At 41.2% G+C, this 68,468-nt stretch overlaps 1 protein-coding gene across 2 annotated transcripts; it reads right to left on the bottom strand.

Moving 5' to 3' along the window:
- Window positions 1-19,109: 19,109 nt before the first annotated feature.
- LOC110534107 (zinc finger and BTB domain-containing protein 20) lies at window positions 19,110-52,047 on the bottom strand. 2 transcript variants are annotated; one of them, XM_090186882.1, is made up of 5 exons: window positions 51,647-52,047; window positions 48,665-48,771; window positions 24,402-24,582; window positions 20,953-22,497; window positions 19,110-19,679 (listed from the first exon to the last, which is right to left on the bottom strand). In XM_090186882.1, exons 4-5 carry the CDS (start codon window positions 22,475-22,477, stop codon window positions 19,150-19,152), a joined length of 2,055 nt encoding a protein of 684 aa, XP_090043008.1. In that variant the 5' UTR covers window positions 22,478-22,497; window positions 24,402-24,582; window positions 48,665-48,771; window positions 51,647-52,047; the 3' UTR covers window positions 19,110-19,149. The 2 variants fall into 2 exon arrangements, with proteins under 2 accessions (XP_090043008.1, XP_021474455.2); XM_021618780.3 differs by having other exon boundaries at window positions 51,398-51,936.
- Between the last annotated feature and the right edge of the window lie 16,421 nt (window positions 52,048-68,468).

The following is a 68,468-nucleotide window of genomic DNA, read 5'->3' as shown; positions in this document are numbered from 1 at the left end:
TGACCCCATGCACAATTTACATAAATACAACTGAGTCTTAACCTGTCTAGGACTGGGGTGCCGCTAGCGTTCCACTAGCATATTTATATCCAAAAATCTTATTTTACATTGGCGTGTTATGTTCAGTAGTTCCAAAACATGCAGTGTTTTTGCAGAGAGCCACATGAATTTACAGAAATACTCATTATAAATGTTGATGAAAATACATGAGTTATACATGGAAATATAGATAAACTGCAACCGCTGTGTCAGATTTCAAAACAACTTTATGGAAAAAGCATAATCTGCGTACGGCGCTCAGAGCCCAAACCAGCCAAAATAAATATCTGCCATGTTGCGCAGTCAACATTAGTCATAAATAGCATGATAAATATTCACTTACCTTTGATGATCTTCATCAGAATGCACTCCCAGGAATCCCAGTTCCACAATAAATGTTTGATTTGTTCGATAATGTCCATAATTTATGTCCAAATAGCTTCTTTTGTTAGGGCGTTAGGTAAACAAATTCAAACGCGCGTTCATGTCCAGTCGGACGAAAAGTTCAAAAAGTTATATTACAGGTCGAAGAAACTTGTCAAACTAAGTATAGAATCAATCTTTAGGATGTTTTTATCATAAATGTTCAATAATGTTCCAACCGGAGAATTCCATTGTCTGTAGAAAAGCAATGGAACGAGAGATACCTCTCATGTGAACACGCGTGACTGAAAACGAAGCTGCTGCCAGACCCCTTAATCAAACAGCTCTCATTAGTTCCCACTTCACAGTAGAAGCCTGAAACAACGTTCCAAAGACAGTTGACATCTAGTGGAAGCCTTAGGAAGTGCAAAATAACCCATATCCCACTGTGAATTCGATAGGGGCTGAGTTCAAAAACTACAAACCTTAGATTTCCCACTTCCTGTTTGGATTTTTTCTCCGTTTTTTTCCTGCCATATGAGTTCTATTATACTCACAGACATCATTCAAACAGTTTTAGAAACGTTCAAACTTCTTAGGGCTAGTTGTTCCGTGAGCGGGACACCTGCTGACAACATCCAATGAAATTGGAGGGCGCGCAATTCAAATAAATATTCATAATATTAAACATTCATTAACATACAAGTGTCTTATATAATTTAAAAGCTTAACTTCTTGTTAATCTAACTGTGTTGTCAGATTTCAAAATGGCTTGACGGCGAAAGCATACCATGCGATTTTCTGAGGACAGCGCCCTACATCAGCATATTTTTCAACCAGCACAGGCTTCACAAAATCCCAAATAGCAATGAAATAAATCACTTACATTTGAAGATCTTCCTCTGCAATCCCAAGGGTCCCAGCTACAACATGAATGGTCGTTTTGTTCGATAAAATCCTTCTTTATATCCCAAAAAGTCTCTTTAGTTGGTGCCATTGATTTCAGTAATCCACTCAGACAAAGGACTACAAAAAGCAACCGCTAAACTTCGTCCAAACAAGTCAAACGACGTTTCTATTTAATCCTCAGGTACTCTAAAATGTAAATAAACTATAATATTTTACACGGAAAGTAGTATGTTCAATAGGAAACGAAAATTCATAAGCGCACGCCGAAAGACTGATTTGCTTCAGGTGGTCCCTTAACAAAAGCTCCAAATACTTCGTTTTTCAAAAAAGAAGCCTGAAACCTTGAAAAAAGACTGACATCTAGTGGAAGCCATAGGACTTGCAATCTGGGCGACAGTTACAAAGAAACAATAGGTTTCCATAATAAGAGCCTGGGAGCTCAAAAAAAGATTTCTGGTGGGATTTTCTTCAGATTTTCGCTTGCCATATAAATTATCTTATAGTCTCAGACATTATTTTAACAGTTTTAGAAACTCAAAGTGTTTTCTATCTAATGCTACCAATTATTTGCATATCCTGGCTTCTAGGCGTGAGTAACAGGCAGTTGACTTTGGGCACGTCAGTCAGGCGGAAATTCAGGAAACTAGCCCTAAGAAGTTTTAATCTGCACGGACATATTTTTCCAGAGTAGACCCTTTCGCTTTTTCTCTTCCTCTCTGCCCAGATCTGATGAAATTGACCCCTTGCCCGGCTCTAACATTCACTTTGGAAAACCTCCTGGCTCTCTAATCATGACCATCCAGTCCATAATGAATGAGTGAGTCTTATCTTCTTGTGATATCTATCTATCTATCTATCTATCTACAGTTGAAGTCGAAGTTTACATACACCTTAGCCAAATACATTTAAACTCAGTTTTTCATCATTCCTGACATTTAATCCTAGTAAAAATGCCCTGTCTTAGGTCCGTTAGGATCACCACTTTATTTTAAGAATGTGAAAAGTCAGAATAATAGTAGAGAGAGTGATTTATTTCAGCTTTTATTTCTTTCATCACATTCCCAGTGGGTCAGAAGTTTACATACACTCAATTAGTATTTGGGAGCATTGACTTTAAAATGTTTAACTTGGGTCAAACGTTTCGTGTAGCCTTCCACAAGCTTCCCACAATTAGTTGGGTGAATTTTGGCCCATTCCTCCTGACAGAGCTGGTGTAACTGAGTCAGGTTTGCAGAGCCTCCTTGCTCACACACGCCTTTTCAGTTCTGCCCACACAATTTCTATGGTATTGAGGTCAGGGCGTTGTGATGGCCACTCCAATACCTTGACTTTGTTGTCCTTAAGCCATTTTGCCACAACTTACGAAGTATGCATTGTCCAGTTGGAAGACCCATTTGCAACCAAGCTTTAACTTCCTGACTGATGTCTTGAGATGTTGTTTCAATATATCCACAAAATCTTCCTTCTCATGATGCCATCTATTTTGTGAAGTGCACCAGTCCCTCCTGCAGCAAAGCACCCCCACAACATGATGCTGCCACCGCCTTGCTTCACGGTTGGGATGGTGTTCTTCGGCTTGCAAGCCTCCCCCTTTTTCCTCCAAACAGAACGATTGTCATTATGGCCAAACAGTTCTATTTTTGTTTCATCAGACCAGAGGATCGATCTTACTCCCCATGTGCAGTTGCAAACCGTAGTCTGGCTTTTTTATGGCGGTTTTGGAGCAGTGGCTTCTTCCTTGCTGAGCGGCCTTTCAGGTTATGTCAATATAGGACTCGTTTTACTGTGGATATAGATTATTTTGTACCTGTTTCCTCCAGCATCTTCACAAGGTCCTTTGCTGTTGTTCTGGGATTGATTTGCACTTTTCACACCAAATTTCTTTCATCTCTAGGAGACAGAACGCGTCTCCTTCCTGAGTGGTATGACGGCTGCGTGGTCCCATGGTGTTCATGCTTGCGTACTATTGTTTGTACAGATGAACGTGGTACCTTCAGGCGTTTGGAAATTGCTCCCAAGGATGAACCAGACTTGTGGAGGTCTACATGTTTTTTTCTGATGTTGTCACGATCGTCGTAATAACATTCGGACCAAAGCGCAGCGTGAAATCGGTTCGACAATTTATTTGAAGTGAACCACACAAAAAACAATAAAGAATACATGAAACGTGACGTTCTGGAGTGCTCACAGGCAACAACACAACAACAAGATCCCACAAAACACAGTGGGGAAATGGCTGCCTAAATATGATCCCCAATCAGAGACAATGATAAACAGCTGCCTCTGATTGGGAACCGTACCAGGCCAACATAGAAATAAAATAACCTAGATTACCCACCCTAGTCACACCCCAACCTAACCAACATAGAGAATAAAAAGGCTCTCTATGGTCAGGGCGTGACAGAGGTCTTGGCTGATTTCTTTTGATTTTCCCATGATGTCAAGCAAAGAGGCACTGAGTTTGAAGGTAGGCCTTGAAATACATCCACAGGTACACCTCCAATTGACTCAAATGATGTCATTTAGCCTATCAGAAGCCATGACATCATTTTCTGGAATTTTACAAGCTGTTTAAAGGCAGCCAACTTAGTGTATGTAAACTTTTGACCCACTGCAATTGTAAGTGAAATAATCTGTCTGTAAACAATTGTTGGAAAAAATTACTTGTGTCATACACAAATTAGATGTCCTCACTAACCGACTTGCCAAAACTATAGTTTGTTAACAAGAAATTTGTGGGGTGGTTGAAAAACGAGTTTTAATGACTCCAACCTAAGTGTATGTACATTTCCGACTTCAACTGTAAGTATTCAGACGTTTTGCTATGAGACTCCAAATTGAGCTCTGGTGCATCCTATTTCCATCCTTGAGATGTTTCTCAGTCCACCTGTGGTAAATTCAATTGATTTGACATGATTTGTATAAAGTCCCACAGTTGACAGTGCATGTCAGAGCAAAAACCAAACCATGAGGTCAAAGGAATTGTCCGTAGAGCTCCGAGACATGGTTGAGTCGAGGAACAGATCTGGGGAAGGGTACCAAAAACTCCACCAATCAGTCCTTTATTGTAGAGCAGCCAGATAGCCTGCTTGGAGTTTGGCAAAAGGCACCTAAAGGACTCAGACCATGAGGAACAAGATTCTCTGGTCTGATGAAACCAAAATGTAACACTTTGGCCTGAATGCCAAGCGTCACATCTGGAGGAAACCTGGCACCATCCCTACAGTGAAGCATAGTGGTGGCAGCATCATGCTGTAGGGATGTTTTTCAGACTGGGAGACTAGTCAGGATCGAGGGAAAGATGAACGGACAAGTCTCTAAATGTCGTTGAGTGGCCCAGCCAAAGCCCGGACTTGAACCCAATCTAAGATCTCTTCAAATAGCTGTCCAGTGACACTCCCCATCCAACCTGACAAAGCTTGAGAGGATCTGCTTGGGAGAATGGGGAACCTTCCCAAATACAGGTGTGCCAAGCTTGTAGCGTCATACCCAAGAAGACTCGAGGTTGTAATCGCTCCCGAGTTGCGCAGCAGTCTATGGCACTGCATCTCGGTGCTAGAAGCGTCACTACAGATCCCCTGGTTCGATTCCAGGCTGTATCACAACCGGCCGTGATTGGGAGTCCCAAAGGGCGGAGCAAAATTGGCCCAGCATTGTCCGGCTTTGGCCGGTGTAGGCCGTCATTGTAAATAAGAATTTGTTCTTAAATGACTCGCCTAGTTAAATTAAGGTTACTTTTAAATAAAGGTTATACAACGGTGCCTTAACAAAGTACTTAGTAAAGGGTCTGAATACTTATATAAAAGTGAAATTTTATTTTATTTTAAAAAATAGATTTGCTGTCACGAATCCCGCCGAAGATGGTGCCTCTTCCTGTTCGGGCGACGCTCAGCGGTCGTCGTCGCCGGCCTACTAGCTGCCACCGATCCCCTTTTCTGTTTCATTTAGTTGTGTCTGATTAGTTGCACCTGTTTTGTGTTTAGGTTGTGATTGTGGGCTATTTAAACCCCGTAAGCCCACCGGCTTTTGCGCGGGCTTGTTTCTCTGTTCGTTTTGTGGATGTAATATTTTCTGTATTTCTCCGGACTGTTTGTGTCCTGTTTTTGGGTCGGTCATTGTATGCGCCTTGTGTTTTGGCGTGACCTACTTTTCTCCGGAATAAATACAGTTGTCCTTTACCCTCTGCTCTCTGCGCCTGACTCCGCACCCACTACTCCTAGAAGTCGTAACATTTGCAAACATTTCTCAACCTGTTTTTGCTTTGTCATTATGGGGTATTGTTTGAAGATTGAGGGGGGAAAAAAAACAATTTAATCCGTTTTAGAATAAGGCTGTAACGTAACAAAATGTGGAAAAAGTGATGAAATAAAAACACAAAACATTACTTTCTGTGAAGTACAGGAAAGTACTAGTTTTTTATTCCTTCATAATCAAACTTCACAAACAGCGTGAACTTGTACAATACCTCAGAGAGTGAAAATTACAAAAAAAGTGCTGGTAACATTTACAAAAAATCATCCTTACTTAGCAACAATCAGTTTATTCTTCCACACTTTTTTTAGTATTTTGTATTAAGGCTTAATACTTCTGTATAAAGTATATGCAAGATAAGTCTTCACAGTTTTTCGAAAAAAGTCACAATATTATGTAACATAATGAAGCTTTACGGCTATTTTTCTTTATAATAACAAATACACATCACTGGTAAATATACGTGAAATACAGGGCTTACTGTAAAATGGCAGGTAATGATACTGTTCGCTGAAATAACTTGCTTTCACACATTGATAGGAAAGGTCTGACATACCATTGTGATAACTGAAGGAGGAAGAAAGAAAAAGATTATAAGCTTTAAAACACTCGGGAGATCGCCTCCTAACTTTGGCACATCCCTTTAAACATTTTCACAAAATATATAAGGTTTGTTTTGGAAATCATATGCACGGAAGAATAGCAAAACTGGCATATAGTGAAAACATGCTGTGTAGTAAGGTGCTAAATCAGACATATTACATAACCAGCCTTTTCCACTCAGACTGACATGAATAAAGGTGCATTTGTAAGACTCAAAGCATGTAGCTATTTATTTATCTTAGATTTCAACTGACTAAAATAACTTAGAAACACAAACTTCTTTTTTTTTTTTTAAACAATCAAAATAAAGTTGACCAAGTCTCGAAGTAGCCTCTTGTACTCATGCATCCCCGTGGGTTGAGAGAATGGTTGAATATCTCTTACTACTAGTAATGCAGCTCTTCAGCTGTGGCATATGAAAAGGGAAAAGGAGAGCCGTGTTTGATTTGTTATGTCATTTGCTTTGTCTTTTAGCGTATGGATATTCCACAGAGGTTATTTCATGTGGAACATGCGTCTGAGAAATTAGAAGAGTAATGAATGAGATGGAATCAAAAACGGAACGCAGTACAAAGCTGATATATAGTCGGGGTATTCACTACGCTGCACTAGTTAACAGATCAACAGATGGGAGCGCTAGCCGTAGAACTGACCAATTTCACCCTCATGCATACTGTACGGTTAAAGTGATGCAACAAGCTTGCTTAAATAGCCTACATCACAAAAGCAATTTGGTTTTAGTGCAAACACTATTGGCTGGCTTCAGCTTCTCAATAATAACAAGCTCACCAAGGAGATTACAAGAAGGCACATACTTATGCTTCATATTTAGACAAACTGCAACACCTTTCAATAACACCACAAAGCGGTTATAACAGGAAAGCTACTATTCCCAGATACCAAAAATGATAATTATCATGATTGCTATCATAAATGATTGATGGTTTATAATTATCAATAGAGAACGTTTAGACTTCAACCATATTTCACCCCCACTACTCTTGATGTCTATTTCCTTACGGATAATTAGGAATTCTAATATGTTTGGGTGGACTTTGAATCTTTGGATGACTAAACTGATGTTAAAATTGACAAGGAAAGAGGCATTTCCCATCCATCAGTGTTTTTCTACAGAAATGTTGTAGTCTTTTTTTTTTTCTCTCCCATTTTCAAAAATGTTATCTATAATGTCCCAGAAAGATGTACTCCGACCTGACCTCAGATCTTTACATGTGAGTGTTTTAAAACAGAAAAATAAGTAAATCAGTGAAGAAATTGAATGTTTTAACATGGAGGAAGTTTAATGTGTTATGTTGGCATCATTTGAAAGAAAATATTGTCTACATAACATAAACTTTTATCACCTTTGGTTCCGTTACCACCATCTTTTTCTGATGAGGACATTTTACAATGAGTGCATGTTTATGGGACATCTTGTGACTCTGAACTCCTTCCTGTCCCTCACATAGGGCTTGTAAGAGCAATTTCATTTAGTCCAAAACAATCACAAGAGGAAACAGAACGTGTGATTGGTCAAACATGTCAACTCTAAACAACAATATGTGCGTGTCCAAGTTCATAATGTGTCTCAAAGACAACAGGTCTTCCATTCTGTACCTTTAAACAAAAATCATTCAAAAAAAAAAAAAAAATGTTTAAAATATAACCTTTTACACAGCATTACACCTGTACACAGACAGCGTTTTTATTTCAAATACTGTGGCTTGAAGAATGTGTCAAATGTTCTGTGTTGTATTGCTTTCCATCAACAAAGACCAAAATATGATTAGTGCAAATCTCTTTTCTGGTTTGATAAGTGGTAGTTGACTCTGCAAAAGACTTTAACATTAAGACAACGTATACTGAGTGGTTTAGTTTGATTATTGAATTGCTATTAAGTGGTATCCCTTTTGATATTTCAGCATATACTTATTAGAACAGTCTTTCGTTAGAACAGAGAATTTTGAAATTGTTATTGTATAATAATGACGGACAAATTTTGAATAAGCCTGACAAAATGCAACAATTCAGCACCTTATTGAACTGAATTAAAATGGTGCAAATATAATTAGCAATTTCCATAAAAAAAAAAAAAAATGGTGTCACTATTCCTTCTCCAGCAGTGTGGACATGCTTCATCTGTCAGTTAATGGGTGTGATAAGGCTTTATTCTGTGCAGTCGGTTAATGTCTCTCATATAATAGCTGTCAACTTGGAAATGTTGGAAAACTCAGTCCAGTGTTTGACAAGTCAAAGTATAAAACTTCCTTGTACATCATTTTTTTTTTTTAACGTATCACCTATTTCAAAACAGCAGTCATACAATTCAAACAAGGTTGTTTCATAACAGTAATAAAAATAAAAAACCAACTCGGAGCACACATAAAAGAAAACGAAAACTGACAAAACAACATTACTGCAGCATATAAGTCAGGGTTCCTTAATTGTGATGTTAACTACCTGTACTACAACAGCTCCACTTCTGCCAAGTTCATTATTTTAATATATAAGGACTATTTGATCAGGAAGATAAAGAAATCGCAAGCCAAAGCAGGCAACAAAACCGAAACAAAATATTCTTAACTAAATACATGTGTATATATAAATGCCCCTCATATTTGACTGCAGGTGCATTTTTTTCAAAAAAAATGTCTGATTTAAAAAAAACGACGCTTTCTGTAACATACAGCTAGCTACACTTTGAGAGCACACAGTCTGATTTATCACTGAGGGGGGATCTTACAATGTCCTATGGGAGACGCTGACGTTATGACACTACTACACGAAAGAAGCATGACACGAGTTACGAATCCTATTTCGAACATCCAGCTTGAAAAAAAGCTTCAAAAGGCCACACCTCATCAATACGTGAAATATTAACAACCACAAAAAAATCCCAAGGGGTTACATTCTTCTTTGATATGAACAATTAATATGACAGAAAATATATCATGTAGTAATCGATATCACGTATGCCACCAACTGATAAGAAATTTGGTCCACATCTTTAAGATGTTAATACAACTCAATTCATGTGAATATTATTACACTGTATTGTTGTTTTTGCAGTGATTATTCATCAAATGTCTGCTGGCTATTTGGCTTCATGCTCTCTGGGAAGAATGTATCTGTAGCAGGCTCTAGGGTAGCCATCAAAATGTATATATATCGTATTGTAGGCAAAACATTTTTTTTAAAGGCCCTTAAATCAGATTTAGGCCTCTTTGCGTTACTTGGATTGGTTGTTATCTTCCTACTCTTTTACTCAATGGCATCAACACATTGCAAAACCAATTAACAAATATGTGCAAAAACAACTAGCATCTTGGTCCATCTCAAAGTATGAAAAATAAAAAATACACAGTATAAATTCGCTATGGATCTTCCACTATATGTTTGAAAAACATTTTGAGACATGTGTCTTTTGAATATTAGTCAGGCCAATTGATCAATTGTGCATGGCACTTCAGTTGAGTATCAGTTTTCCACCAATCCAGTGCATTTTGTTTATTAGAGAATAAAAGCTTTTGAAATCAACAATACGGCAGGAAGAAATCAACTACTGAAAACTGGAATAGCAGACGAACGGATCAAACAAAGACAAACAGATGAATCAAACCAAATCAAATGCGTATTGGAAAGGCCTAAATCAATTAGCTGAGAGTATGTAGAGAAAAATAACTAATAGATATTGGGTATTACTTTTAAGCAGAGGAACAATGCAACATTTAAAATCTTATTCATGTAATAACATGCTATAGTTTTACATCCCAGCTACTACGTGTCAGATTTATTTTTTCTGTTTTGCTGAATTTCTTTAGAAAAGCTATTTTGGTCTACAGTAGGCACATCAACACAACTATTCAACTACAGTCTACCGATCGTGATCAGAGTATGAAACGCAGTAACGCATTTTCACAAGCACCCTGTCTTTAGTATCAAAATAAAATAGAACAGTAGCCATCTAGCCAGATTTGAACGCGTACAAATGTACAGGAACGTACATCTTGGTAGTCTTTGTTATCGCTTACACAACAGATTATGTTCTTTCTGCTTGAAACTCAAGACACTGTGATATTCTTATGATTCTTTGGTGTTTACGGCAAGAACAAAAAAACATGTCATCCAACATGTTCAATAACCCCCTAATGGTTCAACAACAACACACCTTCAACAACAACACAAAGCAACGTATTGTCATGGAAGTTCTGCATGTTCAAACTAATTATATATGATTGCATGCTGACTGAGACCACAAGTATGGGGGGGGGGAAGGGGAACACAGCCGAAAGTGGACAGAAAGTGTTAACCGAACCTATTAGGTGAAAGAGGGACCAGCTTAGAAAAACATATGGGTAACACAGTGCAGTGCATGTTGCTTAATCTTACCGTAGACATAAACTATCTTCTGGACATGTTAGAAGTTCAAGAGCTGCCGAAAGCCCCAAGACATCCAAAGGTGCTAAGCAAGCTACTGTTGAGGCTCTTTTATTCAGCACCTTTCAAACGCCACAGCTTCTGGATGACTCAGTATTCTCTATAACTAAAAGACAACATTTACCGGGGGGGGGGGGGGGGGGGGTGGTGGTGTTGAGATATTGCATATGAAACCCAATCAGACAGGCACCAGAGCAGAGACTGAGACTGACCTGTAAATCATCTAAATTTGAGCTAACCAGTGACATTTAAATGGAAACATCAATACGAGTGGGATTTATTGCGGATATTCAGCTAAACATAAACCAACTTAGAGGGGAAAATGTCCCAGGACAGAATAACCAGCAGACCAGCGAATAGTGAAGAGAAAGTAAATGATCTGCTGTCCTAGTAAGGCTGTTGGGGGTCACGTTGTCTGTTACAACATAGTCACGTAAAGTGATGCCAGACTAGTTAGGAATGTTCTGGACAATACAGGAATGTCAATATGTCAAATATGCGGCGCGTATTGGGCTCGGATAATGTATAGCATGAACTTTTCCCTACCAATTCAAGTTAGAGATACGCAAACAAGAAAAAAATGACGATTGATCTCCAAATCATATTCTAGAGAGTAATACTCTTATACAACGATAGTAAAGAGAAGAATGCTGAAGAGAGGCTGATATATGGGACAGCTGTCCGATTCTGGTTCATAAGGACACTTATTACAGTCGACACTCGGACAAAGGCTTGCTACTCTTCACGTAAAACGCGTTTGCACTTTTAACTGGTATTGCTGTGGTGTTGTAGACTGGAGTAGCTGAATCAAATATAGTACCCCATCTGTGTGACTGACCATGCACAGAAATGCAGGTGCACGTGTAGCTATGTGCAGGGACAGAGAAGCATAGTTGATTGCTAGGTCAGAAATGGATTTCGACTGCCTATCATCGCCCGAACCAGCACAAAGACACAAGTATACACGCAATCCATCGATATGAACTACAAGCAGGGAACAAACACACGGTATGTGCTCAACTGACTGGGATGTCTGAAGTGAGATCGTAATCATTGAATTCTGAGAGAACAACTACGCTATGTCTAAGGACCCCCACCCCCCCCCCGTTCAGAATGGCAGAAGAATGATAGCTAAAGCTGATAAGCCAAAAGTCATGACAATTTAGGTGTGCTTACAAACCTGGGCAAACTCTTTGAGATTACATCGTTTTAGACAAACAAAACAATTCTGTGTGTGTGTGTGTAATGGCAAATATGAAGATAGGGACCAGCTACTATATCATATTATTGTACATGCTTACTCATTGTTTTAATGAAGAAGAGTTGGGTGGGCTATGACTCCAGTTGTTTATCATAGCGGTTTTCTCTTTATGTATTAGTTACAAAACTATGTATGACAGCAGGAAATAAAAACACAAATCTATCTTTATATAAATAGAAGATTTGAGGCGGATAAAGATATTTTAAAAGGCTTTCTTAGGATGCACTGTGTTATGACTATGACCAACACTGTTGTTGTAGTAGTATAAATATTGTTATCATTTGTGTATAGATTATCATGTGTATATACTGTATATATTTGGAAAATGTACTGTAGGAGAGCAAAACTACTTTATGAAGATTTCGTATAGTACTGTACAAATAGGCACTTGATAGATAGGCACACTCCTTATATCCCTCAAAGCACATTCATTTAGCTGCAGTTCTGTCTGTATCTCAAAACGTTTATATTATACGTGTTGTTGATGAAGAGGTGCATGTACTGTATATCCATTAGATTCAACTGATACCATGTAGTTGGAATTGATCTATATAATGTATGCCAGCAGGTGTACTGTCAGGGTAACTGTTCGTTACTATCTGAGTTACTATGCAAGATACTGTGGAAGCACATGAAATGAATGTGAGGACACTGATGTAAGCTGTTAGACAAATAGCATGAGTATTTCTAAGCCTTCTAGAACTAGAAGTACACTCGGGGGGGAAAAAAAGGGTTCCAAAAGGTTTCTTCGGCTGTCCCCATAGGAGAACGCTTTTTTTTCTCGCTTCAGGTAGAACCCTTTTTGGTTCCGGGCAGAACCCATATAGAACCCTCTGTAGAAAGAGCTCTACCTGCAACCCAATAGGGTTGTACCTGGAACCAAAAAGGGTTCTTCAAACGGTTATTCTATGTGGACAGCTGACAAACTCTTTTTTGGGGGGTCTACATAGCACCTTTTTTTTCTAGGAGTGTATATCACATGTGCTGTGGCATTCAAGCATATCACTACCCCCCCCCCCCCCCAAAGTCTCTCATTTGAAAAGAGGTTTGTGTCCATCCAGAAGATATGTGCTTCTGGCAAGCTGTGATGTCTTCAATGGCTGTCTATCCTGTTTGCCCACTAACTAAAAATGAATTACAAATACACCGGTAGACAATGGTTGCAAGATAAAAGGTCAAAGTTAAGCCCTGAAACACACAAGCACACAGATGATTCAAACACTGAAAAACTGATCCTGTGTCTCTACCCTTAAGTAAAAATGTGAAATATAAGATAGTGACCGTTATAAAACACCGAACGAAGAGCTATAGGCTTAATTCTGCGTAGCTCTATACCTGTGAGTATATTGTATAGTTGAAAAAACACATTACGTTATAGCAATCTTACAAACATAACTGGTACAATTACGACAGGGGTGTATTTCAGGGTTGTATTGCATGTTTTCACAACGTTCTGACTATTCATTGAACACAACAATGGGACATCAGCCACGGGTACAATAAGTGAATGAAACAAAAAGAGAGCTGTTATAAGTAAGGCCAGGGAGAGGGGGAAATGGCACCGTTGGAAAACAAATCCTAGGTAGTTCATCAGCCATGTCAATGTATAGTGTCATAAGATGATACTAATGCTAAGCTTCTGCTTGTAAGTCAAGTTTGCCTTAAAACACACGTATGAGTGAGGTCAACCGTCTATGGGTAACCAACAGGCCTATACCTCAGTACTGTCAATGTCATGTCATAAATCCATTGAACCTCTCATCAGCCATGGGATAATATGGATGATTTATAGCCCAAATCCGCTCTCGAAAACGGTGTCTCTCAAAAACCAACATCTACATCGCTATTGTCTTTTTACACAACCTGTGACAACGAGAAAATGACGCACTTTAAGAAAGACATCTACAGTCAATAGTGCATTTGATTCATGTGTTACATAAATATAATTTAGGCTGACTGTATGAGACTGCCAAGTGGTCCAAACAATCACTTGATATCACTTGATAATCTTGATAATCACAAAATAATGCTAGATTATCTCACTGGTAATACACTTGGAAGCAACTATTGTCTGGTCTTGGTTTCATTATAAATAAGTGATGGCTCCATGGCTATCATAGAGTGCATTCATTATTCTGGTTTTGCGAAACTGAAGGTTGGACTTGCTTTCGCGGTGCATGGCACACACTGTGTTTACTGGGACTCATTTGGTGACTGTACTGCTCTGCCTAGACGGTTGACCATTTCTATATTATTCCATAGAGCAGACAACCACCAGGGCTGTAAACCACATAGTAGGTCACAGGTCTGAATTTTTTGGGGGGAATTCAAAAGATGGAACTCCGTCAGGGTCTCAACTTACTGCTGAGAGTTAGAATAGTAGAATACACAAGGTGCAATTTCAAAGCGTAGTTGTGCATCAGTAGTTTTCCTGTTGTTATATGTCACTCACTGACAGTCACTCAATTAGCCCATGTCAGTAACACATTTTCAGATTGGTAAATGAGTCTAGTTAGTCTAGCCAGCTATCTAAACTTGTAGTAATCGTGGCTGAATTACCGACTGGGCAAGCAGGGCACCCCAGGGGGATTCCAATTGATTTAGTTAGTCCCTCTCACTCAGATATCATTCACATGGAATAAGTCATGGCAACATGTGGAGAACGGCAGGAGATTAGCTGTAAAACTGCAAAAACAATTGTTCTGTAAAACAAACTCATTCGTTTACTTTTTCGTTAATGAAATACTTTTTTTCTGCCAACATATCCCTCTGTACGTATTCAATCATAGTTTTTAATCCCAGTTCTGAGTTCATGTGTAGCGGCTAATTGTATAGCCAGTAGGCTGTGTGTTTGGAGATGGACTGAGGTGAATGAAGCTACAGCAACCAGTGTGATAATGGCTGGGGTCACGTTTGCTGTTCTCCAAATAGCATTTTAGATTATTTTTTTAAAAACTGTATCGAAATGCAGTAAATGAGCTTCAACTTTCTTAAAACAGTCCGGACCTCACTAAGACTAAGACCCTGGTTTACGGCCCTGAACACTACCACCAACACCAACAACAACAACAACTGTATGCCAGAGCAATAACATGTGATCAAAATAGATCACAGCAGTCCCTTACATACTGTAGCCCATCTGTTAAGGACATTGCCTCAGCAAACCTACGCCTACAGAGAGTCCTCCAAGAATAGAGACAAATTAACATTGCATGCAGCCATTCAGTGTTCCTTGTCTTAGTGTGGCAATTTAAGCTATAGAGTAGAAGCAGGTATAGGCTTATGTTCCCCCTAGAGATCTCTGCAGCAGAGGATAACAAACTGCTGGCCAATCACAAGTCACATACACTCACCTACGTATTTATTTGGACAGCGAAGCTAAAACGTTTAATATTGCCTTATGAAGCGCCAGTACAGAATATCACCTTTTATTTGAAGGTATTTTCATACAGTACATATCTGTTTTCCCGTTTAGAAATGAAAGCACTTTATGTATCTCCATTTTAAATATTGGACAAATTCACTTATAGTGAATACTTATTGCCATTTTGGTGTCGCTTTTATTGTAAATAAGAAAATAATATGTTTCTGGACACTTTTACATTAATGTACCAAGTTACAGATGCACAAAGATCCCTCAAAACATGCTATCCTCTCACCATTACCAATAACAGGGAGGTTACATTTTTTTTGGGGGGGGGGGGGGCATGATATTTATGTCTCTGTAACTTTACCACACATCATTATTGACGATTCATTCATAATTATCCATAATCATGGTAGCATCCACCTTAATTTATAATCGTTCAGAAATATGATATTCTAATTTACAATGAAAGTGACTCCAAAATACACTACACATTATTTACCATTCATTTCTAGTGGGCATAGCACAACAGCACAACCAATATAAACTGCAAATGTATCCAACAGGTTCGTAGTCACAAGCTTGATGTACTCATTGCGTGTTAGGAATATGGGACCAAATAATAAACTTTTGACTAAATATAATACACTATAAGTGAATTTGTCCCAATACTTCTAATACGTTCAAATGGGGGGACTACATACATAGCGTGCTTTCATTTCTAAACGGTAAAACTGATATGTATGAAAATATGCTGGGGTATAGAGACAAATTAAACATGTAGATTCACTGTTCCACAAAACACGTAGGGGAGTGTATATTGTTTCCTTCGCTTGACAACCACATGCTATTCAGTGACCAGATGGAGACTCTATGACATAATATGAAGACACCGCTCTGATGCATGCAGTAGGTCCGTTGTTTCTGATATGAGGATATCCGAACTTTGTGATCTATGTTAATTACAGTCCTCATCACGTCCTTGCTTTTCCCATTTGAAAGAGACAAAGATAGAACACAGTGAAGCTGGCGGGAGAGTTTTCTCAGGTACACCTTGCCTTTTTAAATAGCAACCAGCTGAATGAAGGTAACTAAAGCACTAGGCACAAAATGCCATATACTTCTTCCAATAGGGGCAATGTATTTACCAGTATCAATGTTTGATCAATAGATGTCTTCGTAAATGTGCATCACAAATGTGTTTATTAGCCCATGAGAGTTAGCAAAAGCTGCTTCTCATAGTACCTGCACTGCATATTGCAAAGGAAGCCCTACAGTTCAGGTATTACACATCCACTTGGGACACCAACAGTTTGATTATACAACACACACAAACACTCACACAGACATACAAAACACAAGAGACACACACTTGTGAAACAATTTACAAATAGCAAATAAGCTTCGTACAATCTCCCACCCACCCTCTTATTCCCAAAGAAATGTCTAAAACACGCCTATGATTTATGTGTATCATTTATGTCCACGCGCACTATATATAAAAAAAGAAAGTTTTTTTTTGGGGGGGGGGGGGGGGGGGGGTGTATCATTTGGCATGAATGCTTTTTGTATGAAAATTCAGCATCTGTTCTAATGTATGCAGTGCGATAACTGCTGTTAGAAGGGATTAACTCCTGAAAAACATACATTAAAAAGGGTAAAAACAGAGAGAAGCTCACACGATGGTTCGGATTTGAATAAAAAATAAATGCTTGCACAAACACAGCACAAGTCAATACATATAGTAGCAAGCAATAACAAAAGCCAATAAACGTTGAATTACCTTATCGAAAAATAGAACAAAAGCTATTCTAACACGTGAATTCTACAACCAAACATTCGATAAAAAATGATTATTATTCTCTAAAACTAAAATATCTCTGGTAACAGTAGTGCACTTATCGGTTTAAGCAGTGCAACATATATGCAAGAAAATAATGCAGTCCTCTTATCAAGCTTTTAAGAATTTTTTTTTTTTTCCTTTAGAAAATGAAAAAAAAAAAACGAAAATCATAGAATTTAATTTACTTAAGTAAAACAATTCAATATTTAGCACAGGCATTTGAAGAAAATTTGCAATGCAGCACTTTGTTTTTATCTACAACATATTGTTTTCAGACTGTACTGTAATTGTGGTTAGTTACGATCTCATCGTTGTAACTATAAAAAAAAAGTGTCTACTCAAAGAAATGAGCAAAAACGTCAGATTGCAGTTGCAGGCAGACGTGTCTGTCTTATTTTGGATAAAATGCAAGAACAACAAGACAAATATCAGAGCAGAGCCTTTGAGTGACGTGACACTTGAACGGTATCCCCGCTCCCTACTCCCAAATCTATTCTGTACACACTTGTGTCTAGGTATCCGGTGAAAACAGGAATGTATCTTATTGTCTGGAAAGTCCATCTGCAAATTGTGGTATATTATGAAGTAGGCTAATTATTGACCCCGGGTATATGTTATCGTGCTTTATTTTGCCTCGTGTCTCTCTTGTCTGCATGTCATGTCCGGACTAGACATGCCATTTGGGCCACCAGGTGGAGCTAAGATTTCAGGAGTAGTGCATTTCATTTTCTCCACCTGCTCAAATAGCTGGGTCATATCCTTAGGAACAGGGTAGACAAGAGTGTTAGGTCATAGGATGATATTTCTGTCCAATGCAAGTTCACAGAATCATTCTCAATTCACCGGTAATCCATCTGACGGCTGTCTTTAAACTTTCTTGGTAAATCATTCCATTATCAAATAATATATATATATATTTTTTTGAATCATTTGAACGATAATAGTAATAATGACGAATCGCGTTGTAATCTACAGCTGATAACAGTCTGGTACACGTTGTGGGAGCAGCAATCATGATAAGTCTGGTGACATACTCAAGCCTGCCACAACTGCACATGTCAAATCCTCTTCATAGAACTAAACAATCCTTTAGCAACAGATTAGGTCAAGAAGAACTTTCTTCTGTCTTCTGTTAATAAGTTATAGCCTTAACAGTCTCCTAAGATATTAGTGGCAGTGTATGCAAACGAAATAAACTCCTAACAATATTACTTTTTGTTTGTTTGTTGCTCAAATACTGTCTTATCAACAACCCTAATTTCGTCAACTTAACCTGAACCATCAAACTGCATGGACAGTAAAACATTAACCAAATAACCATTCCTATACCCACTCACAGGAAGTTACATTTCAGTACAATTAGTCAAATCAACTTGTACCTCCACAACAGCTGCATTTTAATCCCTCGATACCATAATAATAAATAAAAACCCAGTGTCAAATGAATTACTCTCCTTTTCTTATCCGACATAAGAAGGCAAACTTGTGACCAACAATATTTTTTAAGAGGGAATCTTTAGCCCAAGCCAGATATTTTTTTTTTGTTTATTTGAAAATCATACCACAGTAAGCTTGGACGCCTATAGTGCCCAAAACGGTCAATATGGGATCACATTTACCATGTTAGAAATTCCATGGCAATGTTTGCACACGCGCACACACACACAAGCAGTCACGCACACATACAAATACACAAGCACACACATACACACATGAACACATACACTCATACAAACATATATCTATACTGTATATAGGTGTGTAAGTTTGAATTTGTGTATGTGTGTGTTTCTTTCGTAGGCCTTTCGGTAGTGTTCAACACATAAATCAGTAATTTTAGGAAAGCATACATTTAGAGGCCTGTAGTAAGGATCCATCCAGTGGATCAATATCAAACTACAAAGCCTTAAGGCCACCATCTTGTTTTTCTTTTAGAATAACAACAAAAAAAACTCCTTTCTGGGAAACTTAATGTGCCAGTGTCTATACTCATTACTCTTCATGCCCCAAAATAAAAAAATCTAGTGCCATTTTTCTTTTTCATTCTTTTTTTTAAAGAAGTGCATCTATTTGTACTTATCCATCGGAGACATGCATTCGCATGTGGTCATTGAAGTGCTCAATTTGGTCGAACTTGGCAGGACAGACGGAGCACACGTAGGTGGTCCCTTCTTGGCAGCTTGCCTCCGCAGCCACACCCACTCCTGTTCCGACCCCACCCCCTATTCCGGCGCCTCCGCTGACGGGCACGGCGAGGGCCACCACTCCGGCGCCGGGTTCGGGCACGGCCATGGGAATGGAGACGGGACCACCGGCGCCTGCTGCCCCCGACAGCCCTGTGACGGCGCCCGCTGTGCTGTGCAGAGCCATGTGTCTCTCCAGCAGGGTCTTGTGCGAGAACTTCTTCTTGCAGATGTAGCACTCGTAGGACTTCTCTCCACGGTGCAGCCGCATGTGGACGTTGAGGGAGCTCTTTTGGGTGAAGCGTTTGTTGCAGATGCTGCACTGGTAGGCACGCACCCCTGTGTGTGTGACCATGTGTTTGATTAGGTAATCCTTCAGGGAGAACGAGCGCCAGCAGATGCTGCACTGATGTGGTTTCTCACCTGGATATACACAGAAGTCACAGTCATTAGGAGGAAAAATGGGAGACAGGGAAATACAAAACCGTGCTAAACAACGAAGGACACCGACAGCGCAACTCGATTCTTCCAATGTAGCCTTGAAAATGTCATTTTGAAAATGAACGAGGACTGTGCCCGTCAAAAAAAAACAAGTTAAAACCAATGCCCTAACAAAGTTTGACCTCACTGCCAAGCAGCCATTGTTGATCGGCACACTCGTCCTCCGTCTGTTTACGAATAAGTATCTCGGCTTGAATATATTTTTTAAAATATTTATAATAACATAATTCTGCTCTTAACTGGAATATAAAGAGCCCGGTTATGAATTCTGGTAGAATTAGAACCCCTTCCAACGTCCTGCTCAGTGGTAGTTGCCATCCCTATTTTTGAATTTTTTACAAATATTTATGCACCAACCACCACCCACTGATAAAACTCTAAATTACAAATAGTCATCAATGTGTCATATTTTACAGGACTAGCTTCACTGGCAACCATACAGGACCTTAAGTATCACTCACTGTATTAATCAAATACAGAAATATCAGCTATGATGCAGGCCGCCAAAGTTCATTTTTCAATGCGACAGCCTTAAAACTCATTTGTACCGCTCAGCTGAATCAAAATCAGGGATTGACATTAAGGTAGCCTAAAACTGATATTTCTGGTTCCTCCCCATTGTTTATGTGAAGATAATTGATGGCATTTCTTTGTGTAAAAAAAAATAGGGCCATAAAATGCCAGAAATGTTCTGTCTTTCACTTAAAACATGGGCAGGAACCAAAAAAATATCATATTTAAGCTACTGGAATTATTTGCAGTTTGGTTGTTTTCATTTTTTTTTTTAACTACCTGACCAATGGGGAAACCACAGAGCAGGCTCAACTTGCCCGACTGCCATGAATTCAATAAGGGGAGAAACCAGAAAGTTCACTTGCCCGGCCAGTAGGGGGAACCCTTGATGTTAATCCCTAAAATGAATAGTTCTTTCATGCACAGAAAACCTATGTAATTGTCCTTATGCTAGTAAAATATTTGTTTGCTATTAGTCAACCATCAAGAGATAGCCTACATACTTCAAGCCACTAAACACAATAAACATTTATCCATTGCTACATGTTAACTTAAAGAGCCATTCATTGCGTTTGTGTATTTTATGTTTGCAAATGTACAGGGAAATTATTTGAACCACAAACCACTCATGGCAATATATTAGTGTTACATGCAAAATGGTAAGAGGAGCTAGTGTACTCACCAGTGTGCACAAACATGTGTTTGACATAGTTCTGTTTAGCAGTAAAGGTTTTAGTGCATAGAGTGCACTCATAGGGCTTCTTCTCCCCCTGTCCCATCTGGGCCGCCTGTTGCTGTTCCCGCGCTGCCTGCTGCTGTACCATCAACTGCTGAGAGAATGGGGGCATACAAGGGGGCGGCACGGCCACAAACTGGGTCTGTTGGCCTCCCATGGACTGTGGCAGGCTGAAGAGGAAGGGCTTGTTGTTGCTGGCCGACTGTGTGGCAAAGAGGTTGGGCAGGTAGGAGTTGCTGGCCGTGCCCATTACCTGGGTGTTGCTGGTCATGGTGAGCGGCATCCTCAGGTTGCTGGTGTGAGATTCGGCCTGACGCATATAGAGTGGGGCACTTGGCAGGGACTGGGCCATGATTGGGTTGGGCAGGGGCTGCAACATGTTACTGTCGCTAGTGCCGTGGGATGTGCCCCTGTCCTCCGTCTCATGCATCTGCTCTGGGGAGGAGTCATTGACATCGATCTGCACTGGGGTCCCCTCGCACTGTTGCCCCTCTCCAACCCCTTCCCTCCCAAAGCCAAGCAGGTACTGCTGCTGATCCACGGAGTCTGGCTCAGTACCGATGGAGGAGCTTACCCCTGAGTCAAAGCTTTCACCCTTCGGCTCACTCTCCACACCCTCAACGTGTTCTGTGTCTTCTGTGCACTCATCCATACCATAGCTGCTGTATTCGTCCTCTGCCTCCTGCTTTATGTGAACGCCTCCTGTCTGTATGCGTACCGGTCGGGGCTGCTTGCGGCAGTGGGTGGTCTCAGGGGTGGATAGGAAGCGTTCCATCTGCTGTGACCTCTCGTGGATGCGGGTGATCCACGGCGGGTCCTGGTCATGCTGGTCCTTCTGCGTGCCGAGGGCTGGGTCGTAGCTTGTTGTCATACTGGTTACGTAGTGGGAGCGCTCACGGGTTCCATTCTGCAGTGAAAGGCCGGAGTAGGAGTAATGCGATGTGTACGCACGCTCTAGGTTCTGCTGGGACGTGGCCTGCATGTACACTGACTCTGCATCGCTGCTGGGCCCAGAGGTGCCTGACTCAGGTGTGCCCCGGGGCGTCTCCTGCCCAGAGTCTCCTGGGTTGACAGGGAACCCCCCTGGCCCGGCCAGGCCCACATTCTGGGACACGATGCGGGTGCACTCATCGATGACCGTTTTGATCTGCAGGATGCTGGCAGCAGTGAGGATCTGGAGAGCTTCCGATTGGGAAACCCGCAGGACTCCGCTGTACATGAAGTCTATCAGCTTCTGGATGGACTGCACCGAGACCACCGAGGGGACCTCAATGTCACTGTAGCCCAGGAGCAGCTTGTCCTGGAAGAAGGGGCTCCCAGCGGCCAGCACGCAGCGGTGGGCTCGCAGCATGCTTCCATGGATCCGAACAGTCACGTCACAGAAGTGCCCGCGGTTGCGCTGCTCATTGAGGGTCTCAAGTACAGAATTGCTGAAGTTGTGGAGATTGATGTTATGAATGCGCTCGGTCATCCCCTTGCAACTGATGTCACCTGGAAAAAGAAGAAGAAAACACCAAACGTTTTAAATGATGACTCAATCTTTAGAAATGTGGGCCACATGATGAGCAACAATCTAATAAAAAAAAAAAACGTGAAATTGATTATCAAATACATTTTGAGAAGCAACACAGCTGCACTGTTGTAGGGACATAATCACGATATTTAGCACAGATATGCCCAATTTAATCCACTTCAACATATGACCTTTCCCATCCACCCCATGTGATTTCCTCACATTTCGGTGGTCATCTTATTTATTTTGTTCTTTCATCTTATGTTGGCATTTGATATTGAAACAATCCGATCAGTCGAGGTAAACTGGCTGGTTCGTAGTTGGATGAATGTCTGCACAAAACAGCACGACAGAGGATCTGTAGGGCAATAGCGAGAACGAAACAAACAAGATGGTTCCCATCCAATTCGTTTTGTTCCTATCTTTACAAGTCTGGTGATATATTTTCTATGAGACTCCAAACCCCCAGTAGGTGGTGGTGTGGGTTTAGACTATAAAGCCTTGTTCACCAGCCGTCAGCGTGCACTGTGACGTGGTTCCTAACTACCCTACTCTCCGGATGTCAGGACGTTACACAGCTAGGCTTAAGCCGTGTTTAAGTTTGTATTTGCGCCCGTCTCCTAAACTACAAATCTAAAAAAAAAATGGCTCAGCTATAGGCTTCGTGATATTTCCTGTGTCACAGTATTGCTCTCAATTCACACGTTGTTAAAGCTCTTCTTAGATATCTACATGTAGAATTAACTAATTGCTACAAAACAACACACGACTTACTTGTTGAATGTTTTACCGTTACCCCGGACATTTGTAGATCAGTTTAACAAGACTGGATATGACAATGACAATCAATGGCATCCAATCGCTTTGTCCCTCCACACGTGGAATCTAGATTCATTTGAGTGGTGTAAATGGGGCGTTCTACTATTTTACCATTACATCTCATCTCAACGTAACATCATCGATTTTTCTTAACCTCATCTGTATCAAACCACTCAATATGATTTTGCATTAGTCCTCCAGCAAACAGCCTCATTATTACTCTCCTCAACAACAACAAAAAACGAATGGCTCCTCTGTGAGACTGGACACCTGTTCCTACAATCTGTATACGTTTTACATATTTTCATTCATCCACATAACCCACACCCGGAGCACAAGGGTTCTTAAAACCACTGCTATAATACAACGCCTCTCCCTTTACTCACTGGGTACGTACTGTACATCACACACACACACACACACACACACGTTTATTCATATAGCACCTGACCCCTTTTCACTACTATCACCCTTGTAATTATCTTATGCTTAGCAGTAAAACCACTATGAAATTAGGCTACTTTACTATGCAACCATGGTGACAGAAAAAAAAAATAACCCACCTCCCCTTGATGTTAAACACGATCATCAAGATCTATCTAGATAATGTATATTCATGGCCACGCCTTGCTTTTAGGTCAACAAAAGGAGAGCTCTCAAGTGATTACCTTTGACCACCTGTCAGTGAAGGTGAAAGCCTTGTATCTAGGTGACTATTTACTATAAAAGGTATTGTCGAAGACATTCTATCAAAAAACCAAGGGAAGGACTAATGAATACTACTTATTATTATTAGTTCCTGGGAAACCACATATGATCGCAAATCTATATAAATAAATGAAACAGAAAATAACGAATTCAAAGAACAAACCAAATCACATCCATTAGGCTTACTACAATCAGAAACAGAACATGTTAATGATTGCAACATGCAGGACAGATTTGGCCTATATGAATAAAACCATATTCAATGTCTGTTTTAATACATGCAAAACACACCCATGCTGCTAGTCTAGCCTAACTATGAGGGGCACTCTCCGACTGACCACAGAAATATACTCACACAGTCAGATGACGCTTGGTTGGGAAGATGTGTGTGAGGCTGGTGATGAGGCACGGGACACACTGCTACAGGTTCCTGGTGGAGGTGGCTGAGAGAAGACCAGTGCTAGGCAATACCTTCCGTCCTCTCTGCTTGCCTCTATCACAGGTCGATCTGCCACAGTGGTCTCTGCAATACCGCCCTATAGAGGGAACAAGAAACCATTCAGAAATCAACATGCTCATTCTGAGGCAGAAGTGTCTGACCTTGATACGTAGAGACCGACTCCAGCGAATGTACTCGTAACTTACAAAAGACAACTGGGGGGAAACTTGGAAGTGGTGACGTTGGATGCAATGCAATGGATGTGTTCAAATAAAGAGTGAGTGGACCTTCTAGACTAATACTCTAGTGGACCGTTAACCGCCAACTATACGTCAAGGTTGGAAATCACGTGGCCAAATCTCTTTTCAGACGTTATCTAAACCACTGGTCAGTGAACCACACACAGCCAAAGGAGATCCATCCACCTTTCGGTCTGATGTACCCACAATTATATTATATCTCCTCATATCATATTTGTCAGTTGTGAATAAAATGTCAAAGGCTATAGACATACTGTTATGCTCACAGTCCGATCGTTATCAGAGAAGCATTTAGGAGACCAGAAATGTCTACAACCTGCCTCGAGCGGACCTACAGAGGACACAGGAGCTTGAATCAATTTAATAAAAGGTTGCAACAATCGCAAAAGGATTGCTCTCCAATATAAAAGTCTCCAACTGGATTGTGTGTGTGTGTGTGTGTGTGTGTGTGCGCGCGCGCGTGTCGTGCGTGCGTGTCGTGCGTGCATACCAAGGCCGTACTGAACGTGATTTCAAATCCCTGGTTTTCCCAGTCCCTATGTCTTGCGTCTCTCTAGGTTGCAACACTCATTACCAAGTTCCAAACTGCCTCTGGAAGCAATGTCAGAACAAGAACTGTTCATCGGGAGCTTCATGAAATGGGTTTCCATGCGCAATGCCAAGCGTCGGCTGAAGTGGTGTAAAGCTCGCCGCCATTGGACTCAGTGGAAACGCGTTCTCTGGAGTGATGAGTCATGCTTCACCATCTGGCAGTCCGACGGACAAATCTGGGTTTGGCGGTTTCCAGGAGAAAGCTACCTGCCCCAATGCATAGTGCTAACTGTAGAGAGGAATCATTTGGGCTAGTAAAGGGGAATCTTAATGCTACAGCATACAATGACATTCTAGATGATTCTGTGCTTCCAACTTTGTGGCAACAGTTTGGGGAAGGCCCTTTCCTGTTTCAGCATGACAATGTCCCCTGTGGCACAAAGCAAGGTCCATACAGAAATGGTTTGTTGAGGTCGGTGTGGAAGAACTTGACTGGCCTGCACAGAGCCCTGACCTCAACCTCATTGAACACCTTTAGGATGAATTGGAACACTGACTGCGAGCCAGGCCTAATCACCCAACATCACTAATGCTCGTGGCTGAATCGAAGCAAGTCACCGTAGCAAAGTTCCAACATCTAGGGGAAAGCCTTCCCAGAAAAGTGGAGGCTGTTATAGCAGCAAAGGGGGGAACCAAATCCATATTAATGCCCATGATTTTGGAATGAGATGTTCGACAAGAAGGTGTCTAAATACTTTTGGTGATGCAGTGCATATATATATATATATATATATATATATATATATATATATATATATATATATATATAGTTGAAGTCGGGAAATTTACAGACACTCAACCACTAACACATTTCTTGTTATAACTACAGTCGGTTAGGACATCTACTTTGTGCATGACACAAGCAATTTTTCCAACAATTGTTTACAGACAGATTATTTAACTTGTAATTCACTGTATCACTATTCCAATGGGCCAGAAGTTTACACACACTAAGTTGTGCCTTTAAACAGCTTGGAAAATTCCAGAAAATTATGTCATGGCTTTAGAAGCTTCTGATGGCTAATTTACATAATTTGAGTCAATAAGAGTGTACCTGTGGATGTATTTCAAGGCCTACCTTCGAACTCAGTGCTTCTTTGCTTGACATCATGGGAAAATTAAAAGAAATCAGCCAAGACCTCAGAAAACAAATTGTAGACCTCCACAAGTCTGGTTCACCCTTGGGAGCAATTTCCAAATGCCTGTAGGTACCACGTTCATCTGTACAAACAATAGTACGCAAGTATAAACACCATGGGTGCACGCAGCTGCCCTACCACTCAGGAAGGAGACATGCTATGTCTCATAGAGATGCATGTACTTTGGTGCGAAAAGGTCAAATCAATCCCAGAACAACAGCAAACGACCTTGTGAAGATGCTGGAGGAAATCGGTACAAAAGTATCTATATCCACAGTAAAACAAGTCCTATATCGACATAACCTGAAAGGCCGCTCATCAAGGAAGAAGCCACTGCTCCAAAACCACCATAAAAAAAGCCAGACTATGGTTTGCAACTGCACATGGGGACAAAGATCGTACTTTCTGGAGAAATGTCCCCTGGTCTGATGAAACAAAAATAGAACTGTTTGGCCATAATGACCATCGTTGTGCTAGGTGAAAAAAGATGGAGGCTTGCAAGCCAAAGAACACCATCCCAACCGTGAAGCACGGGGTGGCAGCATCATGTTGTGGGGATGCTTTGCTGCAGGAGGGACTGGTGCACTTCACAAAATATATGGCATCACGAGGAAGGACAATTTTGTGGATATATTGAAGCAACATCTCAAGACATCAATCAGGAAGTTAAAGCTTGGTCGCAAATGGGTCTTCCAACTGGACAATGACCCCAAGCATACTTCCAAAGTTGTGGCAAAATGGCTTAAGGACAACAAAGTCAAATTACTGGAGTGGCCATCACAAAGCCCTGACCTCAATCCTATAGAAAATATGTGGGCAGAACTGAAAAAACATGTGCGAGCAAGGAGGCATACAAACCTGACTCAGTTACACCAGCTCTGTCAGGAGGAACAGGCCAACATTCACCCAACTTATTGTGGGAAGCTTGTGGAAGGCTATCTGAAACGGTTGACCCAAGTTAAACAATTTAAAGGCAATGCTACCAAATACTTATTGAGTGTATGTAAACCTCTGACCCACTGGGAATGTGATGAAATAAATAAAAGCTGAAATAAAACATTCTCTCAACTATTTTTCTGACATTTCACATTCTTAAAATAAATGATGAATTGTGATTCTAACTGACCTAAAACGGGGAATATTTACTAGGATTAAATGTCAGGAATTATGAAAAACTGAGTTTAAATGTATTTGGCTAAGGTGTATGTAAACTTCCGACTTCAACTGTAAATCTAAAAAATTGTGTTACTATGGCGTACCACATTAGGAGCTTATGATCCAGTAGCACTTGACAAAACATTCGGAAGGTAAGGGTGCTCACGAGCGGCTAGATGTTCTTTACCATTCCGCCATCAGATTTGCCACCAATGCTCCTTATAGGACACATCACTGTAAACTGGTCATCTCTGTATACCCCGTCGCAAGACTCACTGGTTGATGCTTATTTATAAAACCCTCTTAGGCCTCACTACCCCCTATCTGAGATATTTACTGCAGCCCTCATCCTCCACATACAACACCTGTTCTGCCAGTCACATTCTGTTAAAGGTCCCCAAAGCGCACACATCCCTGGGTCGCTCGTCTTTTCAGTTCGCTGTAGCTAGCGACTGGAACAAGCTGCAACAAACACTCAAACTGAACAGTTCTATCTCTTCATTCAAAGACTCAATCATGGACACTCGTACTGACAGTTGTGGCTGCTTTGCGTGATGTATTGTTGTCTCTACCTTCTTGCCCTCTGTGCTGTTGTCTGTGCCCAATAATGTTTGTCCCATGTTTTGTGCTGCTACCATGCTGTGTTGTCATGTGTTGCTGCCATGCTATGATGTTGTCTTAGGTCTCTCTTTATGTAGTGTTGTGTTGTCTCTCTTGTCGTGATGTGTGTTTAGTTCTATATTTTATTTTATTGTTAGTTTATTTTTAATCCCAGCCCCCGTCCCGCAGGAGGCCTTTTGCCTTCTGGTAGGCATTCATTGTCAATAATAATTTGTTCTCAACTGACTTGACTAGTTAAATAAAGGTTAAATAAAAAATAAACAGTCAAATCATATATACCATAACACAAAAAGGCATTCAGCTACACCCGGCATGTGATTCTGAGGTTTACAGAGACTCTAAGCTATACAAGTTTACAGTGGGGTACGAAATTATTGACACCCTTGAAAATGATGAGCAAAAATGACTGTATAAAATACATAATTGAAATACTGAGCTATATTGCACGCAAAACATTTTTGGAAATGATATTATTTTATACTAATACAATTTGCTCAGAAATATATTTTGTTTAACCCTTTACACTCGTCTCTGTATAGAAGTTGAAAATGGCATGGGCACTGATAAATGCCTAAATTGGAACAGTAACATCCTCTACATAACGTCCGAGCTCGGCCTCTGTGCTTCACAGCTCTGTATGGGTTTTGACTGACAAGACGCTCTAAAACGTGAGCATTGCGCACAACAAGAAACTGCCCCCATCCCTCCCGCTAATTGGGCAACTGTCGCAAAAATTTGGACTGACCAAGTGAGGGAAATTCTGTAAATTAAGAGGACTCGATGTATGTTTGAAAGATTAGACGTTGAGGATTAAAAAGGAAATACTGCTTTGATGTCATACAAGGAAGTCCAAATGTGCACTTCACATTTCCATGTCATAAAACTCATGTCATATACAGTGTCCACGTTTATGATCACTATGTTCGATGACATGTTATTATACCCGGGGTTATGCTGAACAGAATTAGCCGAAGTTTGTCTACTGTGATGAACATTTGCAGCGACACACGCACTTGAACACCTTCATAACTCCTTTCTATGAGCACCTATATCTGTTCCCCTCAATTGCATTGTGAAAGCTTAAGACCGCAATATTGTGTTTTATAGTGGACCGTTTTTGTTGGGGGGGGGGGGGGGGGGGGCGGGGTTGTGTAAACAACAACGGTAATTGTGTGACGGCGGAGATGCAGGGTTGTGTTCCAAACAAAACGACTGCAAGTGTTCTTGCTCGAGTTCCTCAACGGAACAGCTAGGAGAGCTCAACAACAAAAAACACCTTGCATGTGAAGACTACTTGGGAAATGTGCCCACTTTGGAGAGGTGTGTGGCCACTTGGAGACACCAGTTAGTCCTCTCACTCAAGCTCTTGTAATTATTTTGTCTTATGTTGCACCTACAACACATGTTTCAGGAATGTTCTTACCATGTTACTGAATGTATCCCAGAGTATTTTCAGATTTCGTTGTCAACAAATGTGGCAAAAAGTACAGTAAATGTCAAATGCACATAAAGTCAACAGTGTAATGTTTGTGTTCAGTCTTGTGTCAGGTGAACTGTTGTGTCCTCACCTTTTTTGTGTCCTCGCCTAATTCCCATAATCTCCAAACTGTTCCCTTTCAATTGCTACCATGGCTATACCTTTTATATTTATTCTGTAAGAAACATTTCAATTTAGCCCTATCCATATAGGCCAATTCCCACGAGTTAACAAGAAATTACACTTTTTTTAATGAAAAAAAGGTATGTGTCAAAATGATTGACGCTGCTGTTTTCCATACCTTTCAATAGCTCACCTTGCGAGGATAACGACACTGAGCCTTTTTCTAAAAGAGAACGCATTGGTCACATTGAGTGGGATCATAGACAATTCCTCCATACAGAATCTTTCCAGATCCTTGTTCTCCTTCGTCTGCGCTTAGGGATTTCCCTCTTCAATTCAAAACATAGGTTTTCATTGGGGTTCAAGTCTGGAGACTAAAATGGCCATTGCAAAATGTTGATTTTGTGGCCAAATTAAGCATTTCTTTGTGAATCCACTTGTGGCCACGTTTCAGCCTCCTAGCAGAGGCAACCAGTTTTTTTGGGCTAAAATGTCCACGTACTGGGTAAAGTTCATGATGCCATTGACCGTAACATCAAGGATCCACCCCCATATTTTACAGGTATGGGGGTTCTTTTCTGCTCATAAATTCTCATTTGGACGCCAAACCCACCACTGGTGTTAGTGGCCAAAGCCCTTTATTTTCATGTCATCCGACCAAAGCACTGGTTCCAATCCAAGTGCCAACTCGAGGGATGTACATTTGTTGGGTGACACAAAAATAAATAACATGACCCCTAGCGTTTAGAGACATTGTTAGCAGAAACACATTTGACCATACAATATAGCTCAGTGTTTCAATTATTTATTTTATACAGTCATTTCTGCTCATCTTTTATCAAGGGTGTCAATCATTTTGGATCATGCTCTATGTGCACGACCACAAACTGTAAGAGTCCAACTACGGCCAGTTTATGCCTCCTCGGGTTTTTACTGTTCACAGAATGGTGGAAATGTCCATATGTCAAACTCAAAATAAACCTATTCATATCATGAAGTTTGCTGAGGGATAAATAAATACTCATATTTCATTTGAACCGTTCTGTTGTGGTCTTCTTGTTTAGATGCTGCGACTGATATGCTTATAGTACAACACAGGCAAATGTATTCTCGTCAACTCAGCCAAATGTGTCAATGTCTTCCCATTCAAAAAATGTCATAATATTTCTGTCCATACGTGTCCTTCATCTATTGCAATCTATTTTGCTGAATGGTCTTCATGAATAGGATCATACAGTATACAGTAGGAGTATTATGTTAAGCACTGAGCTTGATTAAAACCCTTACATTTCAGTAGATGTGTATGTGGGTAACCAACAACAGTTTTAATATTCTAAGGCGCCAACCATCCTTACATTTATTTGACTGGGAAAATGTCCTCGCATCAAGTTACACAACTTGTATTAACTTCCGTTCCTGACCGCAACAGACAAAGAAGACATAACATGTGACGGCAATGAATACGGAATTGTCTCCATAAATACTTTATGTAATTTATCTTTTCATCCGATTTTATTTCCTGCTTTTGGTTATCTTACCCAGTCTGCTCTGAGCTGAGATATTTATTTTTCAAAAAAAAAAAAGGGGGCTTTATTTATCCTTGCATACTTTCCATTGTATTAGTAGGCCCATGCCCCTGGCAGACCAGCCAGATGAACAGAATTAAACACTGATTTGTAGATGCACAGCAGCAGTCAAAGACAACCTTTGGGAAAAACAATGAAATTGACATACAGTAAAATATCATAAACCAAGAGAACACAATGTGATGCCCGACTAGTTAAAACACAAAAAAGGGGTACAAAAAGGGTTCTTCGGGTGTCCCCATAGTAAGGAGAACCTATTTCGGTTCCAGGTAGAACTCTTTTGCGTTCCTTGTGGACACCTTCCGGGTAAAGGGTTCTACAAGGAAACCAAAAAGGTTCTTCCTGAAACCAAAAGGGTTGTACCTGGAACCAAATAGGGTTCTTTAAAGGGTTATCCTGTTCTCCAACGGGGACAGCTGAAGAACCTTTTTAGATCCTAGATAACACTTTTTTTTTTTTTACAGAACAGAGTCATTATTTTATCATTTTTTATTTTAGAAGGCATGGTTTGGAGTAGGATTGTTAGTGTGATGTTTGAAAGAAATAGAGAGATAGTAGGCTTAATTAAGATTTAATTTCCTTGAAAATATTACTTTACTGAATACATGTGGACCTCATTAACCTGTTTCCTAACAACCAAATGCCTGTGGTGGTTACAGTACAGCAGATTGACATGCAACATCACCTCTAAGTCGATAGCTGTGTGCCACAACATTAATAATGTTTACCTCCATTGTCTTACTGAATTATAGTTTGCGGCACAGTAAATAAAGCTGTGAGCTTGTGTTGTTTGTTTTCTATGTTGGACAAAATGGCACCATGGTTCCATAACAAGCCATTGCTTTGTACTAAATCACAGGGTTTTAGGTCAAACAGCTCAAAGGAAACGAGCTTGGATAGCCTCGCCAACTAAGCCATCCAAGAAATTACATCATAATTCAATTGCTCAGACACAATATGGCCATTTTTTTGTGTTAAAATCACAGCTAAGATGTTGATGATTCTCTCATGGCAGCCATATTATTTGGATATAGGGACTTTGCAAAAGACCTTCCAATGATGCCCTGAACCAAGTCTGAAGCCCTGAACCAAGTCTGAAGCCCTGAACCAAGTCTGAAGCCATGAACCAAGTCTGAAGCCATGAACCAAGTCTGAAGCCATGAACCAAGCCTGAAGCCATGAACCAAGTCTGAAGCCATGAACCAAGTCTGAAGCCATGAACCAAGTCAGTCTGAAGCCATATGAACCAAGCCTGAAGCCATGAACCAAGTCTCAAGCCATTGCTATGCAGCTGAAAAGATGTTGAGTGATGCATGGCAACAGCTGAAACACACCAATACCAATAGGACATCCTCAATTGTCTAGTGACCCCTTATAATCCATACAATCACAATAAGGTCCCAGCAGCTACACTTGCGGACCCCTGATGAAGTTGAATGTGGAAGCACACTTGCCAGGACAGTAGTCACTCTTTGACTTCTCTATTGCCTATCCAGTATGCCCATTGCCCAACACTGACTAAACGTCAGACCTTCCTATTCCTACTATCAGATCATTTGTGGTAAATATCTCAGTATGAATTTGAATTCAAGTACAATAGTACATTCTATATTAAGGAGAGTCATAAAATGTACATATCATCATGCACGCATGCAAGCGCACACACGGTATGCACTCACTCTCTCACTCACTCACATTTGAAAGCACATAAAGCGGCCCTTTTCTATTCTCACCATAGTGCTTTGGAAAAGTGACAAAGTGCTGAAATCATGAGGGAAATTACACTAGTTTACAATAAGCCAGCCAATGCAGGTGTAATAGTGCGGTCAGGGACATTCTATGATGACCTGATGACAAAGGCCTCTGCATGGCTAGATTTAGACAAGACGAGCATATACATTTCCTCCCTGGCTTCAGTTGCAATCTAGACATGTAAAGCCACCTGCCTGAGGGGTGAAGTGAGGTGAATACGGGCAACAAAGGCTTCAGCTGCTCAGACTGTCACTCACAACAGTGATTCCATTTTAGCTGTGACACAGTGGGTGAGCAGCAGCCAGCTCCTACCTGCAGTGAATGCTAATCAGTCCAGGGGTCTGTATCACTGCCTCCTTCCCTCATCCCTCCCCTGCCTTGGACGAAAGGGGCTGATGATCCTTCAAAATTAATTAGATCCTTTTTGGAGGCAGCCATTTTCTTTCACTCATTATGCCTCTGCCAAAATCTGTAGCTTTTTCTTTTCATCCCCGTTCAGGGAGAATCCAACTATACTTGCGAAATATGTTCTTAAAAACAAAAATGCATTTATTTGTCTGATATCGATCTTCCCCACAGCTCTCCCTTTCTCTCTCTCTATCTCTCTCTCCCTGCACTGTTTCCCTCTGTAGTTAGCTGTCAATAAGTCCCCAGAGGTCAGTTCGTCTGCTAGAAATCAGACACAATGCTCCAGACTGCCAGTGCCATGCCCTACTGCCACAACAAGGGACCACAGGGAAAGAAAACAAAAGGTTTGAAGAGAGCAGCATCCCCAGTCTGACTTCAGGTTAATCAGAGCTGCTTTAACTAGTTGGCAACCTCATGACAAATACTGTGCTGAATTTGGAAATCAGTTTCATCTAGGGGGGGGGAAATGAAAAGGTGGGGGATGGGGTTGAGGACAGAGATGAGAGGCGGGTTTGTGAAAGGAGACGATGTCAGCCATGTGAATAATATACATCTTGAATATGCAAATGTGACTTCAATACACACAACAAGCGTATATTTTCTCCTTGATACATGTGAGCCTACATTGGGGGGGGGGGGGGGGGGGGGGCGAGGGGTTTTCATGGAAATGAACCAACCCATTTGCTTCCTTGGGCGATGAATAATCTGGGATGTTTATTGTGTTGTGCATACTGTGCCATTCACAAGAATATTCCGACCTATTCTGATTTTATTTACTGCTAATAGCTATTATCCATTAGTGCCAGCACGTAGTGTTTTGCTTCTTTTTTGTTGTTGCACCTGAGTACTATCAATCTGGTTCAACCATTTCATCGCCATGTAATTCATACCGCCGTGCCGAAAATAAAGCCGAAGACAATGGGTCCGTTCAACAATTGTATAGTATTTGCACACTGACGATATTGCAAAAAAATATATATATTTTTTTACACCGGACAAAATAATTATAAACACAAATGTCATGAGTGGAAAACCTAATTCAAGTCATTCAAACCTAATTTGTTTCCTGTCACGGTATTGTTTATGTAAACTAAGGTATTGGTCAGACAGACATCAAACCCAATAGCAGCTGCCATACGGTTTCATCCAGGCATTTCTATAATTTCACACAATTTTCTAAATTGTTTGACTAACATGAATAACCAAATACACATAGGTCACATCTATTCATTCACAGTAAGGAGCTACATTGCACATAAATTCACCAAAAAGTATACTAAATCTGGATACGGCATAAATAAACACAAGGTAAATGGAACAATACTGCAAATGACACTCTGATCTGAATACATTATTGGCCAATTGATTGTTCAGTTCTCTCCCATCAACATTCTGTTGGGTAATTCAATTAATGAGCAATATACAGGACTACATCTCTTATTACAGTTGAGTGGTTTAAAATCAAACCCTTGTGCTATTAAGTATAAACACACAAATGACCTGATAACATGCTTAATGCACCCAAAATGCACAAACACTCTTTAGTAGAATGACTGGAAGCTCAATCTCAGGTTTTAATAGATTTATCCTTTGTTCTGCTAATGAAACTTTGTTGGCAGAAAATCCGTCACGTTTGAAAATCAACATTAACAAAACACCTACACACTGCTACAAATATCTAAAAATCCCTCCAACAACAAAAAAAAAGAAGGTCACGTTGTCATGACGTGATGTGCTGAGTTGTCTACACTCCTTACTAGCTTTTTTTCTCATTTTCAAAACATGTGTGGGACTTAACGAAGCTGAAGCATGCGCTGTGGGCATGTTTCTAAAAAAGGTACAGTAATTGGTACGTGCCAATACTACAGGCCATTGAAGTCAAAGCAATACCACCACTCAACACATCAGAATGAGTTCATGAATGATACATAAGATGATAAACATTGCCCTGTTCTAAATCTAAGTTCTCTCCATTCTTAATGTTTTGGGGTCATTTGAGTTTTTGCCAACAATGTATAAGCTTAAAAAAAAAATGTATGTTTAAAAATGATCAAACGATCAGTCCTTGTATCCATATCGATGAATTTGACAGTGGTTACATTTCAGGCTCAGGCTGTTGAAATTACTCATTGTGGTTCCAGTAAAATGAGAGCAAAATGTTAGGTTAGGGACTGTAAGAGCACTGTTGCCATACCATCTCAGAATTGTTATGAAAGCACTACTGAACGTTATGCAACAATCTATAACAAATACATTAGAGGGGATGTTGCGTTAAAAGCTTGTTGTTGTCGGTTGTGACATAACTGTAGCCTGCATTGCTTTTAAAAAAAATAATTTAAAAAATCTCCAGAATGAGCTGGAAATATGGGAACACTTTATGATAGGTAGAACGATCGGGGCAGCAGGTAGCCTAGTGGTTAGAGCATTGGGCCAGTAATTGCAAAGGTTGCTAGATCGAATCCCTCGAGCTGACAAGGTACAAATCTGTAATTCTGCCCCTCAACAAAGCAGTTAAGCCACTGTTCCTAGGCCGTCATTGAAAATAAGAATTTGTTCATAACTGACTTGCCTGGTTAAATAAAGGTGAAATAAAAAATGATTGAAATGGACTACAGCTTACGCTGTGTGCTTATTTGCAAGTAGCCTACACACAGTGTAATGGGAACATTATGGTCTGTTCAACCATTGTACTTCAGTTTTTTATTTTTATTTGAAACATGACAAAATAAGGGTCTGTATATTTGCATTCTTCTGTAAACATTTTGTGAACCTTCTTCTGAGACTTGCTGAGTTATGCAAGTATGCAAGGTAGCCAAATAGGGTGTAAAACCAATAGAATCGACTCATTAGCATTAGCCGTAATGGGAAAAACTGTTGCGTTGTGGTATACCAGGAGATCAGTAGCTGGGCCGGGGTTTGTGGGTGAGCTCATAGAGCTCAAGTCCTTCGATCAAACATTGCCAAAGATGTAGATTGGGTTTGTCATATATGAATACCATCATTGTGAGGAAAGTAACGTTTTCAGAGCGGGGGGAAACCCCCCGAGCGCCCAGATGCTTTGCTAAGGCAGTTTTTCCTCGTTCTTTTTCTTTCGATGGCACTACTGAATCTATTAGGACATGTTTTCCTATGGGAAATGCTAACAGTCCAGCGTCTTGGTAATGAGTGTGACGTTGGTGTAGGCACACAAGACGTTTCTTGAGATTACGAGAAATGTATTACGTGACCAGAACATGACACAGTTTCCTGTGATCTTGAGATAACAAAAGTAAAGAATAGAGCTACTTGAAAACATGCAATGAGGTAACAATTCATCAAAGTTTGAGGCAATTATGCCATCACTAACTAACTAAAGCACTAACACTAACTATAGCACTAACACTAACTATAGCACTAACTAACTAAAGCACTAACACTAACTATAGCACTAACACTAACTATAGCACTAACTAACTAAAGCACTAACTAACTATAGCACTAACTAACTATAGCACTAACACTAACTATAGCACTAACACTAACTATAGCACTAACTAACTAAAGCACTAACACTAACTATAGCACTAACTAACTATAGCACTAACACTAACTATAGCACTAACACTAACTAACTATAGCACTAACTAACTACAGCACTAACTCTAACTATAGCACTAACACTAACTATAGCACTAACTAACTATAGCACTAACTAACTATAGCACTAACACTAACTATAGCGCTAACTAACTAAAGCACTAACACTAACTATAGCACTAACTAACTATAGCACTAACTAACTATAGCACTAACTCTAACTATAGCACTAACTAACTATAGCACTAACACTAACTATAGCACTAACACTTAACTATAGCACTAACTAACTATAGCACTAACTCTAACTACAGCACTAACACTAACTATAGCACTAACTAACTATAGCACTAACTCTAACTATAGCACTAACACTAACTAACTATAGCACTAACTAACTATAGCACTAACTCTAACTATAGCACTAACACTAACTATAGCGCTAACTAACTAAAGCACTAACACTAACTATAGCACTAACTAACTATAGCACTAACTAACTATAGCACTAACTCTAACTATAGCACTAACACTAACTATAGCACTAACTAACTATAGCACTAACTCTAACTATAGCACTAACACTAACTAACTATAGCACTAACTAACTATAGCACTAACTCTAACTATAGCACTAACACTAACTATAGCACTAACTAACTAAAGCACTAACACTAACTATAGCACTAACTAACTATAGCACTAACACTAACTATAGCACTAACTAACTATAGCACTAACACTAACTATAGCACTAACTAACTAAAGCACTAACACTAACTATAGCACTAACACTAACTATAGCACTAACTATCTACAGCACTAAAACTAACTATAGCACTAACACTAACTATAGCACTAACACTAACTATAGCACTAACTAACTATAGCACTAACACTAACTATAGCACTAACTAACTATAGCAACAACAAAAAAAATTGGCTGAACAACTTGTTCACTTAATTCATTGCATGTCAAGAACTCCCAGCCAACACCCCTTCTACTTAATTCCTAGCATGATTTACTTAGCATTCATGATGTTTATCATAAATACTTACAGATGTAGGATTTAAATTGGATCACCCTGTTGCAGGAGAACAATTTAAAACTTGGATTTGAGGTTTAAAAAGGCTTCTAAAGAAATTTCAGACTGGATTTTCCCTCATGAAAAATGTATCAACGCCTACAAAAATGCCCATTAATTATAACATAATAATAATAATTCACATTTTCTGTTGCTGCAGGATTATTTCAAACTGGCTCAAAATCCTACATCTGTACAAATGGCTAAAGTATCTTGAATATCTTAACATTAATCAAGACAGGAACTCAAAACAAAGTTGAGGCTCAACCATAAATTATTCTCAAACCATTGATCAAGTTCATCTTGCAGTAGACTACAAACAGTACTTGTAAAAGCAGTCAATATCAGGATGCTGTTTGAATCTCGGGCTTGGTTGCCTTTTGATATGCATTTCAGTGGGTTTCGTGTTTCACAAAGCCATTCAGAAAAAAAAACATTTGACCACTCATGTGACCGTCTTTAAAATGCTTTAACCCTGAAGCAGATATTTGCACAATTGCAGTCTCATTATTTTGGCACAGCAGGTGTCCATGGCAACTGCCACATTTGGAAGAAGAAAAAAAGGAAGAAAAATATTTAATTCAAGAGAAACAGTATAAACACTTGACCTATAGAATGTAATAAGGAATCTCTGAAAAAAACAGTCATAGATTTTACAAACAAAGCGTTCTGTCATTGCTTTATACCATACCACACTCCAAAGCCAAACTCAACACAGACTTCTGAATAAGGGTATGTTGTATAAAAGATACAGTCATATTGTGTCTTGTTAGCTCTTATAACCTTTGACCTCTCTATAATAGTTATGCTGGCAGACTCATCTTACTTCGGTGCCAATGGCCTGCTGGCCAGCTTCTCATCCAGCTACTGTAACTAGCTACAAAAACTTACACATTGCATCAGAGATAGAGAACATTTCAAACACACTCTCTCTCACACACACACACACACACACACACACACACAAACACTTACACAAAGTATTGTTTGTTGTTAATCCAGAAGGGGTAGACGCAAACTGCCAACCTGAAAATATAAGGTCTTTATAAACTTGACCCATAGATTAATAACGGTGTTGCAAGGAGAACTAGTTAAGAAAGCCAGCCATTTCACAAGAATGAAGCAACGGGCCAGAAGCTCGCTGTTGTTTTTCCTGTTTCAGAAAATAATAGCAATGTGATTTAGGCTAGAGTGAACTGTGACGACTACGGTGTTGTATTAAAAGTTTAGTAATCCATTAAAACCATAAACCATTTGGCATTGTCTCAATATTTCAATTTGTAATGACAGAGGGACTCTTAAAAAAATGAAATAAGAGCTATGTCAGCTAATCGTGATAACAAATATTTTGTTGTTGCTCAACAGAAACGTTGTCAAGGAAAGTGCAACAACCAAATCATGAAATAGGTAAACGCCTGCTATCGTCTTCACAAGATTACATAAAATATATTTCTTAAATCAATACATTCCATGACAATACGTTTGAGTGAACTATATCCTCTTTGACGGCACAATTTAGGCTTTGGACAAAACAATCATTTGCACAACTACTGGCTAATGTGTAAGGCTGTTGCAGACACAGATGGTACGAGGACAAATCAAATAAAAACCTTGACCAGCAATGTTGCTAGAATGTACAAGTCATTCTAGCAAATATTTAATTTGTCAAAATGTGATTGTGATACCTTGATAATTGTCCTTTAGAATGTAAAATGGCCTGCAGTAGACCAAAAAAGCTTGCATGAACATAGGTTACAGTCATGTATTATCTCACACAGTATAACAATTGAACAGAGATTAAACAACACGTGAGACAAGCTAGTTTTACTATGCTTGACATGCAAGCTGCTGCAACATGTAAAAGCAAGTAGAGAGCAGAAATTCTGAGAAATTCTTGAAAGAAGAATAACAATGTGTCTGGATCACTAGGTCATATCCCCATTGTGACCTGTTTTCTCTTACCCCTACAAGAAAGCACACTTGCCACAATCTATCTAAAAAAAAAGTTCGCTACCTAGCTGTTAAATACTCTGAATCAGTCAGCACACTTTCTAAAAATAATACTGAGAAGCTAGCTTATGTAAAGAGTATATTATGAGTATCATTTGACAATCCTGATCCATTTCATGCAAGTGTTCGGCTAGAGAAAGAATGCAAAAGCGGAGTGTCTGTTTCTTCAGTGGATATTCATAAAGCAAAAATAGATTTGTTTGTGCATAAACCAAAATCATTTCATAAAAGAAATAGGGCCTAACTGTTTTCATCGGCAAAGCAAAACATCTAAAGATATGACTGCCAACTATTTCCTGAAAAATAATTGCTACCCTATTAATAAAAAGTAACAAGGTGTGGAAAGTCCAAGTAGCATTTACTTTGTGGGTCAACTCTGGTTTTATAACACAAATGCTGTTGTGCAGATTACACGTCTCCGGTTTTTCCATTGCACACCAATGTCACTGTGTGTTTTTTTATGGGATATAGTCCGTCTTACAGCTTTGGCTACAAGTGTTGTTCACTAGCATGGGGTCTAAAAGGCTTTTCAGGAGGTCTAGGTGTAAACAAGTAGAATACAGGTCTAAACTTACGATGGGATAATCCACACATTTTCCTGAAGAAACCATTTTATTTATTTTCTAAAAAAACATCTTCAGAAACTTTCCCTTTTGAACACACAGTGATCTCACCATGACTTGTAGAAAACCATATGGTTGGCGGGGTTAGCTGAGGACACACATGCACCTTGGCAAACATACAACTTCCCTATTAGAATCCAAGATACATTTCTCACATCAGTGAAATGCCCGAGTCCTCGTGGATGTGCTTAAAGAGTAAGACGGAGAAAAAATTAATTACATGACCATGTCTTTTGCCTAAATCAAATCAGTTTTTAAGGAACTCAAGAACAGCACAGCAAGAACATACAGACACTACCGTAAAGGCTAAAAGAGATTCTAAAACAATAAACTACTGTAGGTTACAAAGTCCTTAGATCGATGGCAATCTACCATAAAGTTCACTAAATATGTGTTAGTGCTTACTTGTTCTACTCCATCATACCCCCACGGAGGTATTTTCTTTTGAATGTGCTGAGAAAAATGCATGGTTTGAATAATAATGGCTTTGTTTCACTTTATTTAACTCAAACATTGTCTAATAAATCCCAAATACATAAACATGGTAACAATATTATTTTCCATTGTGCCCCTTGGCTGCGGTGTGGGTTTGATTGTAATTCAGCCTTATTATCTGACGATCAAGCTGATTCACTCTACATTGTAAGAAGTAGTCATGTTAGATCTGGCACAGAAAACTGACTTACATTGTACTGTCAACAAAATAAGCCTAGACACGAGAGATAATATAGGCCTACTGCTTGACACCATATAGAAAAGCGTTTCAACAAAGTTTCCTGTTGGACTTTTGGTTCTTTTTTTTTAATAACTGCAATCTAAACATTGGAAAGGGAGTGGCAATCTATTCACACAGTTCATGACTATTAGAGGTAGGCCTATAAGCATACACTGTGTACCTTTGTGCTAAAACATAGCCCTGGTGAACCAGTCGGGTTTGCCATCTCAAGCATTACTTGAGTTATATGCATATTTCACAAGTCAAAAGTGACTGTCACTGGGCAAGAATGTTAACACTATCCAGTGATCTGCTCAGATAGCGTGCTCTCCAACTTGTGAGTCAGCTGCCAGAGTTTGGTCGTTTTCAAGCGTATCACTATTGTGAAGTTTGATAGTTTATCAAATAAACAATATAGCCTAGTGATCAATATCATTGTGGTTTGACACTGTAAATTATTTTGGTAGTAAAATGTGTTAACAACTCTTCTTCATCTGATAATAGGGTAACTTAAGGTTACTTGCGTAACCCCAGTTCTCTGTAGTACAATCACTGTTAAGTGGGTTCTCTTAATTATTTGTTTTCGACTTTTGTGAGATTTGTGAGATTCTCCTAAGTAGCTTGAAGAACCAATGCAATACAGCGTATTGGGAAAATATTCAGAACCCTTGACTTTTTCCACATTTTGTTGTTACAGCCTTATTCTAAAATGAATGAAATTGTTTTCCCCCCTCGTCAATCTACACACAATACCCCATAATGACAAAGGAAAAAACATTTTTTATACATTTTTACAAATGTATAAACAATTATAAACAGAAATATCACATTTAATCAGTACTTTGTTGAAGCACCTTAGGCAGCGATAACAGCCTCAAGTCTTCTTTGGTATGACGCTACAAGCTTGGCACAACTGTATTTGTGGAGTTTCTCCCATTCTTCTCTGTGATCCTCCCAAGCTCTGTCAGGTTGGATGAGTAGAGTCGATGCACAGCTATTTTCAGGTCTCTCCAGAGATGTTCGATTGGGTTCAAGTCCGGGCTCTGGCTGGGCCACTCAAGGATATTCAGAGACTTGTCCCGAAGGCACTAGTGCGTTGTCTTGGCTGTGTGCTTGCGGTCATTGTCATGTTGGAAGGTTAACATTCTCCCCCAGTCTGAGGTCCTGAGCGCGCTGGAGCAGGTTTTCATCAAGGATCTCGCTGTACGTTGCTCCGTTCATCTTTCCCTCGATCCTGACTAGTCTCCCAGTCCCTGCTGCTGAAAAACATCCCCACAGCATAATGCTGCCACCACTATGCTTCACCATAGGGATTGTGCCAGGTTTCCTACAGATGTTATGCTTGGCATTCGGGCCAAAGAGTTCAATCTTGGTTTCATCAGAGCAGAGAATTTTGTTTTTCATAGTCTGAGAGTCTTTTAGGTGCAGGCTGTCATGTGCCTTTTACTGAGGAGTGGCTTCCGTCTGGCCACTCTACCATAATGGCCTGATTGGTGGAGTGCTGCAAAGATGGTTGTCCTTCTGGAAGGTTCTCCCATCTCCACAGGGGAACTCTTGAGCTCTGTCAGAGTGACCATATGGTTCTTGATCACCTCCCTGACCAAAGCCCTTCTCTACCGATTGCTCAGTTTGGACCGGCAGCCAGCTCTAGGAAGAGTCTTAGTGGTTCCAAACTGCTTCCATTTAAGAATGATAGAGACCATTGTGTTCTTGGGGACCTTCAACGTTGTAGAACTGTTTTGGTACTCTTCCCCAGATCTGTGCCTCGACAGAATCCTGTCTCGGAGCGCTACGGAAAATTTCCTCCACTTCATGGCTTGGTTTTTGCTCTAACATTCACTGTCAACTGTGAATGTGTGTGCCTTTCCAAGTGTGTGCCTTTCCAAATCATGTTCAATCAATTGAATGTACCACAGGTGGACTCCAGTCAACTTGCAGAAACATCTCAAGGATGATCAATGGAAACAGGATGCAATTTTGAGTGTCATAGCAAAGAGTCTGAATACATATGTAAATAAGGTATTTCTGTTTTTGTTTTTTTATATAAATTTGCAAACATTCCTAAAAGCCTGTTTTCACTTTGTAATGATGTGGTATTGTGTGCAGATTGATGAGGGGGAGGAAACGTGTATCCATTTTATAATAAGGCTGTAATGTAACAAAATGTGGAAAAAGTCAAGGGGTCTGAATACTTTCCGAATGCACTGTTTGTCTGTGAGAGAGTGGCGAATGAGTGAGACCCTCCCCTCATACTAAAGATCCTGCCCTCTGATCATTCTCAAGCATGCCAAACTTCCTCACATTCTTGCGAGTATGAGAATGTGGTAAGATTAGGGTTGCAAAGGGTCGGAAACTTTCCGGAAAACTTTTCCATGGGAAGTTAAGCCCGGGAATTTTTCTTAAATTTATCAAAAAAAGTTAGCTTATAACAGTGAATCTTTTTGGAGGGATACACATAAGGCAATTCTAGATCTTGTGGCATATTTTGGTTAAACTTTCCCCAATTCAATGGAATTGCAACCCTCTGCATGCACAGTGCATTCTTCCATCACATGTACAGTTGAAAGGGATACACTCTACAAGAGAGCCAAGGAAATGGTTAGGTATGTGAAGGGTCATCAAGTTATAGCAGAAATCTACCTCACCAAGCAAAGTGAGAAGAATAAGAGCACCACATTGAAGCTGCCAGCAACACCCGTTGGGGGTGATGTTGTCATAATGTGTGACAGTCTCCTGGAGGGGAAGGAGTCTCTCCCAAGAAATGGCGATTTCACAGTCTGCCGAAATGGACAGCCCCATCAAGAGGATCCTCCTGGATGATATATTTTGGGAGAGAGTGGTAAGCAGCCTGAAACTCCTGAAACCTATAGCAGTATCCATTGCATGTATTGAGGGAGACAATGCCATCCTGTCTGATATTCAGACTCTGCTTGCAGATGGTGCCATCTGGCCAAATTTGAGGCTTTTTGAGCCTGACAATGAGCCATCCTCAACAAGGTTGGAAAATGACAGTGAAGATGAGGCCTCAGAGTCTGATGTTCAAGAGGTGGACATTGAGGAGGTCCAAGGAGAAGACATAGAAGCCTGAGAGGGAGACAGCCAAAGCTTTAGTTTCTAGACTATCATTTTACAGATGTATGTTGAAAATGTTTTTGGGAAATGCGATGGATCATTGGGGATAATTCAATATTCCCTTTCTTCTGTTGTTCAGTGAAATCATCCCATGTGAAGAGTCAACTAATTTAATTAAAGTTCAATTCGTAACTAAATGTTTTTTTTTATTTCTATTGGAAGGATTTAACCATTTGCAATTATGTCTACTTATGATAAGGTAAAAGGTTTATATTTCTGTCTCCATATGATATGGTAAACATATCCAATGCAAAAAACATCTACATTTAAATTGTATTAATTTGCATATATTACCATTAATTCCCATATATTCCCGTTAATTCCCATGTATTCCCGTTAATTCCCACGGAAAGACTCCACCTCTGAATATTCCCCAAAATGTGCAACCCTAGGTGAGATAATATCAAAGAACCGGGAATACGGTGCATTTTGTTACGTTACAGTCTTCTTTAAAAAAAATATTGAAAAAATGTTCTCATTAATGTATACACAATTCCACCATAATGACAAAGTGAAAACAGGTTTTTAGAAATTTTTGCAAATGTATTGAAAAAAAAGCAATCCCTACAGGTAGCCTAGTGGTTAGAGCGTTGGACTAGTAACTGAAAGATTGCAGGATCGAATCCCCGAGCTGACAAGGTAAAAATCTGTTGTTCTGCCCCTGAACAAGGCAGTTAACCCACTGTTCTGTCCCCACAGGAGGCCTTTTGCCTTCTGGTAGGCCTTGATTTAAAATAAGAATTTGTTCTTAACTGACTTGCCTAGTTAAATAAAGGTAAAAAAATCTACATAAGTATTCAGACCCTTTGCTTTAAGACTCGAAATTGAGCTCAGGTGCATCCCGTTTCCATTGATCATCCTTGAGATGTTTCTACAACTTGATTGGAGTCCACCTGTGGTAAATTCAATTGATTTGACATGATTTGGAAAGGCACAAACCTATCTCTAAGGTCCCACAGTTGACAGTGCATGTCAGAGCAGAAATCAAGCCATGAGGTCAAAGGAATTGTCTGTAGAGCTCAGGTGCATCCTGTTTCCACTGATTATCCTTGAGATGTTTCTACAATTTGATTGGAGTCCACCTGTGGTACATTCAATTGATTTGACATGATTTGGAAAGGCACAAACCTGTCTATATACTGTAAGGTCCCACAGTTGACAGTGCCTGTCAGAGCAGAAACCAAGCCATGAGGTCAAAGGAATTGTCCGTAGAGCTCAGAGACGGGATTGTGTCAAGGCACAGACCTGGGGAAGGGTACCAAAATGGAATAAGTGGAATAAGTTTGGAACCACCAAGCCTCTTCCTATAGCTGGCCGCCTGGCCAAACTGCGCAATCGGGGGAGAAGAGTCTTGGTCAAGGAGGTGAACAAGAACCCGATGGTACAGAAAAGTACAAAGTACAGAGAGATCCTTGATGAAAACCTGCTCCAGAGTGCTCAGGACCTTAGACTGGGACGAAGGTTCACCTTCCAACAGGACAACGACCCTAAGCACACAGCCAAGACAACGCAGGAGTGGTGTTTGTGACATGTCTCTGACTAGTGGCCCAGCCAGAGCCCGACTTGAACCCGATCCAACATCTCTGGAGAGACCTTAAAATAGCTGTGCAGTGATGCTCCTCATCCAACCAGACAGAGCTTGTGAGGATCAGCAGAAAAGAATGGGAGAAACTCCCCAAATACAGGTGTGGGCTAGTAGCCTAGCTAGTTAACACAGTGCTGGTCGGAGAAGCTAATCATATAACAATGTGAACGTAGCTAGTGTTCACCAAGTGGGCTAGTAGCCTAGCTAATTAGCACAAAGTTAGCCAAAGGAAGCTAGCACTATGTTCGTCTTGCGATGAACAAAAGCATGGCTTCTCGACTGATAAGCAGGACGGTCGATCTAGTCACAGCCGGTAGTGGGTTAAACTAAACAAGAGAGCGAACTAGTAATTCTACCATTGCAGGTATAAAACCTAGTCGGTAGGATAGCTAGCCTTGCGGTGAGAAAGCCAGGTCAGCTAAGCCTTGCAGCTAAGCTAGCCAAGTCTCCGTAGCTAGCCGTGTGACACTAGCTAGAACAGGAGATGAAGGAAGAAAAGCGGTGAAGCTAATTCTTACCCGAAGTAGAAAGTATCCTTTCAGGAAAGTCACCCAGGACAAAATATGAGATCTGATAACCCTGTGCTTGTTGGTGCAACCTTGACTGCACACCGGTGAACAGTTAAGCAGGAAAACAGATCAAGTTGTGCTGAAGAAAACTAAGTAGAAGTCTTCTGTGAGGAAAAGAAGTGAGAATGATCAGAGGTCAGGCGAGTGGCTCTTTAATATCAGGGGAGGGGCTCCTTCTTCACCACTCGACCTGTCTGTCTCCGACAGACATGTATGATTGGTTCTTCGAGTTACTTAGGAAATTCTGGTGAATCCCACGAATGGGATGTCAAAACGAATAATTAAAAGAGAACCCACCTCTTAGCAGTGATTGTGGTACACTTAGCAATGGAAGGCGCACTGCACTCTACCCCTCCTCAACTTTCTTTCCATGGCCTCAATACTTCCTTGGCCTACTAGGCATATGTCCTTGGCAGTAGTCGATGAATGGTTTCTAATGCCTAGGTCGCTACAATACGCAAAGTAAGGTTGAAGTATGTTAAACAGCAAATACTAAAATATGAATTTCCAAATAATTACAACTCATATAAACAATCCACAAACTCATATGTAGCAGTGTGGCCACATTTCTGCGTGTAGGCTCGGCCTTAAATGGATACTTTGAGATGTTGTCAATGATGATCTCGTGGATACCATTTTTATGTCTCTGTGTCCAGTATGAAGGAAGTTAGAGTTGTTTTTACGAACCAATGCTAACTAGCATTAGCACAATGACTGGACGTCTATGGGTATCTGCTAGCTCTAACTTCCTTCATACTGAACACAGAGCCATACAAATTGCATCAATGAGTTCATCTGACTCTGGGGAAGTAGATAAAGAGCCTCATTAACAAAATCTCGAAGTATCCCTTTCAAAGCTGTAAGAGAAATCTGTTACACAATTTGGGCACAATAGCACTATTAAGCTTAAATCATGTTACATATATGCTCAGACAATTACTACTGAATATCTTATGCTTGTCCGTCTCCGCCCCCCCCCCCCATGTAGACTAGAGGACATGACATAATAATGTGAACTCTTTGTCACATTTTCAGGATATATTTCTGGGCTAAAAGGAGCTATTAGCAGCAGGACATCTTACAGCGTGCTCCTGAAAAGCCTTTAATGGGCTTTCAAAAAATGCACAATATTGTAATCTGTGCCCTAGATACCACACCAATATATGTTTCTGAGTATAGCCCAATGCTAAAATATCATTACATAATGTGTCGGGGAGCATTAGTTTGCCACTTACTGATTTATTCAGCAAATGAGAGCAACACAGCTGTTGCTTAGCTAATTTACAGTTTTCTACGTCTTCAGTTTAAAAGCTTGCTGTGTTGAAGAGAAAGGGAGGCCTTCTGTGGATGCATTCTGTGGAGAGGATGCATTTACAAATGTCTCAATATGTCAATATTTTAGTGACCATTTGCCAGAGAGCTGACAGCTGGGCTTGCTAACACTGTAGAACATACTACAGTATTTGCATAGGGGGCAGCTTTGATTGAACAGCAGGCCTAAGTTGGTTGGAAGCTGGAACTACAAAAACTGGGAGGCTGAAACCATTCTACTATGTGCTTGAGCAAAAGAGGACAGGAAGCAATATTAAAACGGCAAATACAATGTCTTCCTCTGGCTTTGTGATAGTTACAATTCAAGATGTGGTACCCATTGCATGATTATGGAATTAGCCACACAAAGCAATCAGGTGGTTCCCTTGAGAGCCGAAGGGTATGCCATTACATTTTCATCAAACTTTTGTTCTGTGAGCACAAATAGGCACATGGCTTACCTTTCAATTTAAACTGGACACCTCCAAAACCTCCCCACCTTGCAATGACATCACAGATCACATTTGATGTCCTGGCAGTGTCTTCGTGAGCCAATCCAGACGTATCGCTATGGACAAAGTACTGAATCAATTATCATGAATCGAAACTTGGCATTTTGCATTTAAAATATTTGTTTTGTGATTGCTCATATGAAGAGTTGTTGTAAGACATAGTTAACAAACAAACTCCTTCAACTCTGCTTGCCCCTCTGAATTGTAGCCTGAATAACCAGTGAGGTTTTTTTTCACAATCTGAAAATATGTTGTAATAGTTGTAAGTACTATGTAACGATGTGTATGTAGTTACACTATTATTGTGATTACAATGAAAATGTGACAATTATGGACAACTGGGCCTGTTTACTATGTGTTGTGGTTGAATGAATGAACTCTGTAAGAAAATTGGATTTAACTTGAAACCGAAGAGCAGAAAAGGCTGTTGGATGCCAAAATCGCTCTAAAGAGTAGGCCTAAATGTCCAACCAACAGGCTTGAATTGCAATACTTCATGTGTGATACTGCACTCATTACAATAATTATAATTTCATCCATCATAGCATAGGCCCACTCTGCATACAGCCTCAATCACTACAATGGTGGATGTGTTAAATGAAAACTTTCCATATCAAACCAGGGGAAAAAAAAAGGGAAATGGATATCAAAAATGGGAGGGAACATACTTGTAGGCTATAAACTTTATAATGTGCATTTCAGTTATGAGTTTTATCTTAGATCAAGATGCGTATTGATCAGTAAACGTAGGCTACTTGTCAACAGGCATTTGGAGAAAAAAAAATGGATTCTTCGATGCGTGTTTGCTATCCTACAGTTCAACACTATTCTTCATTATGTCTACAGCCTATGATTCACGAGATCATTTAGGATAAGATGCGCAACTCAACACACTCATGCCTGCAGCAGCCAGTGCACATGTGCTTAAAAACGTGCGGCTGGTTATCCATTACAACTCACAGTGCCAAGCAAGGTTTCTGTTGTGGAGTTACCGGTATATTCCAGCTATATATAGTAAGCCTATTCTATATAGGGCAGACATGCCTCCACAGTAGTCTATGACCATTAGAAGACTGTTATAGGGGGGTGAATGGGAAACAAGCCAAACCGAAACAGTTATATTTAAAAATGTAATAATCCTAAAAGGACATTGTGAACCATCTCTGACTGATTCAATAAAGTTTGTTATTCACCCATAAATCTCTTCAACCTGCAACATTTGTACAATGTTTCATTCTAATAGACTATATAGGCTGTGGCTACTCATAACCTTGTTGACCAAGTCTGGTGCTGACATCCAACATGCGGTGCAGAGGCAATAGTCTCAACAACTTTGAGAGATGGATAGGACGTTTTGCCCCACTGATCAACTGTCAAATCAACCGTCAATTAAATTGTTAAAACTAATGAAACTGTTTGAAGTTGGAGAAACTAACATCTTGATGAGCCAATTCACTGCTTCAAGCACCCCTGTGCCGTCATTTATCAAACTAACCAGACTGTCTCCCATAGGACTATAGACCTATGCCTAATGATATCATATTTCTATATGATATTCTTCTATATGATATTCTTCTAATTTCCTATACAGTCATATACGTCAATATAGCTGGAATTGCGCAACAAAGATCGTGACAATAAAAGAGGGCATTCATTTTGTAAAACATGGCACCAAAATCCAGAACAGATGGACAGTTTTTATTATATCGGTGAAACTAAATCCGCAGTGTCTTTCATAGTTTTAGCCTAGGATATTGGCTGAATATCTCGGCTACCTTTCTGTGTCAGGCAGATGTTAATGTATAATTTCATTTGACAAACGTCTGACACCTTGCATCCCAATTTTAATTTAGGTACAGCATGTGCCAAACTAAAATATTTGAGGGCTTTATTGCAATTTTAGTTCTATTTCGCCCATTGTTCGGTCCAACAAGTGTTGACTTGGTAGGGGGCTGGACACATTTGGACATAGTCCGAGAAAACAGCCAACAGACGGAGATACAACATAGTGGTTTTAAATTGTATGCCTGCTCATTCTCATTCCCAAATGATTGACCCTTATATCTCAGTTTATTCCGCTTTACGCACCACACCGCATGCACTAAACTCCAGATGTTCATTGTAAATTATCCTTATGTTGTCTAATTTGTGTTATACAGTCTTAACCATGGAGCCCCCTTCATAATAACGTGACGGTCCGAAGTAGAACAGTCAACACAATTCATATCTCTGTCCAGAATAGAAAGGAGTAAAACTAAGGAAATAAGCATTGATGTTGAAAATAATGACAGATGGGCAACCTAGGACGTCATGAAAGTGAGCAGAGCGTCTTTTTTGTCGGGTGTAACGTAAACTGACTATTGTAAATCCATACTATCTGTAATCAATAGACCCCACAATATCATATATCATTCTGCATTTACGGTCTAATTCAATAAGGCTCTGGAATGCTGGAAGGAAATAAAGTTTTACCGATTCTGCTGTAAATCTGGTTGGGAAATCCAGAAATGGAGGCAATGGAACTAAGCGTAAAATTGTCTGTATGTTTTAAGATTCACTTACTTCACTTACTTAAGTTTAGTATATATCATATATTGGGAATAACTGTAATATATTCTTATAAATAGCCTAACATAGACCGTTTTAACACCAGCCCCTTCCCTCACTTTTCCTATTTCTTACCTGCTCTCCTAAGCTTTTTTTCCAATGGCGACAGCGATTCACAGCTTCCCCGGTTTTTCCCCGGCAAGGCTTCGAATTGTTTAATATTTTCCCTTACTTTATTTCATTTCTCACTTCCATCTTCTTTCATCTCATCAATAAACACACGCTGCAGCCTACCTTCATAAAGGACTTCAACGAGTTCAAGTGCGCCCTCCCATTTTTTAACTATACGTTGAATATTTTGGACAGGCACGCCTTTTCACTTACGATTGGAACAGAGCCTCTCTTGAGCGATGTAGGTTGGAACATAAATCGGTCAACGTGGTTTTGCCCCAATCATTGAGCCGTGCACCCTCTCTACGGAGTGCAGTGGGCCGGTGAAACTGTCTCCATGGCATTGTGGCTCCGAAATAGTACATGTCCTCTTACGCAGACAGGGTTGTTTGATCCAATATGAACAACCGAAGACCGTAGTTTTAATGAAATTCCACTCTCTGTGTCTTGAAATGTTCATCCATGCAGAATGTACGTCTTCGCAGAATGTTATTTAAGGAAATAATTTTCATTCAAGTCATCAAGGGTTAATTTCCTCTTACACGCTTTTATTAAAAAAATATATATATATATATAATTATATAGGTCTATATTGGAATCATGACGCTTGGTTTATAATGTAAAGAGAATAACTCTAGTTTCAATATTCCATTGATCAAAAGGGCAGTCAATTGAAGAATTATGTCTATCATGTGTCTGTACTTTGCATTGGACAAAGTCGTTGTCAGTAACTGCTACCGATTGGTTTGCAGCTTCATATTGGATGACGTTGCTGCCTATCATTTTTAGTACCAACAAGCTAGATTGGCTGCCGTGTCTTTTACTTTCTACGCATTTCTATTTTCTCATTTATTTATTTTTTAACGTCCCTAGCTGACCTCAAGCCAAGATTTTAAAAAAATGCTGACGGTTTAGCTGGCCAATCAGATTGAGTAATGCAATATTAAATTGTTTTGTTCTCCAATGCGTTCACAGATATGTTCTGACTGGCATAAAATATAGCAATAGTGGATCTTTCAAGTCCCCACACCCCCCTCCGGCCTTCATGCCCCCTCCCTGTCTAGACAGTGACAGGTGTGTGTGTGCGAGCGCGCTTGTCTGATGTCTAGACTTGAATAATCAGCCTTAATTAAAGCTGAAGTTAATGTTTATTGTATATTCTAAACATCATGGGCTTTTCGTTACCGGCAACACCATGAGATGTCGAACATATCTGCAGAACCCTAAGTAGGCCATCACGTTCTCTCTTGGAATGATGCTTATCAGGGGGTTCTGTTTCATGCTTAATGCTCTGTTGTAGGATAATTAGGTGTGACTCATAGCCTAAATAATACGCGTGCTTCGGCCTACTATGAAATTAGACTAAGAAAGACAACATGACGGGAACCATTGAGCAAACGTAGTTCATTATCATTAAATACGCGTATTTCCTATTTTGCTTAGTCCCGCAAGACACATCTCATAACTACAATGTACTCAAACAATCGCCATTTCTCATGGTAAACTTTCATCCCGAATTGTATATTTCCGGATTTTGTGAGACATGTGCATTTGGTTGATTATGAGCGCCATCTGGCGGATATATTTTTTTAATGTAATTTCATTGTGGGTTAATGGAGGACACCCGCGGCGTGAGAAGGGGTAGCCACAGATGGAACAATGAGCCAAACATTTCACCAGATGTATACGTGTGAAGCATCGGGTTGGGCTTTTCCGCTCACCAACAAATATGGTGATGAGAGGAAGCTAAGTGGCCGGCAGTGGGAGAAGATAGAGCGAAATGGATTTTGGCCGAAATAATGCACATTTTCTAATCGAGTAAAAGTTTAATCTCAATACAATTTTCTGTTCCCAAAACTACATTCTTATACGAACACGAGTGGACTAAGTTTTGTAGATTTTACCCTTTGCCAAAGTTTTAAGAAATTGCGTTGTTCAGGAGTGCAATGGTGAATTGGGTTCATGCACACGCGCACTTCACAGAGTAGATGTTCCCTAACGGAAATACGCAAATCAATGATATAACTAGCCAATAGGATCTCGCTAGCTCGTGCTTGCCCCCCTCCCTCTATTCTTGCTTGTTCTGCCCAATATGACTAATTTGTTCCCGTTGGAAATGGCAGGCTGTGGTGTATCTTGGGTTAGTTATAAAAATCTTTGGATGCTGCATCCCAATGTGGCAACTGGATTATGGGCGAGTGGGTGTGTCGAAAGGAAATTAGTGGGCGTGTGGAAAAAAGTATGTAAAAAGTATGTGAGTCAAAAGTGCTCTGCTATAGGTTTGATGGTTTTCATTGATCAGTGTTTTTTTCTTCAGTTTCTTACCATGCAACTACCATACATTGACCTACCTTACCGTGAGAGTTTGGACTTCTTTTTTTAAGCCAGAGGATGAGTCTGAGTCATATTTCACTGTTTGGTTTACACAAATAATTGTTCATTTTAAGTTATAAAACTGGCAATTGTTTATTTTTGATTAAAAGTATTGATGGCGGGTGTACTTAATGCGTTCTATGCGTGTGCAGCTGTCACCCTGATATTGGATACTAGGTAGCTACTTCCCAAGGGCCGAACAGTAGTGCTTGTCAAGCAGAGCTAAGGGCACTGTGTCCCATTCTTGTTGCTGTTCATGCCCTCCCAATTGAGTAGTAGACGAAATATACAGTACCAGTCAAAAGTTTAGACACACCTACTCATTCAAGGGTTTTTATTTATTTTTACATTGTAGAATAATAGGGAGGACATCAAAACTATGAAATAACACATATGGAATCATGTAGTGACCAGAAAAGTGTTAAACAAATCATAATATATTTTACATTTTAGATTCTTCAAAGTAGCCACCCTTTGCCTTGATGACAGTTGTGCACACTCATAGGCATTCTCTCAACCAGCTTCATGAGGTATTCACCTGGAATGCATTTCAATTAACAGGTGTGCCTTGTTAAAAAATAACAGCTCAAATAAGCAAAGAGAAATGACAATTCAACATTATTTTAAGACATGAAGGTCAGTCACTCGGTAACAACTTTGAAAGTTTCTTCAAGTGCAGTCGCAAAAACCATCAAGCGCTATGATGAAACTGGGTCTCAGGAGGACCGCCACAGGAAAGGAAGACACAGAGTTACCTCTGCTGCAGAGGATAAGTTCATTAGAGTTAACTGCACCTCAGATTGAAGCGCATTTAAATGCTTCACAGAGTTCAAGTAACAGACACATCTCAACATCAACTGTTCAGAGGAGACTGTGTGAATCAGGCCTTCATGGTCTAATTGCCACAAAGAAACCACTAATAAAGGACACCAATAATAAGAAGAGACTAGCCTGGGCCAAAACACACAAACAATGGACATTAGACCGGTGGAAATCTGTCCTATGGTCTGATGAGTCCAAATGTGAGATTTTTGGTTCCAACCTCCGTGTCTTTGTGAGAGTAGGTGAACGGATTATCTCTGCATGCATGGTTCCCACCATGAAGCATGGAGGAGGAGGTGTGATGGTGCTTTGCTGATGACACTGTCTGTGATTTATTTAGAACTCAAGGCACACTTAACCAGCATGGTTACCGCAGCATTCAGCAGCGATACGCCATCTCATCTGGTTTTTGCTTAGTGGGACTATCATGTGTTTTTCAACAGGACAAAGACCCAAAACCCACCTCTAGGCCGTGTAAGAGATATTTGACCAAGGAGTGATGGAGTGCTGCATCAGATGACCTGGCCTCCACAATCACCCGACCTCAACCCAATTGAGATGGTTTGGGATGAGTTGGACGGCAGAGTGAAGGAAAAGCAGCCAACAAGTGCTCAGCATATGCCGGAAAGCATTCCTCATTTTATTTTTTTATTTTACCTTTATTTAACTAGGCAAGTCAGTTAAGAACAAATTCTTATTTACAATGACGGCCTAGGAACAGTGGGTTAACTGCCTGTTCAGGGGCAGAACGACAGATTTGTACCTTGTCAGCTCAGGGGTTTGAACTTGCAACCTTCCGGTTACTAGTCCAACGCTCTAACCACTAGGCTACCCTGCCGCCCCTCATGAAGCGTGTTGAGAGAATGCAAGAGTGTGCAAAGCTGTCATCAAGGCAAAGGGTGGCTACTTTGAAGAATCTAAAATATTAAATATACTGTATTTTGATTTGTTTAACACCTTTTTGGTAGTTTTGATGTCTTCACTATTATTCTGCAGAAAAACCCAGGAATGTGTAAGTGTGTCCAAACATTTAACTGGTACTGTATGCATCAAGGTGACATCTAGATGGTTATCAATATTAGTTATTTCTTGTGTAGGCTGCTGTCCTACTCAAAATAAAATCATGTGAGAGAAAAAATGCCACTTTAGTTACCGCCGGTGACAGGACCGTGATAGAGAGTAGGAAGCACTTCATGTCGACTTGTGCAGTCCAATCCGCCACGCAAAATAGTCTGGAGTGCCAACAAATTTGCCCAATTAGCTGATTCGCTTTCCATAAACCCACTCCTTTCGATACACCCACTCACTCTTACTCTGGTCGCCATGTTGGGCTGCAGCTACCCACACTTGATCGGTGTCGCGACGAGTGCAATTCGGGGAGTTCCTGCGTGTGGATATTCCTGAATTTGGGAAGCCCTCTTTATACTTCTATTTGTAACTTTTTAAGTTAGGACAGGCGGGAGGCGGTGGCGCACCAGTACAGTAGGTGGGGTTAATGCACAATAGCAAGCTAGCACATGCTCCCCCCTCCTTCCACCTGCTGTGCCAGCGGTAGTATAGGCTAACTAGCAAGCTAGCACATGACACGGTGTCGCAAACAAGCTAGTTAGCTAGCACATGGTGTCACCCCAATCTTCCGCCTACTGTGCTAGTGGGAGGCGGGGGTGACCAGTAGACAGTGTCCTTCACCCCCGCCTGTCGGGCACTGTTTTCCTGCAGTTCTGTTTACTAAGGTAAGGGCAGGTGTTCGGCAGGTAGGCTAATGAGAGAAGACAAAATTATAGACCCATTATTTTTTTCTTCCAGAACCTGTCACTTTCAAATGCATATCGACCACCAGTGGAAAAATAGGTTATGGACAATTTGCCAGACCCTTTTACTCTTTCATTCCCCAGAGGTCATTTTTCGTGCCAATTGCATCACTGTAACCTATACACTTTTTGGAGTGTCATATGCGGTATTGCAAAATGGAAATGTAATAACTTCTCTGCTCAGATGGCAGAACCAGGAACAACAAAGTGCTTATAATCGATACTGCTGATCTGTCTTTTCGTTCTGTGCCATCCTACATGAACCCATCTGAGCGCTCTGTAAAATACATGGAAAGCCATAACTTTCTTCAGATCTTTCAGGTGAGAAAAATAAGCACCTCCTGAGGTGAAACAAAAGTTGGTGATCATGAAACATAGGCATGCAGTGTTTGCAGTCTTTTTTTGTGATCTCTCTACAGGAGATTATTAAAAACCTGTTTTTTGACAGGCCAGAGGAGCCGCTTCAGTTCATGTTAGAACAGGTTAGACTCCTTTATGTTTTTAGATATAGGCCTAGAGACCATACAGGTAGAATAACTAGGCCTATTGCATGTTTCGCATAGCTTCTGGGCATCAAGGCCACAATACTGTCACAGTAATCTGAACCTTCTTGAGTCCTTTCATCACTCTTTTTAACCCTGTGTGTATTAACACATACAGTGCATTCGGAAAGTATTCAGACCCCTTGACTTATTCCACATTTTGTTACGTTACAGCCTTATTAAAAAATGTATTAAATTGTTTTTTTTCCCTCATCCATCTACACACAATACCGCATAATGACAAAGCAAAAACAGTTTTTTAGAAAATGTATTAAAAATAAAAAACATATATCACATTTACGTAATTGTTCAGACCCTTAACTCAGTACTTTGTTGAAGCACCTTTGGCAGCGATTACAGGCTTGAATCTTCTTGGGTATGATGCTACAAGCTTGGCACACCTGTATTTGGGGAGTTTCTCCCATTCTTCTCAGCAGATCTTCTCAAACTCTGTCATGTTGGATGGGGAGCATCGCTGCAATGCTATTTTCATGTCTCTCCAGAGATGTTTGATCTGGTTCAATTCAAGGCTCTGGCTGGGCCACTCAAGGACATTCATAGATTTGTCCCGAAGCCACTCCTGCATTGTCTTGGCTGTGTGCTTAGGGTCATTGTCCTGTTAGAAGGTGAACCTTCGCCCCAGTGTTAGGTCCTGAGCCCTCTGGAGCAAGTTTTCATCAAGGATCTCTCTGTACTTTGTTCCGTTTATCTTTCCCTTGATCCTGACTAGTCTCCCAGTCCTTGCTGCTGAAAAATATCCCCACAGAATGATGCTGCCAACCCCATGCTTCACCGTAGGGATGGTGCCAGGTTTCCTCCAGACGTGACGCTTGGCATTCAGGCCAGAGAGTTCAGTCTTAGTTTCATCAGACCAGTGAATCTTGTTTCTCATGGTCTGAGAGTTTATAGGTGCAGGCTGTCATGTGCCTTTTAATGAGGAGTGGCTTCCATCTGGCCACTCTACCATAAAGGCCTGAATGGTGGAGTGCGGCAGAGATGGTTATACTTCTGGAAGGAACTCTAGAGCACTGTCAGAATGACCATCGGGTTCTTGGTCACCTCCCTGACCACAGCCCTTTTCCCCCAATTGCTCAGTTTGGCCAGGCAGCTAGCTCTCGGAAGAGTATTGGTGGTTCCAAACTTCTTCCATTTAAGAATGATGGAGGCCACTGTGTTCTTCAGGACCTTCAATGCTGTAGCAATTTTTTGGTAATCTTCCCAAGATCTGAGCCTGTCTCGGAGCTCTACAGACAATTCCTTCAACCTCATGGCTTGGTTTTTGCTCTGACAAGCAATGTCAACTGTGGGACCTATATAGACAGGTGTGTGCCTTTCTAAACAGGGTCCAGTTGAATTTACCACAGGTGGACTCCAATCAAGTTGTAGAAACATCTCAAGGATGATCAATGGAAACAGGATACACCTGAGCTCAATTTCAAGTCTCATAGCAAAGGGTCTGAATACATGTGTAACTAAGGTATGTCTGGGTTTCTTTTAAAATTTCCCCAAATGTCTAAAAAACCTTTTTTCACTTTGTCGTTATGGGGTATTGTATGTGGATTGATGAGGAATACAAATTATTTAATACATTTTAAAATAAGTCTGTAACGTAACAAAATGTGGAAAAGGTGAGGGATCTGAATAATTTCTGAATGCACTGTATATGCCTAGTATTCTATTTTTTCCCCCCCAGTTTTTTCCTCCACATTTTGTTTAAGAAAAGCTATCTGTGGTGGTAGGTGTGGTGAAGTTCTCGGAGTCCAAGGCTTGCACTGACGGTCAGGAGTCTTTGGAAAAAGTGGACCCTTGCCTATTGTCTGATCCATTTGTGGATTCGGGGTGGGTGAAAACAGAGTTGGGTGCTGTGGAATTGGTGAGGGTAACCAGAAGTGGTCTTGTGATAATTGTTTGTTTCTCTGCTGGACAGAGAGAGAAGGCCCTCTGCGTTAAACAAATGGGGACAAGACATGTGAATTGTTTTGCTCTGAAGAAAAGGGTGCCATTGAAAGGAGTGCTTACTGGGGTACCAGTAAAAGTTGACCAACTGAAGGGAAGATTCCTGGTGTTTGTGATGCTCGTCGTTTGGTGCGACGCAGACAGGGCGGCGTTAGTGGTGAAACGGAAAAGTCATTGTTCTTTTGAGTTTTAATGTTGATTCTTTCCCCGACAAAGTGGTGTTAGGATATATAAGTTATTATGTACGAGCCTTTGACCCAAATACATTACATTGTTACAGGTGTCAAGCTTATCGGCATGTGGCAGCAGTGTGTAGGAGGGAGGCTCCTAGGTGTGAGATGTGTGCAGAAGGGCATGAGACAAAGGAATGTGTACCATTGGGGAAAGTAGTGGTATGAGTTAATTGTAGGGGTGCCCATGGGGCTGGGGATCATAAATGTCCTGTGCGAGAGAGGGTGGTGTTCTTTTTTATTGTTAGAAGTATTTTTTTGTGTGTGTGTTGTGTTAGATGGTAGGGTATTTGTTTATTAATGATTTTTTTCAAGCAAAATATATTGGAGTTGTACTCCAGTCTAGTAGGTGGCGGTAATGCAACAATTATTGGATGCCAACCGCCGTTAAATCTCATCGAAGAAGAAAAAGACAGTCGTCAGGCAGTATTGGTTCTGTTTTCATGTCCAGACACTTCTCTTGTTTTGTAACGCTCCATGTTCGTTATTATTAAACTCACCATCTGCACCTGCTTCCTGACTCCCTGCATTTTCGTTATGTTGGGGTTTGTTCCTTGTTCCTTGTCAATCATTGGCTCATTGGTGAAATTAGCATTCAGACAATATCTTTAGCTAATCCACAGCTCACACGTTGTGGTCCCTGTGATATGGAGTATTGAGACCACGGTCCGACAAGCCCAGACCAGAGACCCTGACACCGGCGTGGGACCCACTAACAGACTTTACATTCCGTGATCATCCCGGTCCTTAGTACTACAATGGGGACACTCCTCTAAATTAAATGGGCATCCAGGGGTTAATCGGACACTGGAGTTCCTGAGGCGGACACTGGAGTTCCTGACCAAGATGCCTTTCGTGAAAGAGACCACTGTTCTCAAGATTATCCATGTCTTTCGACTACACAGACTTCCCCAGAACATTGTCTCAGATCGTGGACCCCAGTTTGTCACACTGGATTGGAAGGCCTTCCAGGAGCTGGAGAAGTTCCTCCACTGCTTCGTCTCCACTCAGACCAGCAACTGGAGCAAGTTCCTTGTCTGAGCGGAGTATGCTCTTAACACACTGACGAACTCGTCCACGGGACTATCACCGTTTGAGTGTCAGTTTGGTCGATTCCTGAACAAGAGGCCCGAAACGGGGGTGCCATCAGCCGAGGCGTTTATTCGACGATGTTGCCACACCTGAATCAGAGCGTGATCCTCTTGCTCCGGTCCTCTACCCGACACCAACATCAGGCAAACCGGCACCGAAGAACTCTTCAGCTCCTCCGACCAGGTCAACGAGTGTGGTTGTCCACCTGTGAGCTTCCCTTAAAGGTGGACTCGCAGAAGCTCGATCCTCGCTATATAGAACCATTCAAGATAATGAGTCGCATCAACCCGGTCACCTATCGTCTCCAGCTTCCCAGGTCCATGAGGGTCTGTCTGTCCTTTCATGTCTCCCGTCTCAAGCTGGTAAGGACCAGTTCATGCTCCCCCCCCCCCCCCCCCCCCCCCCCACACCTGCTCCTCCGCCCCCTCAACTTGTGGATGGCCGCCCGGCCTACACGGTCCGGCATCTGTTGGAGGCTCAACGGGTCTGAGGGTCCCTGCAGAACCTGGTGGACTGGGAGGGCTACGAGCCCGAGGAGTGGGCATGGGTGCCTGCCCAGGACATCTTAGATCCTGGTCTTGTTAGAGACTTCAAACAACTACAGTATGTGCTGGTCGTCATGGCTCAGCAGCTGGAGATGCTCCTAGCAGCAGAGGTTGGCAGAGACAGCCCTAGAGACTTTTATTGGGCTCAGGTGTGTCTTATTATTTCATGATTGTGTCCCTGTTAAAAGTGGTGTGTTTTCTGTGGCCCTTTGCTTGAATTATATACCGCATGCCTTCATTTCCTGAGTGAGTTTTCGAGAAAGTGTTTGTTGTTTTTTCAAGTGTACTGTGATCCTGGGGCTACTGTTTCTCAGTAAAGTATTATGTTTATCCTTAACCACTGATTTCTCGTTTGGTCTCTTGTCTGCACCTGGGTCCAACCTTACCACATCACAGGGACACTATGTCACCACCAAATGAGCCCAGCAAAAAGGGTAGAGCTCGAAAAGTCAAGCCCCTTGGGTACCCATAGAGTTACATTAGAAGTGCCCATCCAAGAAGGCTCAAAGTCATTGGCCACAGATAAAATGACGTCAAATCACATATCTACAGCAGCTTTGATTGGACTGCTCATTTCAACATCATACTTTCAAAATCTTAGCAAGCAAACTAGCAGTCATCATCATGAATCAAGTCGACAATCTACTGGCAAATCCTTTTTGATCCTTGTCACATGAAGATAAATTATAGATAAAACATATCGGTGCTCATCGGCCATAAACATTACACAACAAGTTGGATATTGCAAATTTAACAATGAGTGGTTTGGAAGGAATCAGTGGCTAACTGCAAGCATTGCAAAGCGATCACTAGCCTGCTATTCAGGGTAGTCGGTGTGTGGTCTCAAGTCTTGGTTTAAGGGTTTCTTTTCCAAGCTTAAAATTATAAACATTCAACATTGGCCATCTTGTCAATCCAGCATGACTTCTGCCACGCTCAAAACAACTGGAAACTCAGAACTGGGAAATGTGATTTCCGTGAGTTCAAGATAATAATTTGGTCTATTTTCCCATCCTAATTTCACCTACTGTTCTGACTTGGTGGTGCACATGTAGCCTTTAACCTGTTTTAGAGAAATGTATTCATTGAATATTGTAAGAGCTTTCATTGCTTATATGCCCCATTTATTTATCCTACAGTTCTGACTTGGTGTACAGCGAGAACACTGTAAGAATGGCCCATGTTCTGAATTCTGTCACTGTACATTTAAAAAGTGCACAAATAAAGTAATAGTTAAATTCACTACGTCTGTCCTAGCACGCTCATTGATGTCTTAATTGAAATTACGGATTGCCTCTGATCTGCTCATCATCCCCTTATGCCGTAGTTTGTACATCTCAATTGTCAGTAGAAACCACATTTGTTTAAGCAAGTCAGCCATATCAGCTATGTTTTTTTAAAAGGCAGTAAATGAGGCTGAATGAACTGTTTCACTGCCAGACAAGGCTCTGCTGATAGCCAGGTGTAGCAGTGGTAAGGTGTTGTGTACTGTAGGCTCTAACAGTGTGTGGACACCATTTGTCCATTGTAGTGCAATTCATGTATTGTTTAGTGTTGTGCTGTGTAGTGGGTTTGCTTGCGTAAAAAAAGGTGTTTTAGTTTGCCACACCAAGATTTACATGCTAAAATATCCACTGCGTAACTACAATGTCTGAAACTGTTTTAAAGTCACCGTTGGCCTCATGGTGAAATCCCTGAGTGGTTTCCTTCCTCTCTGGAAACTGTATATGTCACGACTTCCGCCGAGGTCGGTCCCTCTCCTTGTTCAGGCGGCGTTCGGCGGTCGACGTCACCGGTCTTCTAGCCATCGCCAATCCACCTTTCATTTTCCATTTGTTTTATCTTGTTTTCCCCCACACCTGGTTTGCATTCCCTCATTACTGGTCTTGCATATAACCCTCTGTTTCCCCCCATGTCTTTGTGTGGAATTGTTCTGTGTAAATGTATGTGTACTCCAGGCTGGTTTGCACCGGGTTATTGTAACCCGTGTGTGTTTAGTTTTCTGAGTGCCGTGTTTTGTTCGCCTCAATAAAGGGCTCTGTTTGCTACGCATTTCTGCTCTCCTGCCCCTGACTTCCCTGCAGCCAGTTACGCACTCCATTACAGAATTCCACACCTGAATTATGGAGTCAGCAGGAGCAGGTACCCCTGGTAGCGGAGTCGAGGAGTGCGTCCAGGAGCACGCGGCAATGCTTCACCATCTCGGCACCGCCATGGACCGTGTCATCCAGACGGTGGACCGCTGGTAGAGACAGGGAGTCCCTCCAGCGCCCCCACCAGCACAACAGGGGTCTCCACTACTCACCCCCTCCGCACCCGGTTCCAGTGGGATTCGTCTCGCACTTCCCAGGGAGTACGATGGGACGGCCGCACGCTGCCAGTGTTTCCTGCTGCAGCTGGATTTATACATTTATACATCACCCGGCTCCCTAGGGCCGTGAGAGGGTGTCCGTCCTCGTCTCGTGCCTCTCTTGGAAAGCTCTGGAGTGGGCCAACGCCATGTGGGGAGAAGGAGATGCGGCGCTGGACCACTTCGAGGATTTCGCCCGCTTCTGGGCCGTCTTCTACCACCCGCCCGAGGGTAGAGTGGCGGGTGAACGTCTCTTCCACCTGAGGGACGGGACGAGGAGCGCCCAGGAGTTCGCGATGGACTTTCGGACTCTGGTCACCGGCGCGGGATGGAACGACAGGGCCCTGATTGACCACTATCTCTGCAGTTTGCACGAGGACGTCTGCCGGGAGTTGGCCTGCAGGGACACCACCCTCCCCTTTGACCAGCTTGTGGACCTGTCAATTCGGCTAGATAACCTGCCGGCTACCCGCGGACATCCAGATCGGGATCTGTCGGTTCTATCCCCCAGCACCACCACTCCGATACCCATGGTCCAAGCCTTTGTGGATGAGATTTTTAGGGACCTGCACGGGCAGGGTGTAAATCAAATCAAATCAAATCACATTTATTTATATAGCCCTTCGTACATCAGCTGATATCTCAAAGTGCTGTACAGAAACCCAGCCTAAAACCCCAAACAGCAGGCAATGCAGGTGTAGAAGCACGGTGGCTAGAAAAAACACCCCAGAAAGGCCAAAACCTAGGAAGAAACCTAGAGAGGAACCAGGCTATATGGGGTGGCCAGTCCTCTTCTGGCTGTGCCAGGTGGAGATTATAACAGAACATGGCCAAGATGTTCAAATGTTCATAAATGACCAGCATGGTCAAATAATAATAATCACAGTCAGAACAGTTGAAACTGGAGCAGCAGCACGGCCAGGTGGACTGAGGACAGCAAGGAGTCATCATGTCAGGTAGTCCTGAGGCATGGTCCTAGGCCTCAGGTCCTCCGAGAGAGAGAAAGAAAGAGAGAATTAGAGAGAGCATACTTAAATTCAGACAGGACACCGGATATGACAGGAGAAGTACTCCAGATATAACAGAAACAGCAAGGGCGGTTCGTTGCTCCAGAGCCTTTCCCGTTCACCTTCACACTCCTAGGCCAGACTACACTCAATCATATGACCCACTGAAGATATGAGTCTTCAGTAAAGACTTAAAGGTTGAGACCGAGTTTGCGTCTCTCACATGGGTAGGCAGACCATTCCATAAAAATGGAGCTCTATAGGAGAAAGTGTAGTGGTGTATATCGATGACATTCTGAGCAAGTGTCCTTGGTGCACAAGGTGCTTGGTCGACTGTTGGAGCATGGCCTGTATGTCAAGGCTGAGAAATTATTGTTCTTCCAGCAGTCCGTCTCCTTCCTAGGATACCGCATTTCCACCTCAGGGATGGAGATAGAGAGTGACAGCATTTTAGCCGTGAGTAATTGGCTGGTAAAGAAGGTGCAGCGGTTTCTAGGGTTTGCCAATTACTACCGGAGGTTTATCCAGGGTTTTGGTCAGGTAGCAGCTCCCATTACCTCACTGCTATAGGGGGGTCCGGTTCGGTTGCAGTGGTCGGCTGAGGCGGATAGGGCTTTTGGTCATCTAAGGGCTCTGTTTACCTCGGCGCCGGGCAGCGAGGAGACTGAATCCTCATCAGGCAAGGTGGGCCATGTTTTTCACCCGTTTTGTTTTCACCCTTTCTTACAGACCAGGTTCCCAGAATGTGAAGGCAGACGCACTGTCCCGGCAGTATATGACACAGAGGAGCGGCCCATGGATCCTACCCCCATACTCCCGGCCTCCTGCCTGGTGGCGCTGGTAGTATGGGAGCTGGACGTGGACATTGAGCAGGCGTTACGTGAAGAGGCCGCTCCCCTCCAGTGTCCCGCTGGGCGTCTGTACGTTCCGTCTGCCGTCCGTGACCAGGCTGATCTATTGGGCTCACACGTCCCCCTCCTCTGGTCATCCAGGGATCGGTAGGAGTGTGCTGTTTGAGTGGGAAGTACTGGTGGTCCACCTTGGCTAAGGACGTGAGGGTTTATGTTTCCTCCTGCTTAGTGTGCACCCAGTGTAAGTCTCCTAGGCACCTGCCCAGAGGGAAGCTACACCCCTTACCCGTTCCACAGAGGCCTTGGTCGCACCTGTCGATTGATTTTCTAACCGATTTCACCTCCCCCCACACCACGATCCTGGTCCTGCCGTCTCCTCCCTCTGCCCGGTCTCCCTACGGCCCAACAGACTGCAGGGCCTTGTTTACGCATGTCTTCCAGCACTATGGGGGGCCTGAGGATATAGTGTCTGATTGAGGTCCCCAGTTCACTTCGAGGGTCTGGAGGGCGTTCATGGAACGTCTGGGGGTCTCGATCACTTTCACCCCGAGAGTAATGGGCAGGTGGATAGAGTGAACAAGGATGTGGGTAGGTTTCTGCGGTCTTATTGCCAGGACCGGCCGGGGGAGTGGGCGGCGTTCGTGCCCTGGGCCGAGATGGTTCAGAACTCGCTCCGCCACTCCTCCACTAACCTCTCCCCCTTCCAGTGCGTACTAGGGTACCAGCCGGTTCTGGCTCCTTGGCATCAGAGTCAGACCGAGGCTCCTGCGGTGGACAACTGGGCGCTGCCCATGTTCACCTCCAGCGGTCCGTGCTGCGCCAGAAAACCAGCGCAGACCATCACCGCAGTGAGGCCCCGGTGTTTGCACCGGGGGACCGGGCCTGGCTCCCGACCCGAAACCTGCCCCTCCGCCTGCCCTGCCGGAAGCTGGGGCCACGGTTTGTGGGGCCATTTAAAGTCCTGAGGAGACTGAACGAGGTATGTTATAGGTTACAGCTTCCCCCCGATTACCGTATTAACCCCTCGTTCCATGTGTCTCTCCTCAGGCCGGGTGTACTCACTCCCTTTAGTCAGAACTGTATAAACTTCTGAATAAACTCTATTAACTGAAGTGTTTTAGTAACCAGAGTGCTCCTCTTGCAGTCTAAGTACTGTGAAGTGTATGGGTCAGAGGACTGGGTGAAGTGTGAGTCCCACTTCAGGCTGCAGAACACAGATGCTGATTATCCTTGGCCTAGAGACAGTGCTGTCACAGCAGGACACTATGGGAGCCATCAACCATGTAAAGGCCTGCAAAATGGGCGTCATCATCCTGTCATTTTCAAATATGACTTTGTCCATTCCCACACAGAAGTGTTCACCAACTTCTCATTCTTGCCCCACAAACAAAAGTCTATGGGAGGACAGCAAAAAAGGGCAAAGCCAAAGGTTTCCCTAGCTAAGGCGTCATGCCCATTTTTCTCTACGACCCTGAGTGTCACGGGACTCATCTGAAGGTAACCCATACAAACGAATGAAAGTAGGGAGGTAGTTTTGTGCCAACAAAAATAAGTGCCAACATTAAAGATGTATCCAAAAAAAAACTCAAATATTTCTTAGATATAAGACCAAACCTTATTCCTTAAGATAAATCGTTTGACTGTCTTTTTTGCCATTTACGAATGTGTTATTCAATGTGTTTCTATTGGCTATAGTAGTAAATGTCAAATTCAATATTTAATAAAATAATTTGTAAATATATTTTATGATACCTAAAGGGGTCCTACAATTCCAAATAAAATAGCTTAATGATCCATGCTATGACCATCTTAAAACAATTCCATATGTTAGCTTAGTAGAACCCCCCCAGCCATCCTCACGTACTTACTGCCCTCTTCATACTTTTGGGGTGCAAGACGCCCCTTTAGTAGCTAGCTGGCTAGCAGTAGCTAGTGAAATACTTGCAATGCTAGCTAGCTAGCTTTGGATTGCTAGTGATAGATAATGTCAAGCTACCGTGAAAATACATATCTAATTGCTCATTAAACACATCAGTAATATTGTTAGAAATAGAAAGTGACTTACCAAGATCGTTAGTACATTGGCACGTGGACTTGCTTGCCTCTGGCAAAGATGACTGAATATGATGTCATTTTTTGTTTAGACTGTTTGAAAATAGTACATTTTCGATCGCAAAGCAGCAGCTCACCTGCTTTTCAATAAGCTTTTTGTCACTCCAAGAGAACCTTTATAATACTTCTAAGATTTATTGGTGAATAGTTATTCCAGGAATCCCAACGGACACTGAAGAACCACGGAACCATTGAAGAACCTTTATTTCTTGCACTGTTTTCCAGTTTAGATCTGACTGATGTGTGGTACCATTATGGAAGTGACTAGAAGGGTTCTGTTGCATGAAGTACAGTGCTCTAATATAAAATGTCATCTTTATTTTCGGGTTGTTATGATTACATTGCTGGTCCTTTGATCAGACACTGCTCTGGAGTCACTTGGTTTGGAATCGCCATATTGTGTTGGACAGTGAGTACAGAATGCATTGCATCAACTTCCATAGGCATAAAAACATTTTTTTTTGCATGCAATAGTATTCAAACAAATCTTCACTGCAGAAGAAATATACAGTGCTTTCAGACAGTATTCACACCCCTTTACTTTTTCCACATTTTATTGTGTTACAGCCTGAATTTAACATGGACTAAATTGAGATTTTGTGCCACTGATCTACACACAATACCACATAATGTCAAAGTGGAATTTTCTTTGTAGAATGTTTTTTAAATTAATAAAATGTACAACTGAAACATCTTGAGTCAATAAGTATTCAACCCTTTGTTATGGCAAGCATAAATAAGTTCAGGAGTAAAAATGTGCTTAACAAATCAAATAAGAAGTTGCATGGACTCATCCCGTGTTCAATAATAGTGGTTAATTAACATGATTTTTTAATAACTACCCCATACAAATGATCTGTAAGGTCCCTCAATCAAGTAGTGAATTTCAACCACAAAGACCAGGGAGGTTATTCAATGTCTTGCAAAGAAGGGCACCAATAGCCAGATGTGTCTAAAACAAAATAAAACGCAGACAATGAATATCCCTTTGAGCATGGTGAAGTTATTAATTAGGCTTTGGATGGTGTATCAATACACCCAGTCACTACAAAAATAAAGGTGTCCTTCCTAACTCAGTTGCCGGAGAGGAAGGAAACCACTATGGAATTTCACAATGAGGCCAACGGTGACTTCAAAACAGTTACAGAGTTTTTTGGCTGTGATAGGAGAAAACTGAGGATGGATCAACAACATTGTAGTTACTCCACAATACTAACTTAAATGACAGAGTGAAAATAAGGAAGCCGGTACAGAATAAAAAATATTCCAAAACATGCATTCTGTTTGCAACAAAGCACTTAAGTAATATTGGAAAAAAAATCTTCCTGAATACAAAGTGTTGTT

Source organism: Oncorhynchus mykiss, chromosome 10 (genome assembly GCF_057628025.1).
Source record: "Oncorhynchus mykiss isolate SJ-2025 chromosome 10, ASM5762802v1, whole genome shotgun sequence".
NCBI lineage: Eukaryota > Metazoa > Chordata > Actinopteri > Salmoniformes > Salmonidae > Oncorhynchus > Oncorhynchus mykiss.
The sequence above is the reverse complement of the archived record's forward strand: the minus strand, read 5'-3'. Positions and strand labels throughout refer to the sequence as shown.

Coding starts and splice junctions, on each gene's coding strand:
- LOC110534107 (XM_090186882.1), bottom strand. CDS start 22,477: ATGACCGAGCGCATTCATAACATCAATCTCCACAACTTCAGCAATTCT. Junction 19,680..20,952: donor ACACATGTTTGTGCACACTG/GTGAGTACACTA, acceptor GTGTATATCCAG/GTGAGAAACCACATCAGTGC.